This window comes from Rhinoraja longicauda, chromosome 36, assembly GCF_053455715.1.
Source record: "Rhinoraja longicauda isolate Sanriku21f chromosome 36, sRhiLon1.1, whole genome shotgun sequence".
NCBI lineage: Eukaryota > Metazoa > Chordata > Chondrichthyes > Rajiformes > Arhynchobatidae > Rhinoraja > Rhinoraja longicauda.
The window spans coordinates 11992560-12064648 of record NC_135988.1 but is presented as its reverse complement, the minus strand read 5'-3'; positions in this window follow the sequence as shown (position 1 = coordinate 12064648).

The following is a 72089-nucleotide window of genomic DNA, read 5'->3' as shown; positions in this document are numbered from 1 at the left end:
GCGTGGTCCTTCCCGTCGAACTTCAATCCATTTACTACATGTATCAATAAGGACCAGAAGGAGGTCATTGATCCTCTGACGAAAATCAACACAAACTCTCTGATCAGATCAGCCACCTCCCTGTCTGTAAAGCTTTCTTTTTGGTGGTCTTGTTCTACAGTCTTGACAGATTGCTATATTTAAGAGGGAGTTAGATGTGGCCCTTGTGGCTAAAGGGATCAGGGGGTATGGAGAGAAGGCAGGTACGGGATACTGAGTTGGATGATCAGCCATGATCATATTGAATGGCAGTGCAGGCTCGAAGGGCCGAATGGCCTACTCCTGCACCTATTTTCTATGTTTCTAAGCAGATGTTGAGATGATCAAAATTGGCAAAATCTATCATTGGATCATCACGATTGAACAGCGGTAGAGTTGAGTTGCTGCCTTACAGCGCCGGAGTTTGTATTTACCCAGTGGGTTTTCTCCGGGTGCTCCAAGTTCCCTCCCACACTCCAAAGACGTACAGATCTGTAGGTTAATTGGCCTTTGCAAAATTATAAATTGTCCCTACCGAGAAGGATAGTGCCAGGGATTGTACAGGGATCACAGGTCGGCACGGACTCGGTGGACCAAAGGGCATGTTTGCACGCTGTATCTCTAAACTAAACTAACCATTTAGTATAAGAAAATAACTGCAGATGCTGGTACAAATCGAAGGTATTTATTCACAAAATGCTGGAGTAACTCAGCAGGTCAGGCAGCATCTCAGGAGAGAAGGAATGGGTGACGTTTCGGGACATCTAACCATTTATTTCCATATTTACATTGCCGATATGTTCCATCCATCTACTCCTCAGGATGGACACAAAATGCTGAGTAACTCAGCGGGTCAAGCAACATCTCTGGAGGAAAGCAATAGATGACGTTTTGGGACAGGTCCCTTCTTCATGACTCCTAAGGATATTGGGGATGACTTCAGCCCCACGGTAGACATCCTCGATCAGTGCACAAATGCTGTGTTTTGTTGCCGAGGTGGTCTATCCACACGCAAACATTTCTTTGGATTGGACGGGCCTCGGTGAGCTGCACAGTGGACTCTCTCCAGAGATCATCTTGCTGCTTTGCCTCATCGGTTTCTTCATCCGTGAATGGAAAGTCATCATTCATCAGTTGTAAGGTGAAAAATTGTACACTGACTACCTACATCTGAATCTATTTCTGCTTGAATGGGTAGGAGGTCAACAATTGTGTTGTGCTCGGGAGAAAAATACAATGCTCGACTGTGCATTCATACGAGAACAACAATACCTCCAACCCCTGCACCCTGAAAGCTTCTATAAATCGAAATATTTATTTTGCATCTGGAATTGTTATTGTTATCCAGAACACGCTGCCAGAAGTGGTGGTGAAATCAGATACATTTACCACGATTAAGAGGCATTTAGACAGACACTTAAAGAGGCAAGCCATATCCAGCCTTTGTGTACCGATGGGACTATTGTAGATGGACAAAAAGGGTTGGCATAGATTTGATGGGCCGAAGGGCACATTATCTTTCTGACTCAAAACTGGCAGTAGATTTGTATTCAATGATTAGATTTTAAGAACTTCCCAATAGAAACTAGGGAAGCATCTTCACTCGGAAAATGAAGTTTTCATAGTTGGTTCACTTTCATTTAATTTTATTGGGGTGGGATGGTGATGTAGCGGTAGAGCTACTACCTTACAGCGCCCGAGACCCAGGTTCAATCCTGACCACGGGTGGTTGTCTGTACGGAGTTTGCACGTTCTCCCCGTGACCTGCGTGGGTTTTCTCCTAGATCTTCGGTTTCCTCCCACACTTCAAAAACATACAGGTTTGTAGGTCTAAAATTGTAAAATTGCCCCCAGTGTGTATCGGGTAGTATTAATGTGCGAGGATCGCTGGTCCACGCGGACTTGGTAGGCTGAAGGGCGTGTTTCTGCGCTTTATCTTTAAACTAGACTTTATGACAATAGACAATAGACAACTGACAATAGGTGCAGGAGTGGGCCATTCGGCCCTTCGAGCTAGCACTGCCATTCAATGTGATCATGGGTGGTCATTCACAATCAGTACCTTGATCCTGCCTTCTCCCCATACCCCCGGACTCTGCTAAACTTTACCAAACTAAACTAAAAAATTTAATTTGAAACGCAAATCTTGGCTTCCCCCTCCGGTCATCGACATTATGAATCACATTGGGAACCAGATCGTAGCTTGAGATGCCACATAAGTTTCATTGTTTAATTTGTGTATCTCATTATAGTAATGTATTTATTTAAGAACTTCATCCAAAATATGAAGGTTGGCTTCCATGATGGTACTGGCAGAGAATAGGCCAACCAGGTTATATAGTTAATGGTTTGTGCCATCTTGTCCAATGGCCCCTGGAATATATTGAACTCTACAGGGCAATTTTGTATCAGTAGAAATCCTTGGTGTTTCTGTCAGAACAGGAAAAAATAACTCTCAGCTCCTTTCGAGCTATTTCCCTACAGCTTGCAATTCTCTGATCTTTCAAAAATGTCCCTTCAAGTACAGGGAGTGATTCAGTCTGAAGAAGTGTCCTGACCCGAAACCTCACCAATCCATGTTCACCAGATATGCTGCCTGACCCACTGAGTTATCATATCATATCATATCATATATCATATATATACAGCCTGAAACAGGCCTTTTCGGCCCACCAAGTCCGTGCCGCCCAGTGATCCCCGTACATTAACACTATCCTACACCCACTAGGGACAATTTTTACATTTACCCAGCCAATTAACCTACATACCTGTACGTCTTTGGAGTGTGGGAGGAAACCGAAGATCTCGGAGAAAACTCACGCAGGTCACGGGGAGAACGTACAAACTCCTTACAGTGCAGCACCCGTAGTCAGGATCGAACCTGAGTCTCCGGTGCTGCATTCGCTGTAAAGCAGCAACTCTACCGCTGCGCTACCGTGCCGCCCAGCACTTTGGGTCGTTTTGCATATTAACCAGTTTCTGCAGTTCTGGGCTTCCATCTAGTTTCTGAGACTTATGTAAAGGAAAAAAAAAAACTGCAGATGATGCTGGTTTAAATTGAAGGTAGACACAAAATGCTGGAGTAACTCAGCGGGTCAGGCAGCATCTCGGGAGAGAAGGAATGGGTGACATTTCGGGTCGAGACCCTTCTTCAGACTGAAAGGTCGACGCTGTTTTGGCGGCACACGGAGGACCAACAACATATTAGGCAGGCGGTCATAATGTTTTGGCTCATCAGTATATATATATATGTGTGTGTGTGTGTGTGTATGTATATATATATATCTCTATGTGTATACATGTGTGTGTGTGTGTGTATGTGAGTATGTGTGTGTGTGTATGTATATATATATATGTGTATACATGTGTGTGTGTGTGTATGTGAGTGTGTATATATGTGCGTGTGTGTGTGTGTGTATGTATATATATATATCTATGTGTATACATGTGTGAGTGTGTGTGTGTGTGTGAGTGTGTGTGTGTGTGTGTGTGTGTGTGTGTGTGTGTGTGTGTGTGTGTGTGTGTGTGTGTGTGTGTGTGTGTGTGTGTGTGTGTGTGTGTGTGTGTATATGTGCGTGTGTGTGTTTTTACCATTATATTACCTTTAATACCTTTCTGAAAAAGAATCACTCGCCCAGTGGTGTTGTTCCTAACACTTATGAGGAGATAAAGAAGTGTAAATCCTGGTGGATTTATCTGATATGTGTTGTTAAAGCCTTGGTAAAGATGCAATGAGAAGTTCAACCATTGCTGTTTAGCGGCAGTGCCAGTGTGCATCTGAAAATGCTCCTGGACCACATTTGCTTTTGTTGAAAATATCTCCACTTCCCTCATTTGGGCTCCTCTGGACATGGTAGTCACACCAGAACTACAGAACTGAAGAAGGGTCTCGACCCGAAACGTCACCCATCGCTTCTCTCCAGAGATGCTGTCCCGCTGAGTTACTCCGGCACTTTGTGCCTACCGCCAGATCTACAGGATTGGTTTGTAACGGTGTGTCAGTTGTTCATTCATGTCCAAACCTTATTAGACCAAAGAATTTCGAGATACAGCGCGGAAATAGGCCCTTCAGCCCACCGAGTCCGCGCGACAAGTGATCACCCTGTACACTAAGACTATCCTACACACCAGGGACAATTTACAATTATACCAAAGCCGATTAACCAACAAACCTGTACGTCTTTCGAATGTGGGAGGAAACCGGAGCACCCGGAGAAAACCCTTGCGGTCACAGGGATAACATACAAACTCCATACAGACAGCACCCAATGTCAGGATCGAAGACTCTAGCACTGTTAGGCAGCAGCGTTACCGCTGCACCACTGTGCTTCCCTGTGCTTATTAGCGGAGTGTATATGAATATCTTCCCTCTGATCTTCCCCCATCTCCATCTCTCTCCTTGTGGACCACATCTTACCCCATCCACTCAATCTCTCCACAGCAGAAATGCATCAATAATTAGACCACCACCAAAGCTTGGTTTTGATGTAGATGTCCATTGAAAGATGAACCATCTCTTGTAACCACAACAAGGTCGAATGTAGAGAAGGGCAGTGTTTAAGTGTGAGTACTGTACAGGGTTAGTCCTGCAAAAGATCACCTCTGAAAAAAATGTACCCAATTCCTGGTTGAACGTTACCACCGAATTTGCATCCGTGTTCCCCATCCTTCCCTGCTTTACCCCATCCTTCCTGTCGAGGAACGTAACGAACGCAAGAGGCTTGAGAGGTGTTGGTGATGAGGCAGCACTGTGATCAAATACCTGCAGGAATATCTGACTGACGTTTGAACAACAAGCGAGTCCAGGGTTATGGGAAGAGCAGAGGAAAGTGATGTGGAAGCCAAGATTTGATCGGCCATGATCTTACTGAATGGTGGGTATTACAAAATGCTGGAGTAACTCAGCAGGTCAGGCAGCATCTAGGTGAGAGGGAATGGGTGACGTTTCGGGTCGAGACCCTTCCTCAGTCTGAAGAAGTGTCTCGACCCGAAACGTCACCCATTCTCTCTCTCCTAGATGCTGCCTGACCTGCTGAGTTACTCCAGCATTTTGTGATACCTTCAATTACCAGCGTCTGCAGTTATTTTCCTACACTTATTGAATGGTGGAGTTGGCTCCAGAGATTAAGTGGTCTACTCTGCTCCTGTTTTTTGTGTAGTTCTATTCCAAGCATGCTTTTTAATTTAGTTTAAAGATAGTTTAGGGCGGCACGGTGGCACAGCGGTAGAGTTGCTGCCTTACAGCACCAGAGACCCAGGTTCGATCTTGACTACGGGTGTTGTCTGTATGGAGTTTGAACGTTCTCCCCGGCGCGGACTCAGTTGGCCGAAGGTCTGTTTCCGCGCTGTATCTTAGTTTAGGGATATAGCATGGAAACAGGCCCTTCGACCCACCGAGTCCACTCCGACCAGCGATCCCCGCACACTAACACTATCCTTCACACGAGGGCCAATTTACAATTTTATCGAAGGCAAACAACCTGCAAACCTGTACGTCTTTGGAGTCTGGGAGGAAACCGGAGCTCCCGGAGAAAACACAGAATGTTGACAATAGACAATAGACAATAGACAATAGGTGCAGGAGTAGGCCATTCAGCCCTTTGAGCCAGCACCGCCATTCAGCCATGTTCTTAATCTCCCTCCTGCCTTTGAATTTGAACCCAGATCTTGTTCAACATTGGCATAGAAACAGAATGCTGGAAATGTTTGACCGACCAAAATAACGTTAGTCGATAAAGAAACTTAACATCGTCGTATAATACCAGGTTAAAAGGGCCTCTAATTCCCACATTTCCAACATTTTGCTCCTGTTCCTGCCTGGAAGTTGAAGGTAGCTTCTAATCAAACAAAATGGGGAGAATATGTGCAGGAAGGAACTGCAGATGCTGGTTTAAACTGAAGATAGACACAAAAAGCTGGAATAACTCAGCGGGACAGGCAGCATCTCTGGAAAAAAGGAATGGGTGACATTTCAGGTCGAGAGCTTTCTTCAGACTAAAGAAGGGCCTCGACCCGAAACGTCATCCATTCCTTTTCTCCAGATACGCTGCCTGTCCCGCTGAGTTATTCCAGCTTTTTGTGTCTGTCTTCGGGGAGAATATGCAGCCAGGCCAACATGTTTATTTAGGACTAAGATCCTCAGACTGCCTAAGGAATGGTAACACAATGCAACTTTAGCCAGCCGATTGAAGGAACTATTCTTAACAGCTGGACCTATCATTGCTTGTTATTGTAGATGACAACCCTGCTCTGTATTAAAATCATACAGGAAGACGCTCATTCACTGTGACAGTGATTGAACACAAGGAAATTTGTGCAAGTGACATTGTGTCTTCTGAACATCATGTTGATTGAGAATTCTGATTAATAGCAAAATTGCCTGATGACACTCCTTCAGAAAAAAACACCCATCAGATGTCAAAGTAAGCTTGCCCGTGTTCGTCAGTTCGCGTAGCACCCTGCACTTCTTCTGGAATGTTGTCGGGATTGGTTTTCAGCGCGGATGCACAACCTGAAGTAATTTTACCATCGGCACTTTTAGAAATGAAGAAGCAGGCATCCTCCAACAGATGTCCCTGAAGCTAAAAGGATCAAGAGGGAGACATTCTGACGGCAGTTCTTCATTGAATTGAAGCAAGACAAAAGAAAGGTTGTGATGGACAGAGAGACGGGAATCAACGACGCATGTGCTACAGGAGAAACCAGGAACTGCAGATGCTGGTTAACACACAAAAGGGCGCAACGTGCTGGAGTAACTCATCAGGTCAGGCTGCATCTCTGGAGAACATGGGACAGGTGACGTCACGGGTCCTGACCCGAAACGTCACCAATCTGTGTTCTCCAGAGATGCAGCCTGATTCAATAGACAATAGATGCAGGAGGAGACCATTCGGCCCTTCGAGCCAGCACCGCCATTCAATGTGATCATGGCTGATCACTCTCAATCAGTACCCCGTTCCTGCCTTCTCCCCATACCCCCTGACTCCGCTATCCTTAAGAGCTCTATCTAGCTCTCTCTTGAACGCATTCAGACTCGCTGAGTTACTCCAGCACTCTGTGTCCCTTTATTTTTTTTTGTACATTTGTGCTTAGTGCGTTCGCAAGCTGCAACCTCCTCCATTAGTGTGGCACAGTGGTGCAGTGGTGGAGCTGCTGCCCAACAGAGCCAGAGGCACGGGTTCCATTCTGGCTCTGAAATCGACCTCTTTAACCAGGTCTAACATCTCCCATTAGGGACCAGTGTGATGAATTTGTCAAGGGTCATGCATCAAGAGTGTTTTATTGTCATATATCCCAGAGAGAACAATTAAATTCTTACTTGCAGCAGCACAACAGAATATGTGAACATAGTGCACTGTAAACAATAAAATAAACAAAGAGAAAAAGTTCAGTGTGTGTGTATATATACATACACATACTCACATATAACACACACACACACATATATACACTCACATATTATAAGAAAATAACTGCAGATCGATTTATTCACAAAATGCTGGAGTAACTCAGCAGGTCAGGCAGCATCTCGGGAGAGAAGGAATGGGTGACGTTTCGGGTCGAGACCCTTCTTCAGACTTCAGACACTCACATATACACACACATACACCGATCAGCCAAAACATTATGACCACTGACAGGTGAAGTGAATAACATTGATTATCTTGTTACAATGGCACCTGTCAAAGGGTGGGATATATTAGGCAGCAAGTGAACAGTCAGTTCTTGAAAGGGTCACCCATTCCTTCTCTCCTGAGATGCCGCCTGACCTGCTGAGTTACTCCAGCATTTTGTGAAATAAATACCTTCGATTTGTACCAGCATCTGCAGTTATTTTCTTACACAGTCAGTTCTTGAAGTTGATGTGTTGGATGCAGGAGAAATGGGCAGGAGTAAAGACCTGAGCGACTTTGACAAGGGCCAAATTGTTGTGGCCAGATGACTGGGTCAGAGCCTCTCTGAAACGGCAAGGCTTGTGGGGTGCTCCCGGTCAGCAGTGGTGAGTACCGACCGACAGTGGTCCGAGGAGGGACAAACCACAAACCGGCGACAGGGTGTTGGGCACCCAAGGCACATGGATGCGCAGGGGCAACGAGGGTTATCCCGTCTGGTCCGAACCGACAGAAGGTCTACTGTGGCACAAGTCACAGAAAATTTTAATGGTGGTCACGGGAGGAATGTGTCACAATACACAGTGCATCGCACCCTGCTGCGTATGGGGCTGCACACGGAGGACCAACAGCATACTAGGCAGGTGGTCATAATGTTTTGGCTGATCGATATGTGTATATATATATATATATATATACATATATATATATATATATATATATATATATATATATACACCTGATCTCCCGGTGGCTGAGCACCAACTCCCCCTCCCACTCCCAGTCTGACCTTTCTGTCATGGGCCTCCTCCAGTGCCATAGTGAAGCCCACCGGAAATTGGAGGAACAGCACCTCATATTTCGCCTGGGCAGTTTGCAGCCCAGCGGTATGAACATTGACTTCTCCAACTTTAGATAGTTCCTCTGTCCCTCTCTTCCCCTCCCCCTTCCCAGATCTCCCTCTATCTTCCTGTCTCCACCTGTATCCTTCCTTTGTCCCGCCCCCCTGACATCAGTCTGAAGAAGGGTCTCGACCCGAAACGTCACCCATTCATTCTCTCCTGAGATGCTGCCTGACCTGCTGAGTTACTCCAGCATTTTGTGAAATAAATACCTTCTATATATATATATATATGCATATGCACACACACACACATGCATTCACACACATATATATGTAGTATATATATGGAGATTGTGAAAGAAATGCGTGTATTATATAATGATTCTTATGATTGAGCGAGCTGAAGTATCTGGGTTCCTTTATCCACTCGATGCAGACTCAAATCTTCACAGACAGGTACTATAGTGGGACGGATGTCAAACGGCTTTGTCAGCCCTGTTTGGACGTTGTCAGTGGAATAATTACCAGCAACATTGTCTGCATCACAGCGAGGGAAGGACTTTACACGGCATCACCATTATTCATTGCCAGGGCTCCTTGATTACCAGTTATCATTGTCCTGGGCACCGCCTGCCTCCAACACCAACCAGTCACGTTGGGGCAGCACAAATGTAGGTTCCTGTTTGCCAATTCCCTTTCCACAAGGCACCGTCCTGAAACATTCCCAAGACAGACACAAAACGCTGGAGTAACCCAGGGGATCCACCCCAGATTCCACCCTTTTCCCCATAACTACAATTCCTATTCACATCAGAAAAAGTCCCAAATCCTACTTTTTGGACAATGATTCTAAATTCCGACTGCTTTTTGCAGGTAAGTGTTTTACGGTTCACGAAGGTTCTGTCCCGAAACGTCACCGATTCCTCTTCTCCAGCGATGCAGTCTGACCCGTTGAGTTACTCCAGCATTTTGTGTCTATCTTCGGTATAAACCATTTCTTCAGGATGGTATTAAAGACTATTGAACGTGACTGATTTACTCTCAAAGAGGAACAGCTTCTCGGTTGTAAGTTACACTCTTTGACGCTTTAAAAGCAACTTCAAAAATGAGGAGCAGGAAAGCTGATTGGAAAGAAACAGGCTAGTGAGGTCACTTGTTCCAACAAAGATACAGTGGGCCAAATGGTTCACAGAGGGTCTCGACCGAAACATCACCTATTCCTTTTCTCTAGAGATGCTGCCTGACCTGCTGAGTTACACCAGCATTGTGTGTCTACCTAGTAGGAAAGAAATCTCCAGATGCTGGTTTAAATCAAAGGTAGACACAAAATGCTGGAGTAACTCAGCGGGTCAGGCAGCATCTCGGGAGAGAAGGAATGGGTGACGTTTTGGGTCTGAATAAGGATCTCGACCCGAAACGTCACCCATTCCTTCTCTTCCGAGATGCTGCCTGACCCGCTGAGTTACTCCGGCATTTTGTATCTACCTTGTGCGTCTATCTTCTTTATATGGACATAAACTGACACGTTATGGGAAAATGGGCTGGTTATAAACTGTAAAAGCCCATCAAGTCTACACTGCCATTCAATCATAGCTGATATATCCTTTTGATTTCTGGATTTCTGATGTGAATAGGAATTGCAGTTTTGGGAAAAGTGTAGAATGTGGAATGGATCCCCTGAAAAGTTCTTATTAAACTGCACTTGATGTGTAATTATATAAAGCAGCACTGATCATCAGATCATAAATGATAGGATCAGAAGTAGGCCATTTGGCCCATTGATTGTACTCCGCCATTCAATCATGGCTGATCTATCTCTACCTCCTAACTCCGTTCTCCTGCCTTCTCCCCACTAACCTTTGACACCCGCACTAATCTAGAACCTATCTATCTCTGGCTTAAAAATATCTACTGACGACCTCCACAGCCTTCTGTAGCAAAGAATTTCACAGAATCACCACTGTCTGACTAAAGAAATTCCTCCTTATCTCCTTTCTAAAAGTACGTCCTTTAATTCTGAGGCTGTGGCCTCTGGTCCTGGACTCTCCCACTAGTGGAAACATCCTCTGCACATTCACTCGATCCAAACCTTTCACTATTCGGTACATTTTAATGAGGTCCCCTCTCATCCTTCTAAACTCGAGCGAGCACAGGCCCAGTGCCATTAAACCCCGTTCATACGTTAACCCCCTCATTCCTGGGATCATTATTGGAAACCTCCTCTGGACCCTCTCCAGAGCCAGCACATCCTTGCTCAGATTAACCTGTATTGAAGGGTAGTTCTGGAATTGGTCCCTTGAAAAGGGTTGGGTTTATGCAGAATAATCTCACTCTGCCTGAACCCAGTATAAGGAGAAACGAGGACTCTCAACTCAAGTACCTGTCTCATTAACTGGCATGAGAGCTTCATTTCCAAAAGTCTCTAAATCCGTTGTGTTGGCAGAGACTTTGAGCAATTGCAGATTTGCCATCTGCCTGATTGGGATCCCTGCCACTTGCTTTTTTTAAATAAGCAGTGAATATTTCCAAGCTCCCACCCTTAGTTAAAGTGAAAAGCTCAGATTAATAGCATTTTCAAGTTGATATCTATACACTAAAACTCTCGTTTGTTTGTTTGTTTGTTCCTGAACTACAGCCAAAACGGTACACGATAGCGCGACAATTTTAGGCCCACCTTACACACCGTCGTTCCTTTGGTGCTAATGGAAGAAGTTTCATTGAAATCGGTGTTATATTTTTAAAGTTATTCTCATTTTAAAGTTTAAATCTATCTCCTAGGGAGGGACGGGGAGGGAGGGAGGGGGAGGGGGAGGGAGGGATGGTGGGTAGGGGAGGGGGAGGGGTGGAGGGAGGGGGAAAGGGGAGGAGAGGGGGAGGGGAGGGGGAGGAGGGGGAAGAGGGGAGGGGGAGAGGGTGCTGCACCAATGCAGGAGAGGTTTGGGCCCAACGGGTCCACTTGGTCTAGTAGATGATAAAAACAGCTGCTGTGATGAACTTACCAATATTTTCATTGGAAAATGAAAGAAAAAATCTCATACAAAATCAGATTTGGAAGCATTGCAAACATTAGTTTTGAAAACATGTTTGAATGGCCGAGTAGACTTGATGTGCCGAATGGCCAATTTCTGTTCTTATCACTTATGAACTAGAGTGATAAGAGTTACTTATCTTATAAGAGAGTTATAAGATAACTCTCTTATAAGATAAGAGAGTTACTGCCTTACAGCGCCAAGGACCCGGGTTCGATCCTAACTATGGGTGCTGTCTGTACGGAGTCTGTACGTTCACCCTGTGACCTTTGTGGGTTTTCTCCCACACTCCAAAGACGTCCAGGTCGGTAGGTTAATTGGCTTGGTATAAATGTAAATTGTCTCCAGTGTGTGTAGGATGGTGTTAATGTGCGAGGATCGCTGGTCGGCGCGGACTCGGTGGGCCAAAGGGCGTGTTTCCGTGCTCTATCTCTAAACTAAACTAAATTTATGAACTTATAAACAATAGACAATAGACAATAGGTGCAGGAGTAGGCCATTCAGCCCTTCGAGCCAGCACCGCCATTCAATGCGATCATGGCTGATCACTCTCAATCAGTACCCCGTTCCTGCCTTCTCCCCATACCCCCTCACTCCGCTATCCTTAAGAGCTCTATCCAGCTCTCTCTTGAAAGCATCCAACGAACTGGCCTCCACTGCCTTCTGAGGCAGAGAATTCCACACCTTCACCACTATCTGACTGAAAAAGTTCTTCCTCATCTCCGTTCTAAATGGCCTACCCCTTATTCTTAAACTGTGGCCCCTTGTTCTGGACTCCCCCAACATTGGGAACATGTTTCCTGCCTCTAACGTGTCCAATCCCCTAATTATCTTATATGTTTCAATAAGATACCCCTGCATCCTTCTAAATTCCAGTGTATACAAGCCCAATTGCTCCATATTTATCCCCTTCCAAATACCAGTTGAAGGTGACTAACGATTATATCATATAATCACATCTATTTAAAGCTTTGTGCAGAAGACTTTAATCTATGTCTAGACTGGATAAACTAGGCTTGATTGAATAGGTCAACTGATGACAATACTTGAGTTATTTTTTTCCCTTCGGCTGGGTTTCATCTATACACTAAAACTCTTGTTTGTTTGTTTGTTCCTGAATTACAGCCAAAATGGTACAAGATAGCGCAACAATGTTAGGCCCACCTTACTCACCGCCGTCCCTTTGGTGCTAATGGAAGAAGTTTCATTGAAATCGGTGCTACATTTTTAAGGTTATTCACATTTTAAAGTTTAAATCTATCTCCTGGGGAGGGAGGGGGGAGGAGGGAGGAGGAGGGGGGTTGAGGTGGGTGGAGTGGGGGGGAAGGGGGAGGGGGGGTGAGGGGGAGGGGAGGGGGGATGAAGGGGGGTGGAGGGAGGATAAGGGGGGGGGGTTGATGGGGATGGAGTGGGGGGAAGGGGAGGGGAGGGTGGGACGGGAGGGGAGGGATGGGGAGGGGGGATGGAGGGGGTGGAGGGAGGATAAGGGGAGGTTGAGGGGGATGGAGTGGGGGGGAGGGGAGGAGAAGGGGGGTGAGGGGTAGGGAGGGGAGATGGAGGGGGGGAGGGGGGTGAGGGAGGGAGGATAAGGGGGGGTTGAGGGAGATGGAGTGGGGGGAAGGGGGGAGGGGGAGGGGGAGGGAGAAGGGAGGAGGGGAGGGGGGAGGGGAGAGGGGGAGGGGGAGGGGGAGGGGGAGGGGGAGGGGGAGGGGGAGGGGGGAGGGGGAGGGGGAGGGGGGAGGGGGGAGAGAGGGTACTGCACCAATAATAGACAATAGACAATAGGTGCAGGAGTAGGCCATTCGGCCCTTCGAGCCTGCACCACCATTCAATATGATCATGGCTGATCATCCAACTCAGTATCCCGTACCTACCTTCTCTCCATACCCCCTGATCCCTTTAGCCACAAGGGCCACATCTAACTCCCTATTAAATATAGCCAATGAACTGGCCTCAACTACCTTCTGTGGCAGAGAATTCCACAGATTCACCACTCTCCGTGTGAAGAAAAACTTTCTCAATGCAGGAGAGGTTTGGGCCTAACGGGTCCACTTTGCCTCGTCGACACTAATTCTTTCCGAAATGGAAAGGACATGGACAGCCTTTCAGATCGAGGCTTCAAAACTCCTGATTCTCCTTGGGCCCCCTTGGTCATGGCTGACCATGGGTGATGCATCCTACTTGGCTGCTTGCTCCACACCCTTAGTTCGAGCAGCATCTCTTGTGCTGTGCTGTGCAGTCAGATGCAAGCCTGGGCGATGTCATATGAAGGACAGGCTGTTGCCCATGCAGCACGTCCCCCCTCTCCACGTTGCTGATCGATCCAAAGGAACAGCAGAGCCGTTACAGTTTGGCACCAGCGCCATCGAGGGAGCGGCCAGAACGAGGTTGTAGACAACGACAAACTGCCTTCGGGACTCCGACTGGATTTTCTTGAGGTTTTGAGCCTTTTCCATGACTGGATATGGCCACAAGGCAGTGGAGGCTTTAGATCAGAGTTTCCCTCTCCCAGGCTGACGATCCTCATCTGCCCGAGACTCGTGCAGGCGGGATCGTCTACCTTCCCGTGCAGGTCTATGACACCTGCCCGCTGCCCGAAACTCCTGATACACAATTAGCACTGGCGTAATCTGTAAATATTGTTATAACAATGACTGGTAAAGATCTCACTTTAATTGAACCTCTCCTAATTGGCAGTAAAGTCATGTTAATTACTCACAGCCAGTAATCCTTTCACAACAGCAGCATTGTAAATAACAAACGATCACGGAGGACAGACACATAGTGCTGGAATAACTCAGCTCAGTCTGAAGAAGGGTCTCAACCAGGAACGTCACCTATTCCTTTTTCGTGTTGGAAAGAACTGCAGATGCTGGTTAAAATCGAAGGTAGAGGCAAAATGCTGGAGTAACTCAGCAGGACAGGCAGCATCTCTGGAGAGAAGGAATGGGTGACGTTTCGGGTTGAAAAAAGGTCTTGAACCGAAACATCACCCATTCCTTCTCTCCAGAGATGCTCCCTAACCCACTGAGTTACTCAGTTTTGGTCTCCTAATCTGAGGAAAGACATTCTAGCCTTAGAGGGAGTACAGAGAAGGTTCTCCAGATTGATCCCTGGGATGGCAGGACTTTCATATGAAGAAAGACTGGATAGACTCGGCTTGTACTCGCTGGAATTTAGAAGACTGAGGGGGGATCTTATTGAAACATATAAAATTCTTAAGGGGTTGGAGAGGCTAGATGCGGGAAGATTGTTCCCGATGTTGGGGATGTCCAGAACCAAGGGTCACAGCTTAAGGATAAGGGGGGAAGTCTTTTAGGACCGAGATGAGAAAACATTTCTTCACACAGAGAGTGGTGAGTCTGTGGAATTCTCTGCCACAGAAGGTAGTTGCGGCCAGTTCATTGGCTATATTTAAGAGGGAGTTAGATGTGGCCCTTGTGGCTAAAGGGATCAGGGGGTATGGAGAGAAGGCAGGTACAGGTTACTGAGCTGGATGATCGGCCATGATCATATTGAATGGCGGTGCAGGCTCGAAGGGCCGAATGGCCTACTCCTGCACCTATTTTTCTATGTTTCTATGGTTCTACTCCAGCATTTTGTGTCCACCTTCAGCGGTAATACGATCTTTAGTGTAAATTAGCATCTGCAGTCCTTTGCGTAGAAAGGAACTGCAGATTGACACAAAAAGCTGGAGTAACTCAGTGTCTCCAGAGAAAAGGAATAGGTAACGTTTCGGGTCGGGACACTTCTTCAATCCTGACCTGATGCGTACCTATTCCTTTTCTCCGGAGATGTTGTCTGACCTGCTGAGTTACTCCAGCATTGTGTGTCTATCTGTAGTTCTTTGTTTCCACTAATGTTAATGGAGGGTTCTCCTTCCTCCAGCACCTACCCGGCACAGTGGCACAGTGGCAGAGTTGCTGCCTTACAGCGCCAGAGATCCGGGTTCGATCCTGACTACGGGTGCTGTCTGTATGGAGTTTGTACGTTCTCCCCGTGAGTGCGTGGGGTTTCTCCGGGTGCTCCGGTTTCCTCTCGCACTCCAAAGACGTACAGTTAACATAGGTTAATTGGTTTCTATAACTTGTAAATTATCCCTAGTGTGTAGAAATTGTGATTGGGGTCAGCACGGACTCGGTGAGCTGAAGGGTCAAATTCTGCACTGCATCTTTAAAGTCTAAAGTACCCTAGCCTCACATACTCCTCTCAGTTAATGCCCCTGTTGGTCTTGGGAGGAATGTCAATGGTGCTTTAGATCATTCAGTGATGGCACATGTCACGAAAACTAAATTAACTAAAAAATAGTTGGTTTTTCAGAGATACAGCATGGCGGCAAGTAGACTAGAAGATTGCAGGTACAGAATCTGAAGAAGAGTCCTGATCCAAAACGTTCATAGCGACGTCCCTATTTGGTCGGCTCCATCTCGGCTCTCCCTATCATTGTGAATTCTCCAACCGTGGGATTATTGACAATAGACAATAGGCAATAGGTGCAGGAGGAGGCCATTCGGCCCTTCGAGCCAGCACCGCCATTCAATGTGATCATGTCTGATCATTCTCAATCAGTACCCCGTTCCTGCCTTCTCCCCATACCCCCTGACTCTGCTATCCTTAAGAGCTCTATCTAGCTCTCTCTTGAATGCATTCAGAGAATTGGCCTCCACTGCCCTCTGAGGCAGAGAATTCCACAGATTCACAATTCTCTAACTGAAAAAGTTTTTCCTCATCTCAGTTCTAAATGGCCTACCCCTTATTCTTAAACTGTGGCCCCTTGTTCTGGACTCTCCCAACATTGGGAACATGTTTCCTGCCTCTAACGTGTCCATCCCCTTAATAATCTTATACGTTTCGATAAGATCTCCTCTCATCCTTCTAAATTCCAGTGTATACAAGCCTAGTCGCTCCAGTCTTTCAACATTTTGAATTCTCCAACCGTGGGGTTGCTCACCTATCCATGTTCTCCAGAGATGCTGCCTGACCTATCGAGTTCCTCCAACACTTTGTGTCCTCTTTCGCAAACCAGCATCTGCCTTGCCTTGAAGGAATTATGACCAACAATTCTGTGCCTTCAAAACAACAGAATCGGCAGACCATTAAACCAACACTTAATTTGTCACTGGGAGATTAATTTAACACCAGACATGTTAATCAGCGCCGCTTCATAAAATCCAAATCAAGTGCCGTTTAATGAAAACTTCAGTGGGTACATCTTATGTCACACGTTTTTTTTTCAGTATAGGCATTGCTAGAGGGGTCAGCTTTCATGGCCCATCTGTAATTGCCCTTGTGTAGGAAGGAACTGCAGATGATGATTTAAACCGAAGATAGACACAAAAAGCTGGTCAGTCAGGCAGCATCTCTGGAGAGAAGGAATGGGTGACGTTTCTGGAAGATGGACTTGGAATTTGGAAGATGTTTAAGATGCAACTGCATTGATGAGTTTGGTGTTATGTACAAGATGGACTTGGTGAGCACTGCCGATGGCATTTATGCAGAAGAAAAGATAGGGTAGACAGTCAGAACCTTTTTCCCAGGATGGAAAATTCAAATACTGGAGGGCACAGGTTTAAGGTAAAAGGGGTAACGTTTAGAGGATATTTGTGCATCGTTTTTTTACACAAACAGAGGTCTTCTTCTTCCGTGTCCATCATCTATGTTTCAAATGTTACATCACTGTCATCGTCCATCTTCCTGCGACAATCAGTGGGAGCCATGAACTTGTACAGTAGATGGTGGTGGGAGCAGAATTAGCTCAGGGCACTTCCAGTTTCCAGCCCCGCGATGTGGACGCTTCTGCTATGGGGCCACAAACAGTGGTGAGTGACTGGAACGCACTGCCAGGGTCGAGCCAGATGTGATAGTGGAACGTAAGAGACTTTTGGATAAACACATGGATATGCAGGGAATGGAGGGTTATGGGTTATGTGCAGGCAAATAAGAGTTGATCTTGGCATCATGTTCAGAGCTGACATTGTGGCCTGAAGGGCCTGTTCTTGTGCTAGCTGTTCTATTAGACAGTTTGTGTTCTTACAAAAACATGGAAGTTTTGTGCTTAGCATTGCTCATGATTTATCTATCTATACACTAAAACTCGTTTGTTTGTTTGTTCCTGAACTACAACCAAAACGATATACGATAGCGCGACAATTTTAGGCCCACTTTACTCACCGTCGTCCCATTGGTGCTAATGGAAGAAGTTTTATTGAAATCGGTGCTATATTTTTAAAGTTATTCACATTTTAAAGTTTAAATCTGTTTCCTAGGGAGGGAGGGAGGGAGGGGTGGAGGGACGGGGAGGGAGGGAGGAGGGAGGATAAGGAGGGATTGAGGGGTATGGAGTGGGGTGGGAGGTGGAGGGACTTGGAGGGAGAGGGAGGGTGAGGGGAGGGGGGAGGGGAGGGAGGGGGGAGTGGGGGAGGAGAGGGTGCTGCACCAATGCAGGAGATGTTTGGGGCCAACAGGTCTTGGTCTAGTATATTACTAAAAATCACATCTTGTGTATATATATATATGTATGTTCCTGAAATACAGCCAAAATGGTACACGATAGTACAACAATTTTAGGGGCACTGTACTCATCATTTGCCTGCGGTGTGCAGTATCAAGTTTTGTTCAAATTGTTGCGCGATCGTGTACCGTTTTGGCTGTATATCGGACACATACCCCATAACATAAACATCGCCATTTTGATCTAATACTCTTCAAGGTTGTCTTTAAACGCGTGCTTCGTTGAACGATGACTCCTGAGGTAAATGCTCCAATTTTCTTCAAGTTAACGTTTGACCACTCAATAATATTAATGTTGTGTGTCTTTTTTTTCATCTGTTGTACAGGGCCCGAGTGAGACCGCACCCGGAGTACTGTGTGCAGTTTTGGTCTCCAAATTTGAGGATGGATATTCTCGCTATCGAGGGCGTGCAGCGTAGGTTTACTAGGTTAATTCCCGGAATGGCGGGACTGTCATATGTTGAAAGACTGGAGCGACTAGGCTTGTATACACTGGAATTTAAAAGGATGAGAGGGGATATCGAAACATATAAGATTATTAAGGGGTTGGACACGTTAGAGGCAGGAAACATGTTCCCAATGTTGGTGGAGTCCAGAACCAGGGGCCACAGTTTAAGAATAAGGGGTAGGCCATTTAGAACGGAGATGAGGAAAACCTTTTTCAGTCAGAGAGTTGTGAATCTGTGGAATTCTCTGCCTCAGAAGGCAGTGGAGGCCAATTCTCTGAATGCATTCAAGAGAAAGCTAGATAGAGCTCTTAAGGATAGCGGAGTCAGAGGGTATGGGGAGAAGGCAGGAACGGGGTACTGATACAATACAATACAATACAATATATCTTTATTGTCATTGTACCCAGAGGTACAACGAGATTGGGAATGCGCCTCCCATACGATGCAATAATTTAATTAATTTAGACAACAGCAACCCAACGAAACAATTGTAACAGTTTTAGACAGGATAAAGTGCAAGTTGATCTATGCGTTGTGCCATGATCACATTGAATGGTGGTGCTGGCTCGAAGGGCCGAATGGGCTACTCCTGCACCTATTGTCTATTGTCTAACCACCATCACAAAACGGGAACCCAATGGGTTCACAGGTCATTTTTTCTAAAATTCTCATTTTTACTTCCATATAATGAGAGTTGAGTTTGGGTCTTAATGTTGAACTGAGCTTCTAGTTTGCCACCTGTAATTTAACATCGACACCAGCACCAATTTGGCTCAGTTCCAAGCCAGAAGATTGTTGAACAGAAATCAACATCAAAGGGATTTTGGTCTTTGAACAATTTCTCCAAATATCCCTCAGCCAACATTTTAGTTTTGAGATACAACGAGGAAACAGGACCTTCGGCCCATCGAGACAATGACGACCGGCAATCACCCCGTACACCAGCACTATCCTGTACACGAGCGACAATTTGCAATTTTTATCGGAGCTAATTAACCTATGAACCTGAAAATAGACACAAAATGCTAGAGTAAGTCAACGGGACAGGCAGCATCTCGGGAGAGAATGAATGGGTGAAGTTTTGGGTCGAGACCCTTCACCCATTCCTTCTCTCCAGAGATGTTGCCTGTCCAACTAAGTCACTCCAGCATTTTGTGTCTATCTTCGGTGTAAACCAGCTTCTGTAGTTCCTTCCTACACAACTTATAAACCTGTAACGTCTTTGGGGTGTGGGAAGGGAAACCCAGGCGGTCGAGGGGAGAATGTATTAACTCCGTGCAGACCGCACCCGTGGTCAGGATGGAACGCTGTAAGGCAGCAACTCTACCGCAAGCACTCATGTCGGTGTTTGTGGGATCCTGCTGCAAACTCATTGCCTGCCACAGTCTCCACAAGACCACAAGTAACTGCTGTAAAAGGACCTCACCAGTTGTACAGTGCTGTGGGACATCCTCAGATTGAGGTTTATAAATTGATTCCCATCAAGAATTCAGCTGCGGTTCCTGATTTCCCAGGGGCACCTGAGTCATGTGAAGGTCTTTATAGGGACCTGAAAATTCAACCTGAAAATGCTTGTTTTTGCTCTTTTCAATTTTCTGTGTTTGTTGCTTCCACCATTATCTTCAATGTACCCATTACACTAAAATGCTTTACATGTACAGGATGCCTGTACTCCAGAGTACAACCTTTAACAGCTTTGTTATTTCCAATGTATTTGCTGTCTAAAGTCTCCAGAGATCGATTTTCACCACCCTATATAGTTTATAACTGTTTGCCATCACTTCTGCTCTTTCCGCTGACTGGTTAGCACGCAACAAAAGCTTTTCCCACAACCTCGGTACACGTAAACTAAACTCAATCAATTAAACTCAATGTAATCACTTGTTTAAGCTGAAGACTTTGGTAAGTATTATAGAGACATAGAGTCCTTTGGCCCAACTTGCCCACACCGACCGACATGTCCCATCTACACAACTCCCACCTGTCTGAGTTTGGTCCATATCCCTCCAAACGTGTCCTATCCATGTACCTGTTCAAATGTTTCTTAAATGTTGCAATCGTATCTGCCTCAACGACCTCCTCCGGCAGCCCGTTCCGTACACCCACCGCCCTTTGTGTGAAGAGGTTGCTCCTTGGGTTCTTGTTAAATCTTATCCAGATTATAGGAGGTGCCAGACCATCAGTTGCTGGAAAATCAGTGGTGGACCTGCATTGCAATCCCAGGGAAAGAACAAATAGCATCAAGACACATTGATGCAGCTTCTCTTAGAGTCAGAGAGTGATACAGTGTGGCCCAACTTTCCCACATCGGCCAATATGTCCCATCTACACTCGTCCCACCTGTCTGCGTTTGGCCCATATCCCTCTAAACCTGTCCTATCCATGTACCTGTCTAAATGTTCCTTCAACATTGCGAAAGTCTTGCTTGGAGGCATGTGTCAACCGCATCACACAACCGTGAAGGTCCAAGATGGATGCCACATAAGGCAAAAGGCGAGATTGATACATCCACCAAAGATAGACACAAAATGGCGGGGTAACTCAGCAGGTCAGGCAGCCTCTCTGGAGTAAAGGGATAGGTGACGTTTCAAGACGAGACCCTTCATCACCAGTTTTGTCCGAGAGTTTGAGATTAAAGGGCGGCTCAGTGGCGCGGGGCTCAGTGGCGCGGCGGTAGAATTGCCGCCTTACAGCACTTAGAGCGCCGTAGATCCGAGTTCGATTCTGACTACGGGCGCCGTCTGTACGGAGTTTGTACGCTCTCCCCATGACCGCGTGGGTTTTCTCCGAGATCTTCGATTTCCTCCCACACTCCAAAGACGTACAGGTTTGTAGGTTAATTGCCTTGGTGTCAGTGTAAATCGTCCCTCGTGTGTGAAGGGTAGTGTTAGTGTGCGGGGATCGCTGGTCGGCGCGGACCCGGTGGGTGCGAGGAGCCTGTTTCCATCTCTAAACTAAACTAAAATAAAATTTAAATTCCTACTGGACAAAACTGAGTTCCTGTAAAGTAATGGAAAAATTCCTTTTGAAGTTTTAATGAGTTGACACAGGGTGGCATAAACAATACAAGTAATCATCGGTATATTAAATAACCACAGTGCTTTTTTACAGAATGTCACCAACTTGCTGCAGACTTGCACTGCATGTTTTTTGTTAGTTTTTTCCTGTTTTTTTTATTTCCCACTATTGATTATGTAAGGACGACAGAACATTTTGTTCCACGCACTGAATTAATTTAACGTTGCTGTGTGACAGTGTGTGGCGTGAGCGCATTTATGTGAAGCAAAGGAGCGTTGCATTTGCATGCAGCGCTGTGCCTACCACAGGTCGGCAGTCACTGGAAAATAATAACACCCATTTCCACAGCGGCAGTCTGCATTCATATAGCGCCCAGTTACAACTTCCGGACATCCTCTGCAGCCAATTCTGTTGGAAGTCTAGTCACGGTAATGCAGCGTTTGCTATGTAGCCAGAGGGTGGTGAACCTGTGGAATTCATTGCGAAGGTATTTATTCACAAAATGCTGGAGTAACTCAGCAGGTCAGGCAGCATCTCGGGAGAGAAGGAATGGGTGACGTTTCGGGTCGAGACCCTTCTTCAGACTGATGTCAGGGGGGCGGGACAAAGGAAGGATATATGTGGAGACAGGAAGATAGAGGGAGATCTGGGAAGGAGATGGAGAAGGGAGGGACAGAGGATCTATCTAAAGTTGGAGAAGTCGATGTTCATACCGCTGGGCTGCAAGCTGCCCAGGCGAAATATGAGGTGCTGTTACTCCAATTTCCGGTGGGCCTCACTATGGCACTGGAGGAGGCCCATGACAGAAAGGTCAGACTGGGAATGGGAGGGGGAGTTGAAGTGCTCAGCCACTGGGAGATCAGTTTGGTTAATGCGGACCGAGCGTAGGTGTTCAGCTGCCACAGACAGCGGGTTATTTTTAAAGCAGAGATTAACAGGTAAAATTGATATTTTTTTAAGGCTGAGATTGACCGGTGCTTGATTAGTAAGGGTGTGAACGATTATGGGGGGAAGGCGATCTTTCCCTCTCAACCCCATTCTCCTGCCTTCTCCCCATAACCCCTGGCATAAGTGATAGGATCAGAACTAGGCCATTTGGCCGATCAAGTCTACTCCGCCATTCAATCATGGCGAATCTATCTCTCCCTCTCAACCCCATTCTCCTGCCTTCTCCCCATAACCCCTGACCTGACACCGGTACTAATGAAGAATCCGACAATCTCCGCCTTAAAAATATCCATTGACTTGGCCTCCACAGCCGTCTTTGGCAATGAATTCCACAGATTCACCGCCCTCTGGCTCAAGAAATTCCTTCTCGTCTCCTTTCTAAAAATACTTTTGCTTTTATTCTGAGGCTGTGGCCTGTGGTCCAAGACTCTCTCACTAGGAGCAAAGAGGTCCTTCTACAGTTGTACCGGGCCCTGGTGAGACCGCACCTGGAGTACTGTGTGCAGTTTTGGTCTCCAAATTTGAGGAAGGATATTCTTGCTATGGAGGGCGTGCAGCGTAGGTTCACTAGGTTAATTCCCGGAATGGCGGGACTGTCGTATGCTGAAAGGCTGGAGCGATTGGGCTTGTATACACTGGAATTTAGAAGGATGAGGGGGGATCTTATTGAAACATATAAGATAATTAGGGGATTGGACACATTAGAGGCAGAAAACATGTTCCCAATGTTGGGGGAGTCCAGAACAAGGGGCCACAGTTTAAGAATAAGGGGTAGGCCATTTAGAACGGAGATGAGGAAGAACTTTTTCAGTCAGATAGTGGTGAAGGTGTGGAATTCTCTGCGTCAGAAGGCAGTGGAGGCCAGTTCGTTGGATGCTTTCAAGAGAGAGCTGGATAGAGCTCTTAAGGATAGTGGAGTGAGGGGGTATGGGGAGAAGGCAGGAACGGGGTACTGATTGAGAGTGATCAGCCATGATCGCATTGAATGGCGGTGCTGGCTCGAAGGGCTGAATGGCCTATTCCTGCACCTATTGTCTATTGTCTATTGTCTATAGTGGAAACACCCTCTCCACATCCACTCTGTCCTGGCTCCAACAGAGGTAGAAGTGTTCCACACGCTCCGATACAGGTAGACCCAAGGCCGTGGCACCCAATAAATAATCGGGGACAGCAGCCACTCATTGACCTCATCATTTGACCACCTCCATGTCAACGAGGGGACTTAAAGGCAATTAATGTTTGCAACTTCAACTCAGTCAGAACCTCTGTGATCTGAAGTCAGGTTTTATAGCCGTCCCGGGCTCCAAAGTGCTTTCTTGGACCTTTGCCCAGCCATGCACTACCTCTTTCATGGATTGATAATTCTTCCCGATAAATCTTTATAAATGGAATATAAAGTTAGGGCCTTATTGACAGAGATCTGCCGTCTCATCAAAGAGAAAGCACAATTGAAACAATTACTTTTCTTCGCACAGCAATTTATCTGTCATGTAAAAAGGAACCGAGGACATGTTTGAGAAGGGTTGGTAAAGGCTCCTGAAAAGAAATAAGATCTTTCTGCTTTTATCCTACTTTTGATACGTCTGTGGAAGAGAAAGTCGCTGTTATCTATTACACAGTCTGGGTCTTAACTCCTGTTTACGGTCTGCAGGCTATTTATTAACTTGTCGAGAGATTTTCCGAGATGCAATTCCATCACTTCATCCCTATGGCTGCAGGCAAGGCTGACAGAGAGACACACCTGTTATGAATTCACAAACCCAGAGGTGTACTTTGAGCCTACTGTCAATGAATTCATGATTATAACTTACTCGAGAGAGAGAGCGAGAGAGAGAGAGAGAGAGAGGATCTTGTTTCCTTTCAGTTTCAAGCAAAGCTAATGCAAGTCAATGCCCCTCATCGAGTCAGACAGCATGGAAACAGGCCCTTCGGCCCACTGAGTCCGCGCTGACCAGCAGTTACCCAGTACACTAGCACTATCCTACGCACAAGGACCATTTTTACAATTTTATCAAGTCAATTAGCCTACAAGCCTGAGATGAGGAAGAACTTTTTCAGTCAGAGAGTGGTGAAGGTGTGGAATTCTCTGCCTCAGAAGGCAGTGGAGGCCAGTTCGTTGGATGCTTTCAAGAGAGAGCTGGATAGAGCTCTTAAGGATAGCGGAGTGAGGGGGTATGGGGAGAAGGCAGGAACGGGGTACTGATTGAGAGTGATCAGCCATGATCGCATTGAATGGCGGTGCTGGCTCAAAGGGCTGAATGGCCTACTCCTGCACCTATTGTCTATTGTCTATTGTCTATTGTCACCCGGAGAAAACACACGCAGTTCACGGAGAGAACTCTGTACAGACCTGTAGTCAGGATCAAACCCGGGACTCTGGCGCTGTTAGGCAGCAACTCTACTGCTGCACGATTAAGTCTGCACTGACCAGCGGCCCGGGTTCAATCCTGAACTTGGGTGCTGTCTGTGTGGAGTTTGCACGTTCTCCCACCGCGTGGGTTTCATTCCGATGTTCCGGTTTCCTGCCACTTCCCAAAGACGTGCGGGCTTGTAGGTTAATTGGCCTTTGTAAATCGTTCCTAGTGTGTAGGGAGTGGATAAGAAAGTGGGACAACATAAAACTAGTGTGAATGGGTGATCGATGGTCGACGTGTACTCGATGGGCTGAAGGGCCTGATTCCATGCTGTATCTCTAAACTAAACTAAATCATCAACGTACACCAATCCCATTTTACTCTCCCTTCATTCTCTATAGGTGGGGAAGAAGATTTAAAAGAGAGTTAGATAGACCTCTAGGGGCTAGTAGAATCAAGGGATATGGGGAGAAGGTAGGCACGGGTTACTGATTGTAGATGATCAGCCATGATCTTAATGAATGGTGGTGCTGGCTTGAAGGGCCAAATGGCCTCCTCCTGCACCTATTTTCTATGTTTCTATGTTTCTAAGATAGGGATATAAATTAACTTTGGGAGATGGTCACGGTGGAACACAGGATGATGCCGCGTGTAGGAATCCTAGCTTGGTGTCTAACCCATGTTATACTTGCAAAGATCACCTTTCTTTAAGCAATAGACAATAGACAATAGACAATAGGTGCAGGAGTAGGCCATTCAGCCCTTCGAGCCAGCACCGCCATTCAATGCGATCATGGCTGATCACTATCAATCAGTACCCCGTTCCTGCCTTCTCCCCATACCCCCTCACTCCGCTATCCTTAAGAGCTCTATCCAGCTCTCTCTTGAAAGCATCCAACGAACTGGCCTCCACTGCCTTCTGAGGCAGAGAATTCCACACCTTCACCACCCTCTGACTGAAAAAGTTCTTCCTCATCTCCGTTCTAAATGGCCTACCCCTTATTCTCAAACTGTGGCCCCTTGTTCTGGACTCCCCCAACATTGGGAACATGTTATCTGCCTCTAATGTGTCCAATCCCCTAATTATCTTATATGTTTCAATAAGATCCCCCCTCATCCTTCTAAATTCCAGTGTATACAAGCCCAATCGCTCCAGCCTTTCAACATACGACAGTCCCGCCATTCCGGGAATTAATCTAGTGAACCTACGCTGCACGCCCTCCATAGCAAGAATATCCTTCCTCAAATTTGGAGACCAAAACTGCACACAGTACTCCAGGTGCGGTCTCACCAGGGCCCGGTACAACTGTAGAAGGACCTCTTTGCTCCTATACTCAACTCCTCTTGTTACGAAGGCCAACATTCCATTGGCTTTCTTCACTGCCTGCTGAACCTGCATGCTTCCTTTCATTGACTGATGCACTAGGACACCCAGATCTCGTTGAACTCCCCCTCCTCCTAACTTGACACCATTCAGATAATAATCTGCCTTTCTATTCTTACTTCCAAAGTGAATAACCTCACACTTATCTACATTAAACTGCATCTGCCATGTATCCGCCCACTCACACAACCTGTCCAGGTCACCCTGCAGCCTTATTGCATCTTCCTCACAATTCACACTACCCCCCAACTTAGTATCATCTGCAAATTTGCTAATGGTACTTTTAATCCCTTCGTCTAAGTCATTAATGTATATCGTAAATAGCTGGGGTCCCAGCACCGAACCTTGCGGTACCCCACTGGTCACTGCCTGCCATTCCGAAAGGGACCCATTTATCCCCACTCTTTGCTTTCTGTCTGTTAACCAATTTTCTATCCATGTCAGTACCCTACCCCCAATACCATGTGCCCTAATTTTGCCCACTAATCTCCTATGTGGGACCTTGTCGAAGGCTTTCTGAAAGTCGAGGTACACCACATCCACTGACTCTCCCTTGTCAATTTTCCTAGTTACATCCTCAAAAAATTCCAGTAGATTTGTCAAGCATGATTTCCCCTTCGTAAATCCATGCTGACTCGGAACGATCCCGTTACTGCTATCCAAATGCTCAGCAATTTCGTCTTTTATAATTGACTCCAGCATTTTCCCCACCACTGATGTCAGACTAACTGGTCTATAATTACCCGTTTTCTCTCTCCCTCCTTTCTTAAAAAGTGGGATAACATTTGCTATTCTCCAATCCACAGGAACTGATCCTGAATCTATAGAACATTGAAAAATGATCTCCAATGCTTCCACTATTTCTAGAGCCACCTCCTTAAGTACTCTGGGATGCAGACCATCAGGCCCTGGGGATTTATCAGCCTTCAGTCCCATCAGTCTACCCAAAACCATTTCCTGCCTAATGTGGATTTCCTTCAGTTCCTCCATCACCCTAGGTTCTCCAGCCCCTAGAACATTTGGGAGATTGTGTGTATCTTCCTCAGTGAAGACAGATCCAAAGTAACGGTTTAACTCGTCTGCCATTTCTTTGTTCCCCATAATAAACTCCCCTGCTTCTGTCTTCAAGGGACCCACATTTGCCTTGACTATTTTTTTCCTCTTCACGTACCTAAAAAAACTTTTGCTATCCTCCTTTATATTATTGGCTAGTTTACCCTCGTACCTCATCTTTTCTCCTCGTATTGCCTTTTTAGTTAACTTTTGTTGCTCTTTAAAAGAGTCCCAATCCTCTGTCTTCCCACTCTTCTTTGCTATGTTATACTTCCTCTCCTTAATTTTTATGCTGTCCCTGACTTCCCTTGTCAGCCACAGGTGTCTCTTACTCCCCTTAGAGTCTTTCCACCTCTTTGGAATAAATTGATCCTGCAACCTCTGCATTATTCCCAGGAATACCTGCCATTGCTGTTCTACCGTCTTCCCTGCTAGGGCCTCCTTCCAATCAATTTTGGCCAGCTCCCGCCTCATGCCTCTGTAATCCCCTTTGCTATACTGCAATACCGACACTTCCGATTTTCCCTTCTGCCTTTCCATTTGCAGAGTAAAACTTATCATGTTGTGATCACTGCCTCCTAATGGCTCTTTTACCTCTAGTCCCCTTACCAGATCAGGATCATTACACAACACTAAATCCAGAATTGCCTTCTCCCTGGTAGGCTCCAGTACAAGCTGTTCTAAGAATCCATCTCGAAGGCACTCTACAAACTCTCTTTCCTGGGGTCCATTTCCAACCTGATTTTCCCAGTCTACCTGCATGTTGAAATCTCCCATAACCACCGTAGCATTACATTTTTGACACGCCAATTTTATCTCCTGATTTAACTTGCACCCTAAGTCGAGGCTACTGTTTGGGGGCCTATAGATAACTCCCATTAGGGTCTTTTTACCCTTACAATTTCTCATTTCTATCCATACTGATTCAACATCTCCTGAGTGCTGAACCATGTCAGGAGTGCTGAATGTCGAAAGAAGGAACTGCAGATACTGGTTTACAAAAAAAGACGCAAAGTGCTGGAGTAACTCAGCAGGTCAGGCAGCATCTCTGGAGAACGTGGATAGATCTAGAGTGCTGAACCATGCCTGTGCCAGAAATATATGATAGGGCAGCTAACTACCACTATTCAGGTGATGCCCTGGAACTAGGTTCTCATGATCCACAGACTGAGGCTCCATTAGGCGCTGCACAGTGGTAGAGCAGCTGCCTTACAGCGCTTGCAGCACCGGAGACCCGGGTTCGATCCCAACTACGGGTGCTGTCTGTACGGAGTTTGCACGTTCTCCCCGTGACCGCGTGGGTTTTCTCCGAGATCTTCGGTTTCCTCCCACACGCCAAAGACGTACAGGTTTGTAGGTTAATTGGCTTGGTGTAAATGTAAATTGTCCCTAGTGTGTGTAGGGTGGTGTTAATGTGCGAGGATCGCTGGTCGGCACGGACGCGGTGGGCCGAAGGGCCTGTTTCCGCGCTGTATCTCTAAACTAAACTAAACTAAGCTGCTGCCTCTCAGCAGCCAAATACCCAGGGTTGAATGCTCACCTTGGATACAGTTTGTGTGGAGTTTGCACAACCTGCCTTTGATGTATGGGTTTCTTTAGTTGCTCCAGTTTCCTCTCACATCCCAAAGACATGCGGGCTTTGTATGTTAAATTGTAGAATTGCCCCTAATGTGCCCGGGAGTGGATAAGAAAGTGGAATAACATAGAACTTGCGTGAATGGAGATCGGTGGTCAGTGTAGACTCAGTGGGCCAAAGGGACCACTGAGTCCCACACTGTTTCTCTAAAAAACTATAACTAAATCTTTGCACCCTGATAACCTGGCCCGAACAAATGTATAAACAATGAACTGCAGATGCCGGTTAACACACAAAAGGGCACAAAGTGCTGGAGTAACTCAGCAGGGTCAGATTGCATCTCTGGAGAACATGGATAGGCGACATTTTGGGTCGAGCCCCTTCTTGAGTCTCCTGATCTGAAACGTCGGATATCCATGTTCTCCAGAGATGCCGCCTGATCTGCTGAGTTACTCCAGCACTCTGTGCCCTTTTGACCTAAATAAATGCCCTGCCCACAGTATTCTTGATAAATGAATGCCCATTACATCCCATGTTTGTGAAAGTACTTTCCTCTTCTCTGGGACTCTGTTGCTCTGAGACTTTGTGTCACCGTATATTCTCACTATTTTCTGGGGATTTCTGAGTTAGGCCCGGGTTTAATCACACTGCCCAAACCAATATCACAAAGGCCAGTGACAGACACTTGAAATATTCATTTCTCCCTGAAATCAGAAGTAACCTTCGTTTGTTGTCATTTTCTCTTGATATTGCTTGAGCTCTTGCCAACAGCATTCAATAATCCCAATGTTCTTGTGTAATTGAGACCCAACTCCATCTCGCTCTGATTGACAGTTGTTTTCACTGTTTTATTTGATGCCGTTGGAACCATAGGGGCATAATTACTTTCCAGCTGTGCTGGCTGCAATCCCACGGTCCATCTAACTTGCTTCATTTTGCCTCTGACTCCATCTCAATTTCTTGTTTGTGTGTTTCTCTCTTTCCATCTGTCTATTCTCTCTATTTGTCTCTCTGTCCGTCTTCTCCCTCTCTAAATGTCTCCTTTTCTTCCTTACTTTATATCTCTATCCGAGTCTCTTTCTGCTACTCTTTCTCTCCCTCTCCCTCTCTCTCTCTCCCTCCCTCCCTCCCTCCCTCCCTCCCTCCCTCCCTCTCTCTCCCTCTAGCCCTCTCCCCCCTCTCTCCCCCTCTCTCCCCTTCTCTCTCCCTCTCTCCCTCTCTCCCTCTCTCCCCCTCTCCCCCTCTCTCCCTCTCCCCCTCTCTCTCTCTCTCTCCCCCCTCTCCCCCTCTCCCTCTCCCCCCTCTCCCCCTCTCCCCCTCTCCCCCTCTTCCCCTCTTCCTCCTCTCCCCCTCTCCCCCTCTCCCCCTCTCCCCCTCTCCCTCACCCCCTCCCTCCCTCCCTCCCTCCCTCCCTCCCTCCCTCCCTCCCTCCCTCCCTCCCTCCCTCCCTCCCTCCCTCCCTCCCTCCCTCCCTCCCTCCCTCCCTCCCTCCCTCCCTCCCTCCCTCCCTCCCTCCCTCCCTCCCTCCCTCTCCCTCCCTCTCTCTCCCTCCCTCCCTCCCTCCCTCCCTCCCTCCCTCTCTCTCCCTCTAGCCCTCTCCCCCCTCTCTCCCCCTCTCTCCCCCTCTCTCCCCTTCTCTCTCCCTCTCTCCCTCTCTCCCCCTCTCTCCCCTTCTCTCTCCCTCTCTTCCTCTCTCCCTCTCTCCCCCTCTCCCCCTCTCTCCCTCTCTCCCTCTCTCTCTCTCTCTCTCTCTCCCTCCCCCCTCCCCTCTTCCCCTCTCCCCCTCTCCCCCTCTTCCTCCCTCTCCCCCTCTCCCCCTCTCCCTCTCTCTCTCTTCCTCTCTCCCTCCCTCCCCCCCTCACTGACACTCCCCCATTCTCTCCCTCTCTCATGTGTAGGAAGGAACTGCAGATGTGTAGAAAAAAAAACTGCAGATGCTGGTTTAAATCGAAGGTTTAAACCAAAGATAGACACAAAAAGCTGGAGTAACTCAGCGGATCAGAAATCTTTGGAAAGAAGTAATTGGTGATGTTTTCGGGTTGAGACCCTTCTTCAGTCTGAATTAAATTAAACTGAAAAGGAGTCTGGACCCAAAATGCCCCCTATTTATTTTCTTCAAAGATGTTGTGTGACCCGCTGAGTTTAGTTTAGTTTAGTTTAGAGATACAGCGCGGAAAGAGGCCCTTCAGCCCACCGAGTCTGCACCGACCAGTGCATTAACACTATCCTATACACACTAGGGATAATTTTTACATTTACTAAGCCAATTAACCTACAAACCTGTGCGTGTTTGGAGTGTGGGAGTAAACCGAAGATCTCGGAGAAAACCCATGCGGTCACGGGGAGAACGTACAAACTCAATAGACAATAGACAATAGGTGCAGGAGGAGGCCATTCTGTCCTTCGAGCCAGCACCGCCATTCAATGTGATCATGGCTGATCATTCTCAATCAGTACCCGGTTCCTGCCTTCTCCCCATACCCCCTGACTCCGCTATCCTTAAGAGCTCTATCTAGCTCTCTCTTGAATGCATTCAGAGAATTGGCCTCCGCTGCCTTCTGAGGCAGAGAATTCCACAGATTCACAACTCTCTGACTGAATTTTTTTTTACTCATCTCAGTTCTAAATGGCCTACCCCTTATTCTTAAACTGTGGCCCCTTGTTCTGGACTCCCCCAACATTGGGAACATGTTTCCTGCCTCGAACGTGTCCAACCCCTTAATAATCTTATACATTTCGATAAGATCTCCTCTCATCCTTCTAAATTCCAGTATGTACAAGCCTAGTCACTCCAGTCTTTCAACATATGATAGTCCCGCCATTCCGGGAATTAACCTAGTAAACCTACGCTGCACGCCCTCAATAGCAAGAATATCCTTCCTCAAATTTGGAGACCAAAACTGCACACAGTACTCCAGGTGCAGTCTCACTAGGGCCCTGTAAAACTGCACACAGTACTCCAGGTGCGGTCTCACTAGGGCCCTGTACTCCGCTCAGATAGCATCCGTAGTCAGGATCGAACCCACATCTCTGTAAGCCGCTGAAAGCGTTGTAAGGCAGTGACTCTACCGCTGCGCCACCAGTCCGCCCTCCAAACCTCATAGTAACAAAAGGTTACCCCAGCTTTCTGTGTCCAGCCCGTTATTATTCAGATGACAGTTTCTGCGATCTACCTGAAACAGTAGGACCAGCACTAGTCATGAAAACTGATGTAGCTCTGTGTTATTAAGGTGCAAAACAGCTTTCTATTTGATTGACTGCACCATAAAATCCTTTATAGAGCAATTGTATCCTCCTGATCTGACAGTCAGGCTTGCTGTGTGGAAATTAATACTGGTGCAGGCCAGTAAACTAAATCTTAACTCACCAATATAAAAGCTATTGAGATGTAATTCCTCCAGTGGATATATTTGAAGGATTTTGACTTGTGTAAAAGTCCACAAGCAGGCATTAAAGCCCTGGTATCTAATGCAGTTTAATGAGTAGTTCTTGTCCTTTTGAGCCTGTCATTATTATTAGTCTTGCTTAAATAGTTTCCCATCTTCAAATTAATCCGCTCAGTATAGATTTGGATGCGAAGCAAAAATGTTTCAGCAAAATATGTCATGACCTGTCTAGCTAGAGCTTATTTAAAATCCCATTACATACTTTATGCAAAAGGTAAAATCTGAAAATGCCAATGTTTGAGCAAAGGAGCAAAGTGTTTCTTGACGAGTTCACTTTTTCACGCAAGAGGTTGTGGGTGTGTGGAACGGGCTGCTGGAGGAGGCAGTTGAGACAGGTACTATCGCAACGTTTAAGAAACAATTAAGACAGGTACATGGATCGGACAGGATTAGAGGGATACTAGACCAAGTGGACCCGTTGGGCCCAAACCTCTCCTGCATCGGTGCAGCACGTAATGTTATATCCTTATTGTTTTGATGTGTTTATGCTTTATTCTTAATTGTTAACTGTATGTTTGTGTTGTCATTTGTGAGCGGAGCACCAAGGCACATTCCTTGTATATGCACATACTTGGCCAATAAACTTATTCATTCATTCATTCATTCACCCTCTCCTCCCCCCTCTCCCTCCCCCTCCCTTCCACCCCCTTCTCCCCTCCTCCCCTCCTCCCCTCCTCCCCTCCTCCCCTCCTCCCCTCCTCCCCTCCCCCTCCCTTCCTCCTCCCTCCTCCTCCCCTCCTCCCCTCCTCCCCTCCTCCCCTCCCCTCCCTCCCCCTCTCCCTCTCCTCCCCCTCCCCCCTTTGCCCTCCCCCCCCTCCATCCCCCTCAACCCCCTTTATCCTCCCTCCTCCCTCCCTAGGAGATAGATTTAAACTTTAAAATGTGAATAACTTTAAAAATATAACACCGATTTCAATGCAACTTCTTCCATTGGCACCAAAGGGACGACGGTGAGTAAGGTGGGCCTAAAATTGTCGCGCTATCGTGTACCGTTTTAGCTGTAGTTCAGGAACAAACAAACAAACAAACAAGAGTTTTAGTGTATAGATGGGCCAAACGCAGGCAAGTAGGACTAGTGTGGATGGGGCATGTTGGTCAGTGTGGGCGAGTTGGGTCGAACACTGTTTCCACACTGTATGACTCCATGAATCTATGACTCTAGGTGGATTGGGTTGTTCCTCCATGGGTCAGTGCAAGTTCTTGTCCTGTCACCTGGTGCAGGTTGCCCGAGCAGCCTTAGCGATTGAAGAAATGGTTGACCGATCTCGGAACCCAAGGCAAAGAACTCGGAGATAGAAGTATTCACATTAATGTAGCGCCTTTCACAATCTTTCATTTCAGTTGATTTCAGAGATACAGCATGGAACCAGACCCTTTGGCCCACAAGGTCCATGCTGACCATCACACTAATTCCATGTTATCCACACTTGTCCACTCCCTTCCTCTGCCCATTCCAAAGCCAGCCAGCGTTACAATGTGGTTAACGTGGTCACTGTTTAGGCAGAGCAAGATCTTACAAGTAAGTGGTAGTGAAGTAAACGATAAGGTCTGTGTTTAGACTTACATGCCAGGGGTGGCAAGGTGGTGCAGTGGTCGAGCTGCTGTCTTACAGCACCAGCCATCCGGGTTCGATCCTAACTACGGGTGCTGTCTGAGCAGAGTTTGTACGTTCTCCCCGTGACAGAGTGAAAGTACAAATCCCACACAGACCGTGGTCAGGATGGAACCCAGGCCTCTGGTGCTGTGAGGTAACAGTTGTGCTACTGTGCCAGCGTAACCAGAGAGGTGTCTGGAACATTGTCCAAGAGAGTGATGTACAAACTTGTTTCAGCAATGCTTGGTATTGACCCTGGAATGCATGGATTGCTGACTTTGAGGTGTGGTGTGGGGTGAGTCTAAATCCCTCTTTATCAGTCAGTGGGGTCCTTGTGGCCTTTACCTGTGCAATAGGTTTTAGTTTGGTTTAGAGATAAAGCGCGGAAACAGGCCCTTCGACCCACCGAGTCTGCGCCGACCAGTGATCCCAGCACACTAACACTATCCTACACAAATTGGGGACGATTTATAATTTTACCAAGCCGATTAACCGACAAACCTGTATGCCTTTGGAGTGTGGGAGGAAACCGGAGATCCCGGGGAAAGCCCACACAGGCCACGGGGAAAACGTACACGCTCTGTACAGACGGCACCCATAGTCAGGATCAGGCACGGGTCTCTGGCGCTGTGAGGCAGCAACTCTGCCGCTGTGTCACCGCGCTGCCCTGAGTGTTGACACTTCTACTTGACTGGGAGCTTTGGTTTCCAGAGGAGGGCATGAGGTCTCTGGACACAGGAGGTTCTGATGGGTCACACTAAGGTGAGTCTCCATAGAGACATAGTCACAGAGTCATCCAGCATGGAAACAGGCCCTACGGCCCAACCTCCCCCATGCAGACCAAACTGCTCCGTCTTCACTTAGTCCCACCAGCCTGTGTTTGGCCCAGACCCTTCTAAACCTTTCCAATCCACGATCTCCATTCCATTTCTCCTGATCTTATAGAGGCATATACAATTATAAAAGGACTGGACAAGCTAGATGCAGGAAAAATGTTCCCAATGTTGGGGGAGTCCAGAACCAGGGGCCACACAGTCTTAGAATAAAGGGGGGGCCATTTAATACTGAGGCGAGAAGGAACTTTTTCAACCAGAGAGTTGTGATTTTGTGGAATTCTGTGCTGCAGAAGGCAGTGGAGGCCAATTCACTGGATGAATTTAAGAGTTAGATAGAGCTCTAGGAGCTAGTGGAATCATGGGATATGGGGAGAAGGCAGGCACGGGTTACTGATTGTGGATGATCAGCTCGAAGGGCTGAATGGCCTCCTCCTGCACCTATTTTCTATGTTTCTATGTATTTTCAAGCACTTAGGCACTTAAACTACAGTCGAATGGCAGGGAGATAGCTTGGCAGCTTTGATGCTGAGAGGGAAGGTTATGTTGGAGTTGAAGGCCCACATAGAGAGAAGATAGTGTGTGTGGTGCAGGAGTGGGGTCTCACCACCTCACTGGGTCTGGTGATAGACAATAGACAATAGACAATAGGTGCAGGAGGAGGCCATTCGGCCCTTTGAGCCAGCACCACCATTCAATGTGATCATGGCTGATCATTCTCAATCAGTACCCCGTTCCTGCCTTCTCCCCATACCCACTGACTCCACTATCCTTAAGAGCTCTATCTAGCTCTCTCTTGAATGCATTCAGAGAATTGGCCTCCACAGAGATATCAGTTAAGTATTGGGAGCCAAGAATGACTGTGTGTCACAGACCGTAGCTTCCGCGAGCGACTAGTCTGAATCTTTGAGATAATTAAGCAATAAACCTCCATTTGTCCAGAGTATACAAGGCTATGAATGGCTCCCACTCTGAATGGATGATTGGGCTCTCCACCAAGGCACTTCATCACATTCATCATCATCATCATATATATACAGCCGGAAACAGGCCTTTTCGGCCCTCCAAGTCCGTGCCGCCCAGCGATCCCCGTACATTAACACTATCCTACACCCACTAGGGACAATTTTTACATTTACCCAGCCAATTAACCTACATACCTGTGGAGCAGCTTGCTGATGCGGACACACAATGCTACTTTAATTTAGTTTAATTTAGACATACAGCGCGGAAACGGGCCCTTCGGCCCACCGGGTCCGCGCCGACCAGCGGTCCCCACACATTAACACCATTCGGCACCCACTACCGACAGTTTTTACATCTACCAAGCCAATTAACCTACAAACCTGTACGTCTCTGGAGTGTGGGAGGAAACCGAAGCTCTCGGAGAAAACCCCCGCAGGTCACGGGGAGAACGTACAAACTCCGTACAGACAGCGCCCGTAGTTGGGATCGAACCCGGGTCTCCGGCGCTGCATTCGCTGTAAGGCACCAACTCTACCACCGCGCCGCCCTGCTATGCATCTTCATAAAGAGTCACCGGACGAAATATATCATATCCAAATCACAGTTGTCCTCTTCTAAAGGCACCAAATACTTGCCTGAATTCACACAGCAGATCCAATTGACCGCCTCCCGGGTACATTTCCTGACCAGTTGACCTGTGCCCATTCTCACACTGACCTTTCTGTCCATTGCGCAAATTGGAGGAACAGCACCTCATACTTCACTCGGGCAGCTGACACCCCAGCGGTGTAAACATTGACTTCTCCAACTTCAAGTAACCCTTGCTTTCCCTCTCTCTCCATCCCTCGCCCTTCCCAGTTCTCCCACCAGTCTTGCTATCTTCGACTACATTTTATCTCTGTTTGCTTTGTTGTTACTGTCAGGGGTCACAGTTTAAGAATAAGGGGTAGGCCATTTAGAACTAAGATGAGGAAAAACTTTTTTAGAGAGTTGTGAATCTGTGGAATTCTCTGCCTCAGAAGGCAGTGGAGGCCAATTCTCTGAATACATTCAAGAGAGAGCTAGATAGAGCTCTTAAGGATAGCGGAGTCAGGGGGTATGGGGAGAAGGCAGGAATGGGGTACTGATTGAGAATGATCAGCTATGATCACATTGAATGGCGATGCTGGCTCGAAGGGCCGAATGGCCTCCTCCTGCTCCTATTGTCTATTGTCTCTTGTCTATTGTTACCTTCTCCCAGCTAACAATGATCTACTCTACATTTGACTTGATCCTCATTCCCTTTGTCCTGTTTTCACACCTTACACTTCCTTATCTCTACACTTCCTTATCTATGTATCGCCCCCTCCCCTGACATCAGTCTATTCTACATTTTCTTTGATCCCAACAAACAGCTAACAATGGCCTGTTTCCTTTATCAATTTTTTTTACATATCTTTCATTCATTGCTCTTTAAGTCTCTACATCATCATCTATATCTTTTGTTTCGCTTTTCCCTAACTAGTCTGCAGAAGGGTCTCGACCCAAAACTTCACCCATTCCTTCTCTCCAGAGATGCTGCCTGACCCGCTGAGTTACTCCAGCATTTTGTGTCCATCTTCAGCTTAAACCAGCACCTGCGGTTCCTTCTTACACAATTGTCCTCTAAGCCTGAGACCCTGCCAGCGAGCAAAGTGTAGTTTGGAAAATCGCTCCGGATGAATTTCCATCCGCAGAAAAGAAAGTCAGGATGGGGTGCCAGGATTCCTGATCCGAATGCCCGGTGAAGACCTGGCACATCCGATTAGTTGTACCCCCATGAAGGGAGACACAAAATGCTGGAGTAACTCAGCGGGTCAGGCAGCATCTCAGGAGAGAAGGAATGGGTGACGTTTCGGGTCGAGACCCTTCTTCAGACCGATGTCAGGGAGGGGGCGGGGTTGAACTGGCCAGACAATCTATTAGATCCGGACCCTACTTCATCTGCAGTCTCTTGAGGCCTCCAGGAGCTGAGGACAAGACCCCACAGGGAATATAAACGAATGGAGATAACGGGTTAAAACATTCACCAGCAGTTCCCCGCATCAGCTTCCAAACTATATCTTCTTGTCTCCTTAGCAACCCTGCATTTAACAGTGCTTTGGATCGTGGGTGACACTCGAAAGGTTTTGAAGCATGAAATTACATGAAGTGCTTTGATAATGTTACAGCATTTGTAATAAATACAGGTGAGTAACACCTTGAAAACTAGGGCTGCCTGTCAGTGCCTATTCAGAGCCAATGGACGTGGGCCATCATTTAACAGATACAGGATGTGTGTCAGTATTGTAAGACAGGTTGCGTAATATGGAGATATTTCACATTAGCAGTGACAGTTAGTCATATGTTTATCGGTTTTCATAAGTGATAGGAGCAGAATCGGCCCATCGAGTCTCCTCCGTCATTCACTCATGGCTGATGTCTCCTTTTGATTTCTGGATTTCTGATATGAATAGGAATTGTGGTTTCAGGGAAAGTGTAGAAGGTGGAATGGATCCCCATGAAAAGTTTTAATTAAACAGCACTTGATGTGTAATTATATAAAGCCAAGTCAAGTCACGTCAAGTTTATTTGTCACGTACACATACACGATGTGCAGTGAAATGAAAGTGGCAATGCCTGCGGATTGTGCACAAAAAAGAATTACAGTTACAGCATATAAATAAAGTTAATAAAGTTAATATAGAGAAGACAAAATTTAGTCCCTGGAGTTATAATAGTTAACAGTCCTGATGGCCTGTGGAAAGAAACTCCGTCTCATCCTCTCCATTTTCACAGTGTGACAGCGGAGGCCGTTGTCTGACCGTTGCGTCTGGAACAGTCCGTTGCTGGGGTTCAGGGCTGATCATAATATCATAAGTCTGGAGAAGGGTCTCGACCCGAAACGTCGCCCATTCCTTCTCTCCTGAGATGCTGCCTGACCTGCTGAGTTACTCCAGCATTTTGTGAATAAATACCTTCGATTTGTACCAGCATCTGCAGTTATTTTCTTATAATATCCTAAGTGATAGGAGCAGAATTAGGCCATTCGGCCGATCAAGTCTACTCCGCCATTCAATCATGGCTGATCGATCTCTCCCTCCTAACCCCATTCTCCTGCCTTCTCCCCATAACCCCTGACACCCGTACTAATCAAGAATCTATCTATCTCTGACTTAAAAATATCCATTGACAGTCTCCACAGCCGAATTCCACAAATTCACCACCCTCTGACTAAAGAAATTCTTCCTCGTCTCCTTCCGAAAGGAACGTTCTTTATTTCTGAGGCTATGACCTCTGGTCCTGGACTCTCCCACCGGTGGAAACATCCTCTCCACATCCACTCCATCCAGTCAAAGTATTAGGGTGAGAAAAGTGAAGCGAAATACTTCATATTGAGATCAATAAGTGATGAAGGGTTACAGTTTTGCAGTACCATAACTTACCATACCACACCAGGTCAGTCACAGGAGAAATCGAACAGATATCAGGGCTCATTACCAAAGAGCCAGGTTGTAAATTTTAAAAGGAATCTAATGAGAGGAGAGAGAAATAAAGGGATTTAGGGAGTGGTTTCCAATGCTTTGGGCATGAACATCTTTGGGGCGGCACTCTGGCGCAGCAGTAGAGTTGCTGCCCGGGTCTGATCCTGACTACGGGTACTGTCTGTACGCAGATTGTACATTCTCCCCGTGACCACGTGGGTTTTCTCCAGGTGCTCCGGTTTCCACCCACACTCCAAAAGGTATACAGGTTTGTAAGTTAATTGGCTTCCATTAAATTGTAAATTGCCCCTCACGTGTAAGATGGTGCTCGTGTACGGGGTGATCGCTGGTCGGCGTGGACTCGGTGGGCCAAAGGGGCTGTTTCCGCGCTGTACCTCTAACTGAGGCTGAAAGCACAGCTGGCAACGGTGTGGAGCAATTAAACTCAAGGACAATTCATGAGGCCAGTGTGGGAAGACTTCAGAGCTCCTGCGGAGGAGATTGGACTTGACCCCATTGAGAGCTTTTGAAAGCAAGGTCTGAAGAAGAATCCCCACCTGAAACGTCACCCATTTTTTTTCTCCAGAGATGCTGCCTGACCCGTTGAGTTATTCCAGCACTTTGTGTCTATCATTGGTATAATCCAGCATCTGCAGGTCTCCGTTTCTGCACTTTGCTCATTTTAACTCTCAGATCTCTCTGGCAAGTTCAAGGCCATTAGCCCTGCTTCTAGTGCCACAGATGGAGCCTGACCTGCCAATATTGACATCAAATTTCACTATTAATCTATTCTATCTTGTCCCTTTCCACCTATATTCCTTTCTCTGGCTTCACCATTTGCACCTCTTCTAACCTTATCTCACCCCTTTTGGCTTTTCATCTCTGGCCTTTGTCCAACCATCTGCCTATCAACCCCCCCCCCCCCCACCCCTGTATCCACCTATCACTCAACAAGCTTTGTCCTTACACCGAAATGCAGGGGAAACTCAGCGGGTCAGGCAGCATCTCTGGAGAAAGGTTTCGGGTTGAGACCCTTCTTCAGACTCCTCAGCTCTCCAGCTGTCTCCACCCTTTCCCCTTACCCCCACCCCCACCCCCACCCCCACCCCCACCCACCGCAAACATTCTGAAGAAGGGTCTCAACCCGAAACATCACCTACCCATGTTCTCTGGGGAACATTCTCCAGAGAAAGTAGCAAGGAACCGCAGATGCTGGTTTACCCAAAAAAAAGACAAAGTGCTGGAGCAACTCAGCGTGTCAGACAGCGCTGAGTTGCTCCAGCGCTGTGTCATTTTCTGCGGTTCCTTGCTACTTTAATTTGTTCCTGTGGTTGTTCTTGATCTTCAGCCCTTGCTCTGCCTTCTCCAACCAGATGAGTATCAGTTGTTATTTGCAACCAGGGCCCTAAAGTGTAAAAGCTCTAGATACAAGTAGGGCGGTATTACCCATTAGCTGCAGTCTGTAGTTACATAGCTGAGATTGGAAATCCGAGGATCTATTACTCTTCCAGTCATCAACCCGTCCGCGATCGATTACATGCCCCAGGCGTGCTGATAATGGTCTTGTTTGTTTCTGACCAACTGTGACTGCATCAATATCATTACATTATGAAGTTAAAAAATTGAGAAGTCGGAATGCAGTATGTTCAACTCACTGACACGAGAGTGCAGCGGTGGTTGTTCTTGCGTTTAGCTGGAGTTTGGTGGGAAACGCCGAATTGGAAACTGCAAATGTGACCATCTAGGCATCCATCAGCTCCGCACCTGGTTGGCACGATGCAGTGGAGAGACCTTACTGCCACTCTTTGGCCACAGGTTGTCCCATCCTGCCCGTCCAAGCCAAAGATGAATAGGGGGTTTGATGAAGACCAACTCAAGGACCTCATTGAGACTTGGAGATCAAGTACAGTTTAAATGAGATGCTTTCTCACGGAAGCCATGGATTATTGCATCCAGAGAACCACATTTAAAGTTCTATGCAGAGCATAAAGAGCTTTCAAGGGAGAGCTAGATAGAGCTCTTAAAGATAGCGGAGTCAAGGGATATGGGGAGAAGGCAGGAACGGGGTATTGATTGTGGATGATCAGCCATGATCACAGTGAATGGCGGTGCTAGCTCGAAGGGCCGAATGGCCTACTCCTGCACCTATTGTCTATCTATATATTAAACCTCTCTTTTGTTTGTTTGTTTGTCTGTTCCTGAACTACAGCCAAAACGGTACACGATAGCGCGACAATTTTAGGCCCACTTTACTCACCGTCGTCCCTTTGGTGCTAATGGACGAGGGGGAGGGAGGGAGGGAAGGAGGGGGAGGGGCAGGGGAGGAGGGAGAGGGAGGGAGGGGGAGGAGGGAGGGAGGGAGAGGGGAGTGGGGGAAGAGAGGGTACTGCACCAATGCAGGAGAGGTTTGGGCCCAACGGGTCCACTTGGTCTAGTTGTCTATATAATGTTGGAGTAACTCAGCGGATCAGGCAGCATCTCTGGAGGTGCTTTCCTTTGGACCGGGTCCTTTTTTCAGACTGATTGTATTAGGGGGTAGAAAGCTGGAAAATAGATGAGGGTAGGACAAAGCCTGGCACGCGATAAGTGGAGAAACAAGGAACTGCAGATGCTGGTTTACACAAAAAGACACAAAGTGCCGGAGTAACTCAGCAAGTCAAGCAGAATCTCTGGAGAAGGAAACAAAATGCTGGGGTAACTCAACGGGTCAGGCAGCTGCTCTGGAAAAAAGGAATCGGTGACGTTTCAGGTCGAGTCCCTCCTTCAGATTGAAGTTTGTGTCCTTCTCCAGAGTTGCTGCTTGACCCGCTGAGTTACTCCAGCACTGAAGTCTGAAGAAGGGCCTCAACCCGAAACATCACCCATTCCTTCTCTTTTCCCCAGAGATGCTGAGATACTCCAGCATTTTGTGTCTACCTTCAGTGTAAACCAGCATCTGCAGTTCCTTCATAAGCATCTCTAGAGAACATGGACAGGTGATTTTTCGGGGTTGGGATCTGGAGGAGACAAGGGAAGGAAAGGGTATAAGGGGATAAGGGGAGAAGAGGAGTGAAAATGTAATACCAGAGGGAGGTATATGGGTGGAAGGATAAGGTTCTGCGATGGTTCGAGAAACGTAGCACCCAATTACCGCACAGCAACACAAAAAGCAACGAGGTGAAGACAGTCTAATCACATTGGTTCACACTCCTTCCTGCACTAGTTTATCACTTTGGTGTTGACTGAGGGATGATGAGAGGAGATCTTATCGAAACGTATAAGATTATTAAGGGGTTGGACACGTTAGAGGCAGGAAACATGTTCCCAATGTTGGGGGAGTCCAGAACCAGGGGCCACAGTTTAAGAATAAGGGGTAGGCCATTTAGAACGGAGATGAGGAAAAACCTTTTTCAGTCAGAGAGTTGTGAATCTGTGGAATTCTCTGCCTCAGAAGGCAGTGGAGGCCAATTCTCTGAATGCATTCAAGAGAGAGCTGGATAGAGCTCTTAAGGATAGCGGAGTCAGGGGGTATGGGGAGAAGGCAGGAACGGGGTACTGATTGAGAATGATCAGCCATGATCACATTGAATGGCGGTGCTGGCTCGAAGGGCCGAATGGCCTCCTCCTGCACCTATTGTCTATGATAGTCCAGCACATTGACATCACACTGCTATTTTGAAATAGTGCAGGCGATTTTAGACTACAACATGGAAACAGGCCCTTCAGCCCTCTAAGTCTGTGCTGACGATCCAGGCCACATTTACACGTTTGGACGCTAATTACATTTTAAACTCCCTACATTTCCATCAACAGGTTCCACCACTCACTTATACCCCAGGGTTGATGTACAGTGGCGAATTAGCCTACCAGAGTAACCAAATGAAACCCACGTGGTCAGAGGGGGAACATGCACACTCCACAAAGGCAGCACCCAAGGGTGCATCAATCAATCACAATCACAACACTTTATCAGCCAAGTTGTGTTCCGCAACGTACGAGGAACTTCATTTGCTGTACAGACATAAGAATAAAAAGGAGCAGAACACACAGAATACATCTTAACACGAACATCCACCACAATGACTCCTCCGCATTCCTCACTCTGATGGAAGGTGGAAAAAGGTTCAATCTCTCCCTTCCTTGTCCTCCAGCGGTCGGGGGGCCTCGAACCTTCCGTTGACGGGACGATCTTGACTCCAGGAGCCGGGGCTGGACCTTCCTCGTCGGGGCGACCCAACTCCTGCATCGATCGGGGGGAGGGTGGGGGGGCGGGACCAGTGGAACCTCCAGCTTGGAACTCCCGACTGTGAGCTCCAACCCGAGACTGCGAGCTCCACGTCGTCGGGTCTGCCAGGCGCCAGCTCTGTTACCTGTACAATTCCACCTTTGTAAGAATCAATGACACGTCCAGCTGCCCTTGGTGGGAACCTTTCAATGATCATTCATAAATACTATTTGCACATCTCAACAGGGTTTACGAGACCGGGGTGGTCAGGAAGACTAATTTTTCTTCTCTTCTCACCCAGCTACTTTCAGATTAATTGCACAGCGTTTCAACCAAAGGCAAGGCCCCACTGCTGGCTGGGAATCACAATTCACGCCTTCTAACCTCCGCTGTTGTTCCTCCGGCTGCCTTGAGCGGCCGAAAAGGTCCATTCTATCATCTCAATTAAGATAGACGCAAAATGCTGGCGGGGAGTAGCTCGACGGGGCAGGCAGCATCTCTGGGGGGAAGGAATGGCCGATGTTTCGGGTCGAGACCCTTCTTCATCTCAATTAGACAGCTGGCACCGGGACAATGAAACCATGCTGCTGGTGAACATGGTGATTAACAGTAGAAACAAAGAACTACAGATGCTGGTTTATACCCAAGACAGACCCCAAATTGATTAGTAAGGGATCATGGGAAGAAAGCAGGAAAATAGGGTTGGGAGGGAAAGATAGATCAGCCATGAATGAATGGCAGAGTAGACTTGATGGGCCGAATGGCCCAACTCTACTCCTGGAACTTATGAACTTATGAAGTGCTGGAGTAACTCAGCGGGTCAGGCAGCATCTCTGGCAAAAAATGATGGGTGATGCTTTGGGACGGGACCCTTCTTCAGACAATCACCCCTTCAACTATCCAACAAAGGACACCACCCAGCCTGAGGTCATCTGTTGCTTGCCCTGATTTGTCCAGGTCTTTTCTTGCCTCCAGTCCTTCTCTCCCCCCCCCTCCACCCCTCCACCCCTCCTTTCACCTCACCCACCCCTACTTTGAGTCTGACGAAGGGTCTCTCCAGAGATGCTGCCTGGCCCGCTGAGTTACCCCAGCATTTTGTCATCTTTTTAGATCGAGGTAACTGTTACCCCATACCAGAGATATACAAAATATATGTGTGAGTGTGTGTGTATACAGTATATACGTATACACACATATATACATATACACATATGTATAAGAAAAAAAAGTGTGTAGGAAAAAACTGCAGATGCTGGTTAAAATCGAAGGTAGACACACAATGCTGGAGTAACTCAGCGGATCAGGCAGCATCTCAGGAGAGAAGGAATGGGTGACGTTTCGGGTCTGAAGAAGGGTCTCGACCCGAAACGTCACCCATTCCTTCTCTCCTGAGATGCTGCCTGACCCGCTGAGTTACTCCAGCGTTGTGTGTCTACACATATATGTACATATACACACTCCAGCATTTTGTGGTACACACACACATACATATACACACACATAAAATACAAGCCAGCAATAATAGGGCAAAAAGACAAAACCAATCCCCCCAGGTCTATGTAGTTATTTGAGGTTGTGGTGTTTAACAGCCTGGTGGCTGTGGGGAAGAAGCTGTTCCTGAACCTGGACGTTATAGTTTTCAGGCTCCTGTACCTTCTTTCCGATGGCAGGAGTGAAATGAGTGTGTGGCCAGGGTGGTGTGGGTCTCTGATGATGCTGGCTGCCATTTTGAGGCAGCGACTCCTGAAGATCCCTTCGATGTTGGGGGGGGGGGGGGGGGGGGGGTCAGTACCCTTGATGGGCTGGGCATGACTGGACTGGGCATGCGGTAGCCACACTAACAGCTGTGCCACTGTGCCATCCATTTACATTTACAGCTCACACTGTTTTGGGCTAATCATTGAAGTGTACCATCGATTACAGTGCATGCTTTATGCAGTAAGCAACTTGATTCATTTCTCTCTGTTTAACTTTTGATTCTATTTTAATAGTAGTCTGGAAGCAGTTGATAAGCAGGTTGAAGCTTATTTTGTTCTATTTAATTCTGTCAGCTAATTTGCGTTCTTGTAGCCCAGGGCTTAAAAATGAGAAGTGACATTTCAGAGGGAGTTTTATTGAATCAAATATTGATCCAGGAGCTGGCTGTTGCCATGAGGCGAGAGAGTGTTACACCAAAATTATAATAAGCCTTTGAATAACATAAAAATACTTCCAAAAGCAAATTGTTTTTTCCCCCCTTTGTTGAATGATTCAACAACATCCAAGGCTTAATTCACACTTCATCAATTACGCCACTTGTTCATTCCCTCCACCACCAGAATGCAGCGAACCCAAGTACGATCTCCACAACTGGGCGGCATGGCAGCACGGTGGTGCAGTGGTAGAGTTGCTGCCTCACGGCGCCAGAGGCCCGGGTTCCATCCTGACTGCGGGTGCTGTTCCGTACGGAGTTTGTACATTCTTCCAGTGACCTGCGTGGGTTTTCTCCAGGATCTCCGGTTTCCTCCCACACTCCAAAGACGTACATGTTTGTGGTGTAGGAAAATAACTGCAGATGCTGGTACAAATCGAAGATATCACAAAAAACTGGAGTAACTCGGCCGATCAGGCATCATCTCAGGGATAGAAGGAATGGGTGATGTTTCGGGTGGAGACCCTTCTTCAGACTGACATGTTTGTAGGTTAGACTGACTCTCAGTCTGAAGAAGGGTCCACAGCCTTTTGTGGCAATGAATTCCACAGATTCACCACCTTCTTGACTAAAGAAATTCCTCCTCATCTCCTTCCGAAAGGAACGTCCCTTAAATTCTGAGGCTGTGACCTCTGGTCCTGGACTCTCCCACTAGTGGAAACATCCTCTCCACGTACCTTCTATCCACGCCTCACCCCCAAAACATCTCTAAGTTTGCGGATGACACGAAGCTGGGTGGCAGTGTTAGCTGCGAGGAGGATGCTAGGAGGCTGCAGAGTGACTTGGATAGATTAGGCGAGTGGGCAAATGCATGGCAGATGCAATATGATGTGGATAAATGTGAGGTTATCCACTTTGGCGGCAAGAACAGGAAAGCAGAGTATTACCTGAATGGTGACCGATTGGGAGAAGGGGAGATGCAACGGGACCTGGGTGTCATGGTGCACCAGTCATTGAAAGCAAGCGTGCAGGTGCAGCAGGCAGTGAAGAAAGCGAACGGTATGTTGGCATTCATAGCAAGAGGATTTGAGTATAGGAGCAGGGAGGTTCTGCTGCAGTTGTACAGGGCCTTGGTGAGACCGCACCTGGAGTATTGTGTGCAGTTTTGGTCTCCTAACCTGAGGAAAGACGTTCTTGCCTTAGAGGGAGTACAGAGAAGGTTCACCAGATTGATCCCTGGGATAGCAGGACTTTCATATGAGGAAAGACTGGATAGACTGGGCTTGTACTCGCTGGAATTTAGAAGACTGAGGGGGGATCTTATAGAAACATATAAAATTCTTAAGGGGTTGGAGAGGCTAGATGCGGGAAGATTGTTCCCGATGTTGGGGGAGTCCAGAACCAGGGGTCACAGCTTAAGGATAAGGGGGAAGTCTTTTAGGACCGAGATGAGAAAACATTTCTTCACACAGAGAGTGGTGAGTCTGTGGAATTCTCTGCCACAGAAGGTAGTTGAGGCCAGTTCATTGGCTATATTTAAGAGGGAGTTAGATGTGGCCCTTTTTGCTAAGGGGATCAGGGGGTATGGAGAGAAGGCAGGTACAGGCTACTGAGCTGGATGATCAGCCATGATCATATTGAATGGCGGTGCAGGCTCGTAGGGCCGAATGGCCTACTCCTGCACCTATTTTCTATGTTTCTATGTTTCTAAAAACCTCCCACAGCAGCATCGTGGGATCTCATTCATGTCAGACACTGCAGTGTTTCAAGTAGGCAGCTCACATCACCGAGAGGGCATTTAGACCCCTTTGTCCCTTGGTCCTTTGCCTGAGTAAGTTAAAGCAAATTACACTGTACCCCAGTAAGGAATTGAAAGGAAAAAAAACTCTATACATCCACATAATAGCATTTTAACAACATTGACATTGAGAGATTTGTCACATTCACCTCAAGATCCACTCCTCAATTCTAACCTCTCCTCAGTACATCTGCTTCCCTTCTCAATGTGTGTAGGAAAGAACTGCAGATGCTGGTTTAAATCGAAGGTATACACCCAAAATGCTGGAGCAACTCAGGCAGCATCTCTGGAGAGAAGGAATGGGGGACGTTTCGGGTCGAAACCCTTCTTCAGACTGAAGCATTTTGTGTCTCCCCTTCTCACAACTCCATCCATCTCTTCCATAGAAACATAGAAACATAGAAAATAGGTGCAGGAGTAGGCCATTCGGCCCTTCGAGCCTGCACCGCCATTCAATATGATCATGGCTGATCATCCAACTCAGTATCCCGTACCTGCCTTCTCTCCATACCCCCTGATCCCTTTAGCCACAAGTGCCACATTTAACTCCCTCTTAAATATAGCCAATGAACTGGCCTCAACTACCTTCTGTGGCAGAGAATTCCACAGATTCACCACTCTCTGTGTGAAAAAAAACGTTCTCATCTCGGTCCTAAAAGATTTTCCCCTTATCCTTAAACTGTGACCCCTTGTTCTGGACTTCCCCAACATCGGGAACAATCTTCCTGCATCTAGCCTGTCCAACCCCTTAAGAATTTTGTAAGTTTCTATAAGATCCCCCCTCAATCTTCTAAATTCCAGTGAGTACAAGCTGAGTCTATCCAGTCTTTCTTCATATGAAAGTCCTGCCATCCCAGGAATCAATCTGGTGAACCTTCTCTGTACTCCCTCTATGGCAAGAATGTCTTTCCTCAGATTAGGAGACCAAAACTGTCCAATGGACTATTGATCCAGTTGGAGTCCATTTCCCAGCGAAAAAGTTGTTAGTGAAACTTGTTCCAATCTTGCCCTGACATTTTAGTTTAGCTTAGTTTAGTTTAGAGATACAGAGCGGAAACAGACCCTTCAGTCCACCGAGACCCCGCCAACCAGCGATCCCCGCACACAATAACAAGTACACACACTTGGGTCAATTTACAATTTTACCAAGCCAATTAGCTTACAACCCTGTTCCTATTTGACCCTGACATTTATACATTCGGACACAAACCAAAGGTGTACCAACACACAGGCATACACACACACACTCTAACACCAACTCACATGTACACAGGATGAGTAGGAAGGAACAGCAGATGCTGGTTTGCACTGATAATAGACACAAATTGTTGGAGTAACTCAGCAGGACAGGCAGCTTTTCTGACCTTCTTTAGACCTTTTTTCAGACAGGATCTTTTGTTTCCTAACAGGTCATCGTGTTGTGTAAACATTTTGGCTGCTGAGAGTGACATCTCTAAGCAGAATAGAGATATTTGGACATTTTTCCCATCAGTCACACATGGGGACCTCTAATGGTGTGAGTGATTGCAATTGATTTTACACACATAATTTGTATGTAACTTAGCCCTGGCCAGCACAGTTTACTGGAGGAATAATAAATTTTTATTATGTAACTCTCTTTGACTCACTGTGTGGGAAAAAAGAACAATCTATATTTCTACAGCATCTTTGCCGGCCTCACGATATCCCAAAGGTCTTCGGAACTAGTGAAGTATGTTTGCAGTGTTGCCACTGTTTTAACATAACGTACGTGCCAAGAAAGCTGTGCACAACAAACTCACTTTAACTCCCCCTCCCATCCCCCACTGTCCTTTCAGCCCTGGGCCTCCCCCATTAACAGAGTGCGGCCACACGCAAATTGGAGGAACAGCACCTCATATTTCGCTTGGGCAGATTACACCCCAGCGGTATGAACACTGAAGACAGAGTCAAACTGCTGGAGTAACTCAGAGGGACAGGCAGCATCTCTGGAGAGAAGGAATGTGTGACGGTTCAGGGTCGAGACCCTTCTTCAGGCCGGTTAGGGGTACAAAGGGAACAAGAGATCTAGATGATGATGTAGAGAGATAAAGAACAATGGATAAAAAATATTGAAAAAAGTAACGATGATAAAGGAAACAGGCCATTAGCTGTTTGTTGGGTAAAAACGAGGAGCTAGTGCGACTTGGGGGTGGGGGAGGGATAGAGAGAGAGAGGGAATGCCGAGACTACCAGAAGTTAGAGAAGTCAATATTCATAGCACTGGGCTACCACACATTCCTTCTCTCCAGAGATGCTGCCTGACCCGTTTATTCTTGCTATTGAGGGCGTGCAGCGTAGGTTTACTGGGTTAATTCCCGGAATGGCGGGACAGTCGTATGTTGAAAGACTGGAGCGGCTAGGCTTGTATACACTGGAATTTAGAAGGATAAGAGGGGATCTTATCGAAACATATGATTATTAAGGGGTTGGACACGTTAGAGGCAGGAAACATGTTCCCAATGTTGGGGGAGTCCTGAACCAGGGGCCACAGTTTAAGAATAAGGGGTAGGCCATTTAGAACGGAGATGAGAAAAAAACTTTTTCAGTCAGAGAGTTGTAAATCTGTGGAATTCTCTGCCTCAGAAGGCAGTGGAGGCCAATTCTCTGAATGCATTCAAGAGAGAGCTAGATAGAGCTCTTAAGGATAGCGGAATCAGGGGGTATGGGGAGAAGGCAGGAACGGGGTACTGATTGAGAATGATCAGCCATGATCACATTGAATAGTGGTGCTGGCTCGAAGGGCCGAATGGCCTACTCCTGCACCTATTGTCTATTGTCTATTGTCTATTGAGTCTCTCCAGCTATTTGTGTCTATCTTCGGTTTAAACCATCATCTGCAGTTCCTTCCCACTCAGGCATGAATATTGGCCTCAAACCAAGTAATCCTTGCTTTTCCCCCCACCCTAGTTCTCCAATTAGTTTCACTGACCTCTTGATTAATTTTATTGTTTATGTGCCTCATTGTCACCTTCCCCATCGCCATAAATGAACCACTGTACATTTCCGTGACCGTCGTCTGCTTTGACTTGTCCTTTTCACTCCTTCCATTCTCTTTGTACCCTTCCACATCTCTAGTTTCCCCCCTCCCCTGGCTTCTTCAGTCTGAAGAAGGGTCTCGACCCGAAACGTCACCCATTCCTTCTCTCCAGAGATACTGCCCTTCCCGCTGAGTTACTCCGACATTTTGTGCCCATCTCCACTATAATGTAACCTTTTTGTTAAGGTTGGTTGAGGGTTAAGCAGAAAAATACTCTCGTATCTCTTCTTGAGACCTCATGTTGGTAAATAAAAACACAAAGTGCTGGAGTAACTCAACGGGTCAGGCAGCATCTGCGGAGAACATGGATAGGTGATGTTTCGGGTCGGGACCCTTCTTCAGACTGATTGTAGTATGGGAAAGAAGGCTGGAAGAGAAATGGAGGCAGGTGAGGGGGGTTTTGATTGTCAGATAGATGGGCAAAGGTGAGAGATCGAAAAAGACAGAAGACTGAGTGAGACACGAAATGTGAAGCCAGAGGATGTCCCAGTTAAAGATGGCACCTCTAAGATCAAAGCACTCCCTCAACACTGCTCTAGAAAGCCAACGTGGTTGATCTGTGTTCAAATCCCTGGAGTGGGATTGAAGGGCGGTCACGGTGGCACAGCGGTAGAGTTTCTGCCTTACAGCGAATGCAGCGCCGGAGACCCAGGTTCGATCCCGACTACGTGCGCTGTCAGTACGGAGTTTGTACGTTCTCCCCGTGACCTGCGTGGGTTTTCTCCGAGATCTTCCGTTTCCCCCAACACTCCAAAGACGTACAGGTTTGTAGGTTCGTTGGCTTCGTAAATGTAAAAATTGTCCCTGGTGGGTGTAGGATAGTGTTAATGTGCGGGGATCGCTGGTCGGTGCGGACCCGGTGGGCCGAAGGGCCTGTTTCCACGCTGTATCTCTAAACTAAACTAAACTAAACCTACAAACGTTCAGGCATGGAGGTGGAAAATAATCAATTTTTACTTCAGTAGCTATCTTCAGGCATTGTTGGAAAATAATCAATTTCTCTTCAGTAGCAATCTTTCACATTCTACAGTTTCCGAACGAAATAGTTAGACTTTAGACTTTAGAGATACAGCGCAGAAGCAAACCATTCGGCCCGTCGAGTCTGCACCGACTATCCCTTACACTAGCACTACCCCACACACACTAGTGTCAATTTACAATGTTACCAAGCTAATTAAACTAAAACCTGTACGTCTTTGGAGTGTGGGAGGAAACTGGAGCACCCGAAAAGAAAACCCATGAGGTCACAGGGAGAACTTGCAAACTCCATCCAGACAGCACCCAGAGTCAGGTAGACACAAAATGCTGGAGTAACTCAGCGGGTCAGGCAGCATCTCTGGAGAGAAGGAATGGGTGCCGTTTCGGGTCGAGCCCCTTCTTCAGACTGATGTCAGGGGAGGGGGGCGGGACAAAGATAGGATGTAGTCGGAGACAGGAAGACTAGTGGGAGAACTGGGAAGGGGGAGGGGACAGAGAGGGAAAACAGGGACTATCTGAAGTTAGAGAAGTCAATGTTCATACCGCTGGGGTGTAAACTGCCCAAGCGAAATATGAGGTGCTGTTCCTCCAATTTTTGCTGGGCCTCACTCTGACAGCATCTGCAGTTTTTTATCCTACAAATCTTGCCGCTCAGCATTTGCAGATTTCTTTTTCCAGCGCACCCATAGTCAGGATCGAACCTGGGCCTCTGGCACTGTAATTCTACTGCGCCAGTTTCCTCCCACACTCCAAAGAAGTACAGGTTGGTAGGTTAATTGGCTTGGTATGAATGTACAATTGTCCCTAGCATGTGTAGGATAGTGTTAATGTGTGGGGATCGCTGGTCGGTGCGGATTCAGTGGGCCGAAGGGCCTTTTTACGCACTGTATCTCTAAACTAATGAACTAACCCTCCAACCTTGGGGGTCTCACCTTCTTCACCACAACATTTCCCACTACATTTTACCAATTCAAATTAAAGTTAATGTAAATGTATCTAACCTGAGTTGTAGTGCCCTGGGAGTGTTTGATGGGATTGTGTCGAGCGAGCTTCACTGTGTATTTAACCTGTGCTGTATTTACTCTCGGAGTGTGTGATGGAACAGTGCGGAGGGAGCCTCACTCTGCGTCTCACTCACACTACACCTGCCTTGGGAATGATTGAAGGGACCATATAGAGCGAGCTTTACTCTGTTATTTAGCCCAAGATGATCTGCCTGTTCTGACAGGTCTGTCTAAAGCATTGGGCTTTTTCAAACAGGGCCATTTTTAAAGAAACCTTGAGACGGAGGACCATGTTACTTGCTGAACTAAGACATTATGTAGAAACAAAGAACGGCAGATACTAGTTTACACCAAAGATGGACACAAAGTGCTGGAGTAACTCAACGGGTCAGGCAGCGTCTCTGGAGAAAAAAGGAGGGGTGACGTTTCGGGTCGGGACCCTTCTTGAAACTGCCAGTCTGCTCCACTGTGAAATCTCCTCAAGGTATGCCTACTTTGAAGAAGTCCTCTCATAATTCATAATTCTGACATCTATTGATACACCTATCACCTATTGATATCTCTCGTTTTGAAGGGCAAAGTGTTCATCAAAGAATCTAAATGATCACTTCATGATCAATTCAATAATCAATTCTTATCTTTTCATATTCGCAATAATTAAATTGATTAAAACAAAGTATTTTGCAATTTTTACTTACCATTGCACTGGAGTATTGATTTTATCAAGAAAACTACTCAAGGTCAGAGCCTGTCAAGCTCAATAAAAGACCGCAGGACTTAATCATAGTTGATATATGGATAATTAAACGATTAAAATAACTTTGGGCCAGGTGCTGAATAATAAGTTCCATTTGCTTCAGGGACCCTTCTTTATTGCTACTAGGATGTAGAGTTCACATTGACCATTCTGTTGCTTTGCTCGATATCAGATATCTCCTCATTGTGCACCAATGACGTTCTCAATCTTCCCCCATGGCTCCTGTGACTCGTGTTACATCCCAACCTCCGATCCTCTCTGTGTGGAGTTTGTACGTTCTCCCTGTGACCGCGTGGGTTTTCTCTGGGTGCTCGGGTTTCCTCCCACACTCCAAAGACGCATGGGTTGGTTTGTTAATTGTTCCCTGTAAATTGCCCCTACGTGAGGGGCGGCCCAGTGGCACAGCGGTAGAGTTGCTGCCTCACAGCGCCAGAGACCCGGGTTCGATCCTGACTGCGGGTGCTGTCTGTACGGAGCCTAACATCGGTAGTGGGGAAAATGCTAGAGTCAGTTATTAAAGATGTGATAGCATCACATTTGGAAAATGGTAAAATCATCGGACAAAGTCAGCATGGATTTACCAAAGGCAAATCATGTCTGACGAATCATATAGAATTTTTCGAGGATGTAACTAGTAGAGTGGATAAGGGAGAACCAGTCGATGTGTTGTATCTGGACTTTCAGAAGGCCTTCGACAAGGTCCCACATAGGAGATTGGTGTACAAACTTAAAGCACACGGTATTGAGGGTTCAGTGTTGAGGTGGATAGAAAATTGGTTGGCGGACAGGAAGCAAAGAGTAGGAATAAACGGGTCCTTTTCGGAATGGCAGGCAGTGACTAGTGGGGTACCGCAAGGCTCAGTGCTGGGACCCCAGTTATTTACAGTGTATATTAATGATTTGGATGAGGGAATTGAATGCAACATCTCTAAGTTTGCGGATGACACGAAGCTGGGTGGCAGTGTTAGCTGCGAGGAGGATGCTAGGAGGCTGCAGAGTGACTTGGATAGATTAGGCGAGTGGGCAAATGCATGGCAGATGCAATATAATGTGGATAAATGTGAGGTTATCCACTTTGGCGGCAAGAACAGGAAAGCAGAGTATTACCTGAATGGTGACCGATTAGGAGAAGGGGAGATGCAACGTGACCTGGGTGTCATGGTGCACCAGTCATTGAAGGCAAGCGTGCAGGTGCAGCAGGCAGTGAAGAAAGCGAATGGTATGTTGGCATTCATAACAAGAGGATTTGAGTTTAGGAGCAGGGAGGTTCTACTGCAGTTGTACAGGGCATTGGTGAGACCGCACCTGGAGTATTGTGTGCAGTTTTGGTCTCCTAATCTGAGGAAAGACGTTCTTGCCTTAGAGGGATTACAGAGAAGGTTCACCAGATTGATCCCTGGGATGGCGGGACTTTCATATGAAGAAAGACTGGATAGACTAGGCTTGTACTCGCTGGAATTTAGAAGACTGAGGGGGGATCTTATAGAAACATATAAAATTCTTAAGGGGTTGGAGAGGCTAGATGCGGGAAGATTGTTCCCGATGTTGGGGGAGTCCAGAACCAGGGGTCACAGCTTAAGGATAAGGGGGAAGTCTTTTAGGACCGAGATGAGGAAACATTTCTTCACACAGAGAGTGGTGAGTCTGTGGAATTCTCTGCCACAGAAGGTAGTTGAGGCCAGTTCATTGGCTATATTTAAGAGGGAGTTAGATGTGGCCCTTGTGGCTAAAGGGATCAGGGGGTATGGAGAGAAGGCAGGTACAGGTTACTGAGCTGCATGATCAGCCATGATCATATTGAATGGTGGTGTGTACAGGCTCGAAGGGCCGAATGGCCTACTCCTGCACCTATTTTCTATGTTTCTATGTTGTACGTTCTCCCTGTGACCGTGTGGGTTTTCCCCAGGTGCACTGGTTTCCTCCCACACTCCAAAGACGTACAGCTTTGTAGGTTCTCTCCGGAGATGCTGCCTGACCAGCTGAGTTACTCCAGCATTTTGTGAAATAAATACCTTCGATTTGTACCAGCATCTGCAGTTATTTTCTTACACAGCTTTGTAGGTTAATTGGCTTCAGTGAAAATTGTAAATTTTTCCCATTGAGTATAGAAGTTGGGAGGTCATGATGCAGTTATATAAGATGTTGGTGAGGCTGCACTTACAGTATTGTGTTCAGTTCTGGGCACCATGCTATAGGAAAGATGGTGTCAAGCTGGAAAGAGTACAGAGAAGATTTACGAGGATGTGGCCAGGATTAAAAGGTCTGAGCTGTAGGGAGAGGTTGAGTAGGTTGGGTCTTGGAGCGCAGGAGGATGAGGGGTGATCTTATAGAGGTGTATAAAATCATGAGAGGAATAAATCAGGTAGATGCACAGAATCTCTTGCCCAGAGTAGGTGAATCGAGGACCAGGGGACATAGGATTAAGGTGAAGGGGAAAAGATTTAATAGGAATCTGAAGGGTAACTTTTTCACGCAAAGCATGGAAAGTGTATGGAACAAACTGCTAGAGGAGGTAGTTGAGGCATGGACTATCCCAACATTTTAAAACCAGTTAGACAAGTACATGAGGGAAGGATATGGACCAAACATGGGCAGGTGGGACTAGTGTAGCTGGGGCATGCTGGCCGGTGTGGGCAAGTTGGGCCGAAGGGCCCGTTTCCATGCTTATCACTCTATGACTCTAAGATAGTGTTAGTGTACAGGAATCGTTGGTCACTGAGGACTCAGGGGGCCGAAGTGCCTGTTTCCGCCCTGTACCTCTAAAAACTAAAACAAAAACAAAAACTGCTGCTTCATACTCTGGGGACGCATGTTCATCCCTGAACTGGGGGACCGTCTGTGTGGAGTTTGCATGTTCTCACTGACTGTGCTGACTGGTTCTCCAATCAGCCTCACTGCGAGGGTGACATTGTCCACCATGCTACATGACTGTTACTCCAACCTTCTGTCCATTCTACTTTGACAAATATTGTCCAGGGAGGTTGAGACTGAGAAGAAGTTTCAAGGACATTCTCAGAGTCAGCACAAACTCATTGAAAGCCCAGGCTCACGATCGTTAAAATACAGGAGAGATGTTCAGCGAGACACTAAGTACTTGGTGTCTCTCCAAGAAAACAATGAAACCAAACAGAAGAGGCATAAAACAGCTCAAAGCACCCAGCTCTCCTGTCAAGCAATACCTGTCCCATTCACGGCAGAGTTTGTAGACCTCACAGCGATCTCAAAAAGTTACACAAAGTTCTGGAGAAACTCAGCAGGTTTGGCAGCATCTCTGGAGAAGATGGATGGGTGCCATTTTGGGTCGAGACTCCTTTTCAGACCTGAAAACGTCTTGACCTGAAACATCCCTTCTCCAGAGATGCTACATGACCTGCTGAGTTACTCCTGCACTTTGTATCCTTTTGTGTATTAACCAGCTTCTGTAGTTGCTTGTTTCTTCACATAGATCTATATTGGATGTCTGTGTTATGAAGAGTGCCAGTGTGCCACCCTACTGTTTTGGTTCTGGTGATGTCTTTGGCTATCAACATGAAACCATCCAACAGGATTCACCATAGGGCTGTCATGGTGGCGCAGCGGTAGATTTGCTGCCTTACAGCGATTGCAGCGCCGGAGACCCGGGTTCGATCCCGACTGCAGGTGCCATCTGTACGGAGATTGTACGTTCTCCCCGTGACCTGCGTGGATTTTCTCCAAGATCTTCGGTTTCCTCCTACACTCCAAAGACGTACAGGTTTGTAGGTTAATTGGCTTGGTAACTGTAAAAATTGTCCCTGGTGTGTGGAGGATGGCGTTGATATGCAGGGATCGCTGGGCGGCGTGGACCCGGTGGGCCAAAGGGCCTGTTTCACACTGCATCTCTAAACAAAACTAAACTAAACTAAACCATCACCCTTTCTTGCATTGCCTCGATGACTTTCGGTATAAACCGCCATCCATTTGGTGTCTGATCCAAGTTCTGCTTTCTAGAGCTGTCCAACTGAATGGTCCATGCCAGCGTGGCCAAACCAATCCTTCCCAGGGACCGGGAACATGGACAACCTCAGCACATTCTATTCCTTAGAGCACAGGAGGACGAGGGGTGATCTTATAGAGATGTATAAAACCATGGGAGGAATAGATTGGGTAGACGCACAGAGTCTCTTGCCCAGAGAAGAGGAATCGAGAACCAGAGGATACAGTGTAAGGTGAGGCAGGAAAGATTTAATAGGAACCTGAGGGGTAACTTTTTCACACAAAGGGTGGTAGTGAGTGTATGGAACGAGCTGCCAGAGGAGGTCATTGAGGCAGACAACTATTGCGACGTTTAAGAAACAATGAGACAGGTACATGGATAGGATAGGTTTAGAGGGCATCTGGGCCAAAGGCAGGCAGATGGGACTAGCGGAGCTGGGGCATGTGGGTAAGTTGTGCCAAAGAGGCTGTTTTCATGCTGTCATGATGGAGTGACTCTATGATGGAGTAACTCAGTGGGGTCAGCTAGCATCTCTGGACAATGATCTGTGGAGAACATTGACAGGTGCTGTTTCGGGTCAGGGCTCTTCTTCTTACAGAATGTGTGTGAGCTCAGGAAGTGGATTCCAATCAATCAGTGAAAAATTCTCATTTTGCATAATTTAGAGATTTGGCTGAGCCAAATTGAGGTAACCTTCAATAAATATTAATGTTTCTTGGGAAATTATGTCTTCTGAACTGTGTTAAAAAATAATTAATTTTTGCCACCTAAATGGACTCTTCTGAGGGAAGAAACGTTTTGTTGTGAATTAAAAGGAATCAACATATTCCGAGCAGGATAACTGATGAACATAAGCTGTCAGCACATGAAAGGTACAGGATGAAAGGAAGCTAATAATTCTGAATATGAAAGTCAGACGTGCGTGTGTACGGAGAAGCAGTGATTAGCGAAACATTGAAACACCTTGTAGGCTGGGATGGAAATCTGCAAATTCTTTGACTTGCAGTGTTTGTAGCTTCCTCACTAATCCACGCTTGACAAATCTGGCATTGTGCAAACAGTTCCAACTGCTGTATTGACCAAAGGTGCAAAGGTAGAACACCAAGTGAGGTGAGAAGGCATTGTTTCAATTCCTTTACACAATGCTGTGAGGCAAGATAACAGCTCGCGGGGGTTAAAGTTTTCCCCTGACTCTCAGTCTGAAGAAAGGTCTCGACCTGGAACGTCACCAGAGATGCTGTCTGGCCCGCTGAGTTACTCCGGCTTTTTGTGTCTATCTTCGGTTTAAACCAGCGTCTGCAATTGCTTTCATATTCAACATAACGGCTTGGGGGGAAAAGTAGCTACAGAAACCCTCATTTTCTTTGATTGATTGAAAGATACAGCATGGAAACGGGCCCTTCAGCCCACCGAGTCCACGCCGAACACCGACCAATCACCCGTTTTCACTCGTTCTATGTTGTCCATTTTCACATCCACTCGCTCACCCTTTATTGCCAATTTACAGAGGCCAATTAACCTACAAATCTGCACATTCTTGGGATGTGGGAGGAAACCGGAGCACCCGGTGGAATTCTCTGCCTCAGAAGACGTTCAGGTATGTAGGTAAAGTGGCTGGGTAAATGTAAAAATTGTCCCTAGTGTGTAGGATAGTGTTAATAGTGTTAGTATGCGGGGATCGCTGGGCGGCGCGGACTTGGTGGGCCGAAAAGGCCTGTTTCCGCGCTGTATATATATGATATGATATGATAAGACAGTGGAGGCCAGTTCTCTGAATGCATTCAAGAGAGAGCTAGATAGAGCTCTTAAGGATAGCGGAGTCAGGGGGTATGGGGAGAAGGCAGGAACGAGGTACTGATTGAGAATGATCAGCCATGATCACATTGAATGGTGGTGCTGGCTCGAAGGGCCGAATGGCCTCCTCCTGCACCTATTGTCTATTGAAACTTGGAGGTGGTCAGAGGTAGAACATGTAAATTCCACATGGGCAGCATCCAAGATCAGGATTGAACTCTCTGGTGCTACGAGGCAGCAGCGTTACCAGCTAAACGCCACTGTGCCACCCACTGTTCTTTCAATGTATACCCAAACACCATGTGAGGGCATGCCATCGAGCCGTAGTCGATTTACTGAGGGCTATTGACCTATAAATCCACATGTCTTTGGGTGGCGGGAGGAAACAGATACACCCAGAGGAAACGCACAAAGTCACAGGGAGAACGTGCAAACTCCACACAGACAGCACCCGAGGTCAGGATCGAACCCATGTCACTAAGGCAGCATCTCTACTGGCAGAATCTGCTACCAGAGAGCAGTGCAGACTGTTGTCAACCTCCTTGGAGACCCTTGGACTTTCCTTGATCGGACTTTGCTGCCTTTACCTTGCACTAAACGTTATTCCCATGTACTGGTCTGTCAATGTGTGGAATAGTTTATTGTCACATGCAACTAGGCACAGTGAGATTCTTTGCTGCATACCCAATGTATACAAATAGCAGCCACCTACGGCGCTGACAAAGTTACAAAGCACGCGGCCGCCATTGGTGGAGCGGGAGCATGTGGCCGCTGGCTGGGTGATGTCGCGTGGGGAGCGGGGCGGTGACGTCACCCTTTGTCCCTTATTTGGGAGTGAGGAGGTTGACTCATCTCTGGAGGCTTCGGCGCGGGCCATGTGGACGTCGGAATCCCGCAGGCCCCTGGGTGGGGGGCCGATATCGGGAGCTCTGGCAGCGGCAGCGTCTTCGCCCGCCCCGAAACGCGGGGCTTGGGTCGGCCCGCCGCAGACCTTTCACCGTCCGGAAATAGGCCGCGGGATTTTCTCTGCCCGGCGGGGGCTTCAATGTCGGGAGCCCCGACCGCCCCGACCTGGCAACTTCAGCAGCCTGACCGCGGGAGAAGATGGCAGGGAAGAGAAAAAGACATTCTGGCCTTCCATCACAGTGAGGAGGTGACTGGAGGAGACTCACTGTGATGGATGTTTCTTTTGTTTGGTGTTAGTTTATGATTGTATGTGTTATTGCATTTTTATTGATTATTCTTATTGGCCTTATTGTTGAACTGCGGGTAATTTTTCATTTCACTGCACATTTATGTGCATGTGACAAATAAATGACTATTGATTGATTGATTGATTGAACCTTACTGATACGGGACAATGGTGGTCCCGTACGGGGCAAACCAATTTAGCCCAAAATACGGGATGTCCCGGCTAATACGGGACAGTTGGCAACCCTACCCCCCCCCCTCCCCACCCACCCACAGTGGTTCCCCCACGCCCGGTCCCCATTGTCCTTCATTCTCTCCCCCTCCACAATTGTCCATTGTTCTTCCACCCCCCCCCCCCCCACGACGGTCCCCCTACACCAGGTCCTCCATTGTTCTTCCCCCTCACGGCATCTGTACACCATATGCCTCGATTGTAATTATGTATTATCTTTCTGCTGGCTGGTTAGCACGCAGCAAAAGCTTTTCACTGTACCTCGGTACACGTGACAATAAACTAAACCGGAGTGGAACTTGAAACTGAATCAGCCTGCCATGATGTTGAAATGGAAACAATGGCAATCTTTCATTCTGCAGCCCTGACAGCATGCTGTAACTCTTACACACACCATAATTAATCACCTCTCATCCCTCTACCAATTACCTACATCTTTGCCCTCTGGTCATTGACCTCGAAAGGCTATTTATCTCCATTGGCATGTCCAATTATCAATGCTAAAAGTGAAGCATCCTTGTGGATTTAATGAATGCAACTTATTATTGGTAAGCCCAACAGAAAAATAATTTTTCATCGACGTGACATGTCCTCAGGATGTGAAGCAAAATAAACAATTCTTTCTTTGTATGACTGACTATTGTGATTAAAAAAGAAAAGGAATTTAAGTATGGACCGGATGTCTTGCTCAGTCAATTGACCAAGGATTTAGGATCGGGTTCAGGTTGAGTTTTATTATTGTCACATGTACTGGGGTACAATGACAAGCTTTGTTTTGCATGCTATCGAAACAGATCAGATATACCATAGAGAGATACAATACCTAAAGAGGGAAAACCCAGACAGTCCTTGCAGGTTAGGCAGAGGTTCACTTGCACCTCCTCCAACCTCATCTCCTGTATACATCGAGATGTCTACATCGGCGAGACCAAACGTAGACTGGCCGATCCTTTCATTGAACACCTGGATCTACCTGATCTCCCGGTTGCCAAACACTTTAATTCCTCTTCCCATTCCCACTCTTACCTTTCTGTCCTGGGCCTCCTCCATTGTCAGAGTGAAGCCAAATGCAAATTGGAGGAACAGCACCTCATATTTTGCTTGGGCAGCTTACAACGCAGCAGTATAAATATTGGTTTCTCTAACTTCAAGTAACCCTTGCATCCCCTCTCTCTCTCCATCCCTCCCCCACCCAAGTTGTACTAGCTTCAAAGTCTGAAGAAGGGTCTCGACCCAAAATGTCACTCATTCCTTCTCTCCAGAGATGCTGCCTGTCCTGCTGAGTTACTCCAGCATTCTGCATCTATCTTCAAAGTCGTCCTGTTGAGTCTCGTTGTCTGAAACTTGTTTTCACCTAGCCCACAGCAATCAATGGCCTGTTTTCAATATCAACATACTTTTTTGCATTTCTTTCATTCATTTGTTCTATATCTCTCTACATCACCGTCTATATCTCTCGTTGCCCTTTCCCCTGACTCTCAGTCTGAAGAAGAGTCCCGAACCGAAACGTCGCCAATTCCTTTTATCCGGAGATGTCGTCTGACCCGCTGAGTTACTCTAGCTTTTTATGTCTTTCCTAGTTCCTCAGACAAAGGCCAATGTCCTCACTGCGGTAGAGGGGAACCTCGAATAGTACCCTCGATTATGGATGCACAATTCAGAAGCCTGATAACGGAAGAGAAGAAACTATTCCTGAGTCTGGTGGTGCACATTTTCAAGCTTCTGGACCTGCCAGAGAGTGGCAGGGAGATGAAGGTACCGGAGATCCTGGAGAAAACACAAACAGGTCACGGGGAGAACGTTCAAACTCCGTACAGACAACACCCATAGTCAGGATCGAACCCGGGTCTCAGGCTCTGTAAGGCAGCAACTCTACCGCTGCGTCACCGTTGCATGTGTCTTTCCTAGAGGGAAACTCATGTGTTGGCCATCGCCTTTGCATATAAGCAAATTCCTGCAGGTCATAGAAATTGAAAATAAATCTGAAATGCTGGATTTGCTGAAGAGCTCGAGAGACTGATTGATCATCAAACTGAAGAAGAATCAAGCGGGATGGCACCGAGAGACTGGTGTCTTTGGGAAGCATCAGGAACCCCAGCAAAAATAGTGGAAGAGGCCTCACAGCACCAGAGACGCGGGTTCAATAGACAATAGACAATAGGTGCAGGAGGAGGCCATTCGGCCCTTCGAGCCAGCACCGCCATTCAATGTGATCATGGCTGATTGTTCTCAATCAGTACCCCGTTCCTGCCTTCTCCCCATACCCCCTGACTCCACTATCCTTAAGAGCTCTATCCAGCTCTTCGATCCTAACTGCGGGTGCTGTCTGTACAGAGTTTGCACGTTCTCCCCGTGACCTGTGTATGGGTTTTCTCCGAGATCCCCGGTTTCTTCCCGCACTCCAGACCTACAGGTTTGTAGCATAATTGGCTTGGTAAAATTGTAAATTGTCCCTAGTGTGTGTAGGATGGTGTTAATATGCAGGGATCACTGGTCGGCACAGACTCGGTGGGCCGAAGGGTCTGTTACCGCTCTGTATCTCTAAACTAAAACTGAACTAAACTAAAAAGTGTGTGAGTTGGCGCCAAATTATTAATGCTGCTTTTAAAATATGTTCGTATTTTCAATGCATTAATGCATGCTTCAAAGTGCTAGATGTTGTTAGACATCTTTGCTAATCACAGCCACTTCACTTCTCTTGAATTGGGCGGTGGAAGCTATTGATATTATATTGAAGATAGCATGTTGCCTCGGGTGTATTCAAAGCGTCAAAACACCTTGAAAGGTGAACATGCATCACGAGAGGGGGGTGGGGAGCAGTGGGACTCTTTGCCAGAAACCTCCGAGCACAGTTTACTCTGAGATCAGGGTAATAAACCGTTTTGAAGCAAAGCTCTTTGTAATCCAGAGAACATTGGTAGCTCAGCCTGACCCTGGGAAACAATGCCAATCTCTCCCTTTGATCAGCCATTGCTGGGATCCACACTACATGTCATCTGCCGAGCGTCTTTACAATGGTCCCAGCTGCGGCTGCCTCTTCTGTGTGGCTTCAAGAGGCATTGTTGTGTTGGAGCGGGATGCGTTGTTAATAACGAGACAAGACAGCAAAGGCAAGTCTTTAGAGTACAAAAGGCAAGCTCGCAGCATGATTTCCTGAAGTGCTACAAAATGTGCAAATAATCTTAAAAGTAAATTGATCTATCTACCACATAAGCCTTGAGCGTGTTGGAGGTGAAGGGAAAGCAGTTAACGTTTTTTGTGTCTATCTTCGCACTACAATTTGCAACCTTCTTGGGCAATCTGCTGCAGTAGGCATCACTGAGCTGACCTGTGGCAAGAGAGGAGATTTCATTCCTAATTCAGGTGAAGCCATCTTTATTTCCCTTCTTGAGAAAATGTTTTCCCCAGCATTTTCTGTTGATTATTGCAGATTTTCCACATTTAGTTTAGCGTTTAGTTTAGAGGTACAGCGCGGAAACAGGCCCTTTCGGCCCACCGAGTCCGTACCGACCAGCGATTACCCACACACTAACACCATCCTATACCCACTAGGGACAATTTTTACATTTACACCAAGCCAATTAACTGACAAACCTGCACGTCTTTGGAGTGTGCGAGGAAACCGAAGATCTTGGAGGAAACCCACGCATGTATAAACTCCGTACAGGCAGCACCCGTGGTCGGGATCGAACCCGGGTCTCCAGCGCTGCATTCGCTGTAAGGCAGCAACTCTACCGCTGCGCCACCGTTTTAGAAAAAAATTTCATTGGGAATTCGTAAGTTCATTAATCATCGGAGCAGAGTTAGGTCATTTGGTCCTTCGAGTTTACTGCGCCTTTCAACCACTTTTCCCTCTCAACCCCTTTCTCCTGCCTTCTCCCCATAAGCACTGACACCCACACTAATCTAGAATAATCACTAATCAAGACTGAAGTCTGAAGAAGAGTCTCCACCAAAACGTCATCAATTCCTTCTCTTCAGAGATGTTTTTTGTGTCTATCTACGGTTTAAACCACCATCTGCAGTTCCTTCTGAAACATTACAACACATTTTGGTTCATTCAATGTAGTTCCTCAGCTTGATCTCTTTCTATCAGTTGAGTCAGTGGAACTCCCAGTCTGATATTCCCATTGTCTGTTTACCTATCCTCACAAGCAGAGTGTTAAACGGAAAGGTGACATTTTTCATTTTGAGAGTAACTTAAAGCTTGTACAATTCCTTCAAGGATCTTGCTGGATGAGGCTTGCAATTATAACCTTGCGTGACCGAAAAAATAAGCCACCCAATGCCCCAGCCACCTAATTTGCAGATCTAAAACACTGTGATTTGATTCATTTCCACCTCATCTCTTGAAATCATCTCTTGAAATCCCTTCTGGCCCCTTTGCAAGCGACTTCCTGCACAAGCAAGGTTCTCCAAGGGTCAGAGCAAGGATTTTAATTTAACCCCGAGAGGTTTTGCCATTTTAGAGATCTGATGTGGGATTATGTGCCTGCTGATCTTCCTGCCATCATCTAAAACCGTTGCGCAGCGGTAGAGTTGCTGCCTTACAGCGCTTTCAGCGCCAGAGACGCGGGTTCGATCCTGACCATGGACGCAGTCTGAGTCTGAGGAAGGGTCTCGACCCAAAACGTCACCCATTCCTTCTCTCCTGAGATGCTGCCTGACCCGCTGAGTTACTCCAGCATTTTGTGACACCTTACTCTTCCTGCACCTCTGCAGCAACTAGTAATATTGCAGTGTAATCTGTGACTACTCTGTTACAGTAATTAAAAGATAAGATTGTGCCACAGTGATGTTCTTATCTACCTACAAGCACAAAGAAATGCCCTAATCTCCATAAACATCTGTAGTGTGGAGATTCAGAGCTGTTACTTCCAGCAGTAATATTCCCACCATTGTGCTCTCCTCTCCTGTAACAGCACACATGGTTGAAATTCAAAGTGCGTGAAGTCGTTGGATTAATTCTCGCTGCAGAGCTTGCTTGGTTAGGCACTGGCTTTCTTCAAGGACCCACCAAAGACTATTGTGTGATTTCTTCTCTCAACCCTACACTAAATGAGCATTTAGTCTCATATTTTGCCTGCAATCAATAATTTACCTGCTCTCGAAGATGGTTTTAAATTCACCGTTTACATGCTTTAAACTCGAGGTTAATGCTTTACCTTTTACCATTTACATGCTTTAATCCCCTGTCCATATGTATTGTATTGTATTGCACTGTCTAATTGTATTGTACTGTATCGTATTGTACTGCACTGTCATCACCTGTCTATATGTATTGTATTGTATTGCACTGTCTAATTGTATTGCACTGTATTGTATTGTACTGCACTGCCATCCCCTGTCTATATGTATTGTGTTGTATTGCACAATGGCCCCTGGAGGCACTCTGTTTCATCCCATTCGTGTATGATCTATCAGGAGTGGAATGACAAACAAACAAACTAACTAACTAGCTAACTAGCTAACTAGCTAACTAACTAACTAACTAACTAACTAACTAACTAACTAACTAACTAACTAACTAACTAACTAACTAACTAACTAACTAACTAACTAACTAACTAACTAACTAACTAACTAACTAACTAACTAACTAACTAACTAACTAACTAACTAACTAACTAACTAACTAACTAACTAACTAACTAACTAACTAACTAACTAACTAACTAACTAACTAACTAACTAACTAACTAACTAACTAACTAACTAACTAACTAACTAACTACCTGCCTGGCTTGCTTGTCTCTCTTGCTCCCAGGCACACCATCCAATTCCAGTCAAGTGTTAGGAGTGCTCTGTGGGGGAGGACCACAGTTTGGTCTCGACCCGAAAACGTCACCAAATTCCTTTTCTCCAGAGATGCTGTCTGACCCGTTGAGTTACTCCAGCTTTTTGTGTCGATCTGCTGTTTAGTTTTGTTTTAAGATCAGCACGGAAACAGGCCCTTCGGCCCACCGAGTCCACACCGACCAGCGGTCCCCGCACACTAACACTACCCGACACACTCTCGGGACAATTTTACACTTATACCAAGCCGATTAATCTACAGACCTGTGGAACGTGAGATCTTGGAGAAAAATGGGGAGAATGTACAAACTCCATACAGACCGAAGGTATTTATTTCAGTCTGAAGAAGGGTCTCGACCTGAAACGTCACCCATTCCTTCTCTCCTGAGACACCCTTCAAACAACGGAAGAGATATCACCCCAGGAGGCCACATGAGCGGTCAGGGTACTCAGTATAAGATAAGTTTGCAAACACTACCGAATATAACACTAATGAATGTACAGCAAGACGACACGGTGGCGCAGCAGTATTGCTGCCTCACATCTCCAGACACCCGGGTTCGATCCTGACTACGGGTGCTGTCTGTACGGAGTTTGTACGTTCTCCCCGTGACCTGCGTAGGTTTTCTCCGGGTGATCTTGGTTCCTTCCACTCTCCAAAGACGTACAGGTTGTTTGTAAGCTAATCGGCTTGATAAAATTGTAAGTTGTCCCCGGTGTGTAGGATAGTGTTACTGTGCGGGGATCGTTGGTTGGCACATACTCAGTGGGCCAAAGGGCCTGTTTCCATGCTGTATCTCCAAACTAAACGAGGCTAAGTCTGTGTCCCCCGATTGGGAAACACTTGTCAGAGGAAGAAGCCATTGAACAGATAATCGGTCATTTTTCCCGCTCCGGATTATAACCAGGGACCTCTGCTGCAAAGCACTCTGTGCCTCTCTCTATCTGCAGGGCAAGGGGATTTGGTTTGGCAATGACAATGTACACCATGTCCCTGCCAATGTTTGTTCATCTGGCTCCATCTTGGAAGAATGGCCAACTGTTCCCTGAAGACTTGTTGCGATAAGCAAACTGTATCCCAGCCTGATTCCCTCCGTCTCCACAGGCAACCGCAGAAACATCTTAATTAGAAAGTTTTGCATCTTACACAGGAGGTCTCTGGTCTTCCATTACACAAGGCATCATCCAAGGGCGAGTTGGTTAACCTATGATGAGCGATTGTCGACACTGGGACCCGGGTACCATCCTGACGACAGGTGCTGTCTGTGTGGAGTTTGTACATTCTCCTTGTGACCTGCGTGGGTTTTCTCCGGGTGCTCCGGTTTCCTCCCACACCCCAAAGACGTACAGGTTTGTAGGCTAATTGGCTTGGTGAAATTGTAAATTGTCCCTAGTGTGTGTAGGATAGTGTTAGTGTGCAGGGATCGCTGGTTGGCATGGACTTGGTGGGCCAAAGGGCCTGTTTCCACACTGTATCTCTAAACTAAACTAAACTCGCTGGAGTTTAGAAGAATGAGGGGGAACCTCATTGAAACACGCAGAACAGTGAAAGGCTTGGATAGAATGAATGTGGAGAGGATGTTTCCATTAGAATTCAGAACTAGAGGTCTGTACATCAGAATTAAAGGACATTCTTTTAGGAAGGAGATGAGGAGAAATTTCTTTAGTCAGAGGGTGCTGAATCTGTGAAATTCTTTGCCACAGAAGGCTGTGGAGGCCAAGTCAGTGGATATTTTTAAGGCGGAGATTGATAGATTGTTGATCAGTGCGGGTGTCAGAGGTTATGGGGAGAAGGCTGGAGAATGGGGTTCGGAGGGAGAGATGGATCAGCCAAGATTGATGGCGGAGTAGACTTGATGGGCCGAATGGCCTAATTCTGCTCCTATTCCTTGTGACCTTATGATCATTGCGGCTGCACTATATGCAAAGTGCACTGCAGTTACTCACTGAGACCTCCCCATCATCACCTCCCAATCCCATTACCTCCACCCTCAAGAAGGCCAACCGCACCAGATGCAGGGAAACATCTTCCAACTACTCTCCTGACCTCTCCAAAATATTCCCCTGTACCATCTTGACTTGAGAATATATTAACCCGTCAGAAGGGTCCCGAACCGAAACATCGCCCATCCTTTTTCTCCAGAGATGCTGCCTGACCCGCTGAGTTACTCCAGCACATTGTACGGGGTACTGATTGAGAATGATCAGCCATGATCACATTGAATGATGGTGTTGGCTCGAAGGGCCGAATGGCCTCCTCCTGCACCTATTGTCTATTGTGTCCATCTTTATTATAACCTGCAGTTCTTGTTTTCTACATCAACCATTCCTTCCTTGTCGCTAGGTTTAGATCCTGGAGCATTCTATCCACCAATAATTTAGTTTAGTTTAGAGATACAGCGTGGAAACAGGCCCCTCGGCCCACCAAGTCCGTGCCAACCAGCGATCCCCGCACACTAACACAATCCTACACACACTCGGGACAATTGACAGTTTTACCAAGCCAATTAGCCAACGAACCTGTACGTCTTTGGAGTGTGGGAGGAAACCGGAGCACCCGGAGAAAACCCATGGAGGTCACGGGGAGAACGTACAAACTCTGTACAGACAGCACCTGCAGTCAGGATCACTAGACAATAGACAATAGACAATAGGCGCAGGAGTAGGCCATTCGGCCCTTCGAGCCAGCACCACCATTCAATGTGATCATGGCTGTTCACTCTGAATCAATACCCCGTTCCTGCCTTCTCCCCGTACCCCCTGACTCCGCTATCCTTAAGAGCTCTATCTAGCTCTCTCTTGAATGCATTCAGAGAATTGGCCTCCACTGCCTTCTGAGGTGGAGAATTCCACAGATTTACAACTCTCTGACTGAAAAAGTTTTTCCTCGTCTCTGTTCTAAATGGCCTACCCCTTATTCTTAAACTGTGGCCCCTGGTTCTGGACTCCCCCAACATTGGGAACATGTTTCCTGCCTCTAACGTGTCCAATCCCTTAATAATCTTATATGCTTCAATAAGACCCCCTCTCATCCTTCTAAATTCCAGTGTATACAAGCCTAGTCGCTCCAGTCTTTCAACAATCGTACCCAGTTCCCTGGCGCTATAAGGCAGCAACTTTACCTCTCCGCCATTGTGCTGCCCTTAAGTACGTTTGCTAGATTCAAGAACCAGAGGACATAGGTTCAAGGTGAGGGGGGAAGGATTTTTTAGGAATCTGAGGGGCAACTTTTTCACACTGAGAGTGGTGTGTGTATGAAATGAGCTGCCAGAGGGGGTAGTTGGGGCAGAAACTATAACAACGGTATAACTGGCGGCACGGTAGCGCAGCGGTAGAGTTGCTGCTTTACAGCGAATGCAGCGCCGGAGACACAGGTTCGATCCTGACTACGGGTGCTGCACTGTAAGGAGTTTGTACGTTCTCCCCGTGACCTGCGTGGGTTTTCTCCGAGATCTTCGGTTTCCTCCCACACTCCAAAGACGTACAGGTATGTAGGTTAATTGGCTGGGTAAATGTAAAAATTGTCCCTAGTGGGTGTAGGATAGTGTTAATGTACGGGGATCACTGGGCGGCACGGACTTGGAGGGCCAAAAAGGCCTGTTTCCGGCTGTAGATATATGATATGATATGATAACATTTAAAATACATTTGTACAGATACGTGGATAGGAAAGATTCAGAGGGATGTGGGCCAAATGCGGGCAGGTAGGACTAGTGTAGACATCGTGGTCGGCATGGGCAAGCTGGGCCGAAGGGCCTGTTTCCCTGCTGTACGTCTCTGTGACTCTATGACAACGGTTCACTATCACCTTCCCCCATGCAATCGAGGGGGGGGGGGAGGGGGTGTGGGTGTTCGATGAGTCCTGGCCTCGCCAGTGAAGCCAACATTGCTGAATATTTTGATCTGCAAACTATTTTTAGCTTGATTAATCTAAACCCCTTGTTGTGCTTCCCGCAGAGACAGCCACATCAGAGGCTGCAGTACACTTTGGCACACAAGAAAATCCTTCTGATGAAGGAGGCGGATACTTCAAACAGAATAGCCAAGAGGCTTTCAATATTGAGCAGTTTCACTGTGAGTTTTCTTAGGATGTAGGGAGGATGCAGACTTTGACAAAACACAAAATCATTTTCCTTGTCAAATCCCTGGGAGGATGTTGCCAGGACTGGAAGGTCTGAGCTGTAGGAAGAGATTGAGCAGGCTGGGACTCTATTCCTTTGAGCGCAGGAGGACGAAGGGGTGATCTTATAGTGTGTGTAAAATCATGAGAGGAACAGATCGGGTGGACGCACAGAGTCTCTTGCATGGTACGGCACGGTAGCGCAGCGGTAGAGTTGCTGCTTTACAGCGAATGCAGCGCCGGAGACTCAGGTTCGATCCTGACTACGGGTGCTGCACTGTAAGGAGTTTGTACGTTCTCCCCGTGACCTGTGTGGGTTTTCTCCGAGATCTTCGGTTTCCTCCCACACTCCAAAGACGTACAGGTATGTAGGTTAATTGACTGGGTAGATGTAAAAATTGTCCCTAGTGGGTGTAGGATAGTGTTAATGTGCGGGGATCGCTGGGCGGCGCGGACTTGGTGGGCCGAAAAGGCCTGTTTCCGCGCTGTATATATATGATATGATGACGATATTAGGTGAATCGAGGACCAGAGGGCATTGGTTTAAGGTGAAGGAGAAAAGATTTAATATGAATCTGTGGGGTAGCTTTTTCACACAAAGGGTGGTGGGTGTATGGATCGAGCTGCCAGAGGAGGTGGTTGAGGCAGGGACTATCCCATCGTTTAAGAAACAGTTGAACAGGTACATGGATAGGACAGGTTTGGAGGGATATGGACCAAGCGCAGGCAGGTGGGACTAGTGTAGCTGGGACATGTTGGCCGGCGTGGGCAAGTTGGGCCGAAGGGCCTGTTTCCACGCTGTATCGCTCTACGACTCTCTGACTCTGCCTTTCAACCACAGCCGGTTCCTTTCTTCTCTGCGGCATTGACAATTTGAGGGTTTCTTAACTTCAGACTTAAATTCAGGCATTTGTAATCCAGTCTGGCTCTGCTTCACCATTAACGATTGTAAGCCTGTAGGTTCACTGGTGGAGTCACTGCCTCACAGTCCCAGTGAACCAAGTCTATGTACCCCACTCCATATCCACCTATTTTACATTCATTCCACAAAATATTCTCCTCCACCATCTTGACTTTTTTCTTAGTTTAGTTTAATTTATTATTGTCACGTGTACCGATGTACAATCAGACCTTTTTATTGTATTTTAGGTTAGTTCAGTTTATTGTGACACGCATCGAGGTACAGTGAAAGGCTGTTTTGTTGCGTGCTAACCAGTCGGCGAAAAGACTACGCATGATTACAATCATGATTACAAAGCAAGCAACAAAAAAGCTTGTCACTCTACCTCAGTGCGCGTCACATTAAACTAAACTGACCTAAAATACAATCAAGCAGTCCGCAGTGTACAGATACATGATAAAGGGAATAGAGTGGAATTCTCTGCCACAGAAGGTAGTTGAGGCCAGTTCATTGGCTATATTTAAGAGGGAGTTAGATGTGGCCCTTGTGGCTAAAGGGATCAGGGAGTATGGAGAGAAGGCAGGTACGGGATACTGAGTTGAATGATCAGCCATGATCATATTGAATGGCGGTGCAGGCTCGAAGGGCCGAATGGCCTCCTCCTGTACCTACTTTCTATGTTTCTAAGGGTGTTAATTGTCATCGAAGACCAATACAGCCCAATTAATGATAGTTCGAAGACCTCCAACTATGTAGGTGGGAGTCAGGCCTTCTCTCTCGATGGTGAACCTCAGGCCTTTCAATGAATAATGACAAAACAATCAACATCTGCAGTTGCTTGAGTTTTCATGCTTAAAGAATGGTGCACATCAAAACATACCGCAGATACCGGAAATCCAAAACAATAGACAATAGACAATAGGTGCAGGAGGAGGCCATTCGGCCCTTCGAGCCAGCACCGCCATTCAATGTGATCATGGCTAATCATTCTCAATCAGTACCCCGTTCCTGCCTTCTCCCCATACCCCCTGACTCCGCTATCCTTAAGAGCTCTAT